The sequence below is a fragment of the Diorhabda carinulata genome, chromosome 10 (genome assembly GCF_026250575.1).
Source record: "Diorhabda carinulata isolate Delta chromosome 10, icDioCari1.1, whole genome shotgun sequence".
NCBI lineage: Eukaryota > Metazoa > Arthropoda > Insecta > Coleoptera > Chrysomelidae > Diorhabda > Diorhabda carinulata.
In genome coordinates, this window is record NC_079469.1 from 1,833,527 (window position 1) to 1,889,597 (window position 56,071).

The following is a 56,071-nucleotide window of genomic DNA, read 5'->3' on the forward strand; positions in this document are numbered from 1 at the left end:
ACCTCTTTTCTAGATATCCTTAAAAGGGGGTGATTAATATTGAGTTTATTTTGTTTTCTCTAAAATTTCAGTAAAGCTAGAAATAGAAATTCTGTAATTTTTGTGCATTCGCAAAGGACTAGCTACGGGAATTTTTTACGGGGGTGAAATTAGCAGCCCTATATTTTGTTTCATATCAAAACTTTATTTTATAAAAAAAAACTTAGTTGCTTACTAAAATTTTACTTTTTAATTATTCCAAAAACGTAAGTTTCATGTTACATCGATAAGTAAAGTGTAAAATTTTAATATTATTTTTTTAAAAAATATTTTAGTTATATCTTCCTTTCACAATGGGTTTCATCCTATTATTTTTTTTGTTTAAAAAATTATCAAACGGGTTTAAAATTGAAAGGTAGTACTCTATATCCCAGTAATGATAAAACAAAAAAAATTCGCCACACTTGTCGATTGTATCCGATTGAGAACGACGCTACCTTCGATCGCTGCTACTTTCATAATACATCTTTTATTCGGTTTGCTCTTAACAAAAGTTGTGCACATAGCACAAGGCGAACGCGTGCGTTGCTTTTTCTTTCTCATATTGTTCTGTTTTTATTGCGCGATGTGTTCAATCGAATCGGAGCAGTTGTAATACCCGAAAGTTCGAAAAAAGTATTGAGAAAAAAAGTGTTATAGTGTTGGTGATAAAGTCAAACCATGGAGTTAACTTAATAACCAGTTCAGACAGTTAAATAATGTAAGTGGATATTCGAAATATAATCGACTTTGAAAAAATTGTTAAAAATTTATATGAAGAACTGTTTTTAATGTGTTAATATTTGAAGTTACATTATTATTTATCAATTTTGTGTTAATGTACTTTTAATGTTTGATAACTTCATATAGTTCACACTGTGATTTTATTTTGGTTATATCGTCCATCATTAAAAATCTATTTAAATATGGTTTCTTCGAAGACATTTTTGTTTATTATGACAGATTGACAGAACTCAAAGCTGAAATGATTAGTCTTGATTATATGAAAATAAATTACCTCTAAAAGGTGTTTTATTTCTAATAGTTTATCAGACTAGGTATTACAACATTTGAAAAATGTATATATGTATGTATGTATATATATATATATATATATATATATATATATATATATATATATATGTATATATGTATATTATATATATTATATATATTATATATATATATATATATATATATATATATATATATATATATATATATATATATAATATGAATGAAATAAACTGCGATTACGTTTATAATGTTTTCACCTTCAAAAAAATCCTAATCACGTCCTACTTCTTAAGAAATTTCTTATTTAACAGCACGCATTTCTAACACAACTTTACAGTGGGTTTATACTAATATAGCCAGTAAATAGTTTCTCTTAGTCTGTTTATTATTGCAATTATTTCAAAATAATATTAGATTTGTTTTATTTGGAATATTTAAAAATTGAATGAAAATAATTCATTTTCGTAATCATCTAATTGCGCCATATTCTAAGTTCAATCGAATGGAATTATGGCATATTCAAATTGAGGGATAGCCAAAAAAATTCTTTTTGTCTCAACATTTATGGAGATGAAAAATCATATCTTATAGATTGTGTGGTTGCCAATAATGTTTTTTTATCTCAACATCCAGGGATGTAAAGAATTACTATATAAAAAATCGTATTTTTAAGATTGCGCTATTGTCAGACGCATTTCTTCCTCTTAGCATTCGGGAAAATGAATAATTACTAGATATATGAAATCATATTTTTAATATTGAGTTGCTGTCAAAAGTATTTTTCTCTCGATATTTGGGGAAATGACGAAATATACAATGAAAAATCATATTTTTAATATTGCGTTATTGCTAAACGTAGTATTTCGTCCTACATATAGGGTAATAAAACATTACCACACGAAAAATCGTATTTTTAAAATTGCGTTATTGTCAGACGTAATTCTTCCTCTCAAAATTCAGGGAAATATATAATTACTCTATGAAATCTTATTTTTAAGATTGTGCTGTTGCCAAACGTATTTTATCACTCGATATTTGGGGAAATGACGAATTACCCAATGAAAAATCATATTTTTAAGATTGAATTGTTGCTAAACGTATTTTTTCGTTCTACTTTTAGGGTATGAAGCATTACTACACGAAAAATCGTGTTTTTAAGAGTGCGTTGTTGCCAAACGTATTTTTTCTCCCAAATCTAGAGGAAATCACTTTTTAGTAATGGATGATGTAGTACAACTTCTTATTTATACGCCTACTTGATAAATTCTATAATAGTAATACGAATCTTCTTTTTGTTTTAAACCCACTAGAACAAACAATTTCTAAGGTGCGTACGTATATTCAAGTTTTAATGGCGATTTGATTGGTTTTAATATCACCGAAGCATCTAATAAATTCGAATTATTTATAGACGAAAGTATCTGTCAGGTTAAAGAAAGTTTAACGTATAATGTATTATATAATTCGTTATACAGAATGTCTCATATTTGATTAAGTTTCTATAATGAGTTTTCAACATCTAATATTTCATTTTATATGTTGTTAATTGTCTTGAACCAGCATCAAGATTTACTTAAAAAAAATTGTGGTAAAACAATTTAGGTGCCCAAAAAACTTACCTTGTTGTCGTCGTTGTCGATTTTCAGTTTATTCAATTCATCACTTCATCAATTCATCAAGATAGAAATATAATCGTGGATAATTAAACAAAAATAACGAAAGAAATAATATCATGTTACATTTGGCAACATCGTAATGAAATGATCTTCAACCATCAACAGATGTAAGTAATCGCGTACGTTTAATAATAAAGTGAGATAGTCGAATTTTCTCACGTAAATATTAAGATTTAATAATATTCTATTAATTTCAATGTAATTATAATGAAATCATTATTAAACGTGAAAATTATATTATCTGTATCGACTTATTTACTCATTACATCCGGTTTTGACACTTGACGTTTTTTACGTCTATGTCATTTTAGTTAAATTCCTATTTTTTACACGATTTCAAGGATCGATTCTGTTGAATAATCGATGGGAATTATGAAAATCGCGACATTTTATAAAAATGTTTCAGTAGCTTAAAACTTTCGTGGAAATTATACACACAATAAAATTCTATAGTCGATTGTTTGCCATTTTTGTTCATTCATTTGTTCATATTACCACCTGGCGGACAACGTTCAAAACAGATGTTTAATTTTTTTCTCACAATTGTTTTATTTTATCGGATTGTTCCGTGTACAAGGTGATACTGTTGTCTTGAGTATATAACTATAAAAAAGGAAATGGATATGAAGTATAAAGAATTTTCTTGGTTTATATATATAAATTCGATACTTTAGCCAAATACAGCAATCTCTTTATTGATATTCTTGTTGAGATAACACGATAACAGAAAGTGTATAAAGGCGCCTACTGTTGACGACCTTTACACACTTTTAAAAGATACACACGTCCACCACCTACACCTCCTACATCTCATTGTCCGGCTAATAAAAAGCTATCGATATAATATGTATAATTTCGTCACGCTTTGAAAGTGTTCCAATTATAACAGTATCTGTGAACAATCAATTTGCCGTTAAAAAATGTAGTTTGTGAAGCAGATTGTTGATGGTGTTTAAAATAATTCAGCAGTTGAAGATTGTAGTTGTACGGTGACGTCATGAATTATTCTGTCGTCCAGTAAAATATCAAGAATCATTCGATTCAGAACAAATTTCCAAATTTCTCTATAAAATTTGAAAATTTCATTACTTTCATTATTGTATAATCAGAGATATGGAGCATCAAAGTTGACTGTCAAATTTTAAGAAAACCTTTCGATAGAATTTATTATATATCTTAGTACCCCCGTATCTTAAAGTATCATATATATGATAAGTAGATTCAGAATAGATGTCTCTATAAATTTTAGAAATTTCATGATCCTCTTTTAGATATTCCCATAGTTATTCTATATTATATTGCAACCGCTTGATATATTATTTTTTATATCCTCTGACTTTTGTATCTTAAATCATTGTATTTACCCTCATTCGATTCAAATTTCTCTATGAACTTTGAAAATTTCATTACTTTAATTATTGTTTATTCAGAGATATAGAGCCTCAAAGCTGAATGTCAAATTTTTAAAAAACCTCTCGATAGAATTTATAATATATCGTCGGACCCCCGTATCTTAAAGTAGTATATACATGATAAATAGATTCAGATTAGATCTCTCTATAAAATTTAGAAATTTATTGAGTCTATTTTTAATATTCTCATAGTTATAGAGCCTCAAAAACAAAAATTGACTGTCAAAATTTAAACCAACCTCTCCATACAATTTATTATATATCGTCGGGCCCACGTATCTTAAAGTATTATATATATATATATATATATATATATATATATATATATATATATATATATATATATATATATATATTTTTAGAGGATTAGGAATCCGTTAACAGACATTCAAGCTTGGCACATGGCGGTCTTATTGGCTCGAATAGTTGTCGGGTTGGTGCTGCCTCCAGCATTCACCGACCGACTAAACCCTTCCCTCTTTCCTGCCTGCTGGCATCGCGATGGAACCACCTAAAGGTATTACTTCGTCGTGATGCCCTGCCTCTTATCCTTTTTTTATTGTCTAATAGTTTCTAATTGCACTTGTTCTTTCGTCTCTTTCCTTTTGTGTTATAATGTTCGACGCCATAGTAGATATCACGTTCCACATTGTAGGAGACTGTAGCATGGTTTGGACTATGTTTTCTGGGGTTATGATGGTATTTGCTTCTGTTTCAGCTCGTCTTCTTTCATTTTGCCACCTAGGGCACGCAAAAAAGGTATGATAAACATCGTCCTGTTCATTGCCACAATACTGGCAAAGTGGCACTCTTACCTCTTCCATTACTCTCAGCATAGCGTCTATGGTCGATTTCTTTTTCACAAATCCAAACTGTGTATCAGCAAGGCCTCCTGTTCTGCAGATTTCTTCAACTATTCTTTCTTTTATAAGGTGCTCTAGTAGTTTTCCCATGCAATTTATTAGGCACAGCGGTCTGTATGTGAGTTTTGATTGTCCTTCTTTACGTGGTTTTTCTACGAGCAGCAATTTGGCGGTTTTCCAGATATCTGGGAATTCGCCCTTCAGGATTTGCTGGTTCATTACATTCAGACAGATTGGTGAAAGTCTTTGTGCGACACATCTAATTATCTCCGGTGGTATATGGTCGTGTCCTGCAGCCTTTTTTAATTTGATCCTGTTTGAAGCTCGATCCAGCTCTTCTGCCGAGAATAGTGGAATAATGTCTCGTACCTCAGTGGTACTCCACTTAGTTTTCTGGTGTTGTGGGAACAGCTTCTTAGCTTCGTCAAGCATGAGTTCTTCTGACAACGCAGGAGGTGATCTCAAGCTCAGTTTATTCATCACTATCTTGTATCCCAGTCCCCATGGGTCTTCTTCAACTTCTTCAATGACCCTTTTCCATTTAACCTGTTTTGCTCTTAGGATGGCGTTTCTTTAGCCGCGCTCTTTCTTCTTTGTAGACTTGCCGGGATGTATCTTTTTGTTCTTGCGATATATTAGGTTTTTTATGGAGCCTTGTCATATTTCTCTTCCGTGTAAGGCATTTTTTCCGAGTCTCGGCGATTTCCGCTGACCACCAGTAAGCTGGTTTTTTCCTGTCACTTGGGATACCCTTTCGTTGGAATGTATTATCACATGCATGGCTGATGTTCTCAATTAATCTCTCTGGCTTTAAGGTTTGTTCTCTTGATGGTAATTTGTTTCGCAGTTCATTTATGAAGTAATCCATTTGTGTCGTATCCACCCTCCAGCCGCGGCTCTTCATCTTCGTTCTTACGCTATCTTTCTTAATAGCTATATCAAAATAAATGTAATTGTGGTCTGTAAGATTTTCCTCTTCAGACACTCTCCAGTTCGTTACTAAAGGCGCTATATTGGTTGCCGCGAATGTTATATCGATAATGGATGAGCTTTGGCCTCTACGGAAGGTAGGTTCACATCCGGTGTTCAGTGAAATTAACTTTAGTTCTGAGGCCCATTCAGAAAGAATATCGCCTCTAGAATCATTTGTTGTTGAGCTCCACATCATTGATTTCGCGTTGAAGTCCCCGCAAACCAGGCACTTATTTTTCCGTGTAGCCATACTATTTTTCAGTTCATTCAGTAAATGTTGGAACTCTTCGAGCCTTATATTTGGCGACATATAACAGCTATATATAGTGATTTTGATGCAGTCAATCCAGACAAATCCATTTCCCTGTCCCCAACCTTGTATCGATATGTGCTTGCTTGCTGGTAAGCAAATTGCTGCATCTATATTGATATCTGTGTACCAGCCGCTCTTTTTAGCTAAATTCTTGTTTGGTTCGCTTATGATTGCAATGTCTATTTCATTTGTAGCTGTTGTTTGTCGCAGTAAGTCATGTGCTGGGATACGCCTACCTAGGTTAATTTGAACTTGTTTGAACATTTTGTTGGCGGTTTGTTCGCAGCCTTTTTATCTCTCCTCTATATAAAGGGCACTTTAGGGAAAGTGGCCTATGACCGGGGATGTTACATAGTACGCAGTGAGCTTCTTTCGTGCAGTCTTTTTTCTGGTGGTTATCTCCCCCACATTGTATGCACAGTCGTGTTCTATCAGGACCCTTGCAGAATTTGGCTATATGACCAATTACCCAGCATCGATGACACGAGTCCACTCTCACCCTTTCCTAGATCAGCTGTCTTCCCAACGACTAATGAGCCCGATCTACCCATTGATGGCCGCCCGCTTCGGGTCAGACGTCATCCTGCCAGTTTTTTGGTCCGCGCCGACTACTTAATTTCGCCGGTACCTCCCATATCTGGGAGGAGTGCCCCTATCCGCCACCTGGGGACGCGCTGGATGGGAGTACTGGCATCTCCACACCAGATATATATATATATATATATATATATATATATATATATATATATATATATATATATATATATATATGATTCAGAATAGATGTCTCTATAAATTTAAGAAATTTCATGATCCTCCTTTAGATATTTCCATAGTTATAGAGCCTCAAAGTTGACTGTCATTCTATATTATAATGCAACCGCTTGATATATTTCTTTTCTTTGGACACGATTATGCGATATTATACATAAATTTCTTATAAAGCGTTACTTAAAATATTTAACAATATACCAACAACCATTTAATTATAAAATCACGCTCTGATTGTTTCTATCTGCCGCAGTAAAGTGTTCCAAGTAACTACCTAAGGACATTAATTGTATATATTATATAAACTGGTGTATAATATTACATATGGTAAATGGTTTTCATGGTTAGTATACAACCGAAGAACAAACCATCCATATCGACGATTTAAAGTTGTATATCATTATATTTCTATAGAAATTGAAGATCTGACAACGGTGTAAATACTACAATAACTCACTTTGTAGTTACACTGATTTACTCCGGTTTTTATTTTCAATATTTTAATTCACAGGTAAATATTTTATTAAAAATTTTGCGGTAACTTTTTGCACCAACTATAGAAAATTAAAAAGTCGTTTATGTAAGTTCAAAAATAATTTATCATAACTGTACAAAAAGATACCAAATTGATTCTTATTAAAAACAGCTACGCTATAATTTATATAAAGTCGATATTTCTTTATATTAATTATGAAATATGAAAATGTTTAAATGATTAATAGGACCATAGAACTGTAAATAAGTGCGTATATTGACAGATTTCACAATAATGATTACAAATAAATAGAAGGTGAATAAAAATACGGTTCATAATAATTATCGATAAAACAATTTTAAAGGATAAATAAATAAAAATTCACAATCAAAACCTATAAACAGTTATATAAATTCGGTTTTATTATTATAAAGATACAACTTTTGCTTAAAACATCACCTACTAAACGGAAACGGCTACATAATCTTCTTTTTTATTCTCGTCTTATTTGACAGTTGCCCAGCTACTTTCATAAACAAAGCGATTATTAACACATAGATAAATGTAAGTGAAATATATTACGTATTTGTAGATCTCCCTATAAGTTTATTATCGTTGTTCAGAAAGAACATCTGGAGTACTTCATGCTAAAATTAATTTTAATAACATTATATTTATTGATTTATATACGCATAAGGAAATAATAACCTATAAAAATTACATTACATTAAATAGATTTATAGAAAATGAAAGTCTAATTATAACAAGCGTTATATTAAATAAAAAAAACTATGAAATGTATTATTATTGTTTTTTCCACACCTGATTTAATAACGATCAAACTTGAATAATTCACTTTTTATTTGCTTCTATAAATATCGATAGAAATGAAATATTTGTGCGCAGATGTTGAAATTCAATTGATATTTGAAATATAATAAAAATAAATTGGTTACATAAAATAAATAAATAAAATATTAAAAGTACAAAAGGTACAAAATGTTACTAATAAAGTAAATCAACGCCATCTAGCGAATGTTTATCGAATGTAATAATGTACAGATCGGCAGTTAACTTCTACTTTTAAAATGGTCAGAAAAATATTTCGAGAATGAAGTGTTTTTATCTAGCTAGACGGGATGTTTTATTCTAATAAGAAAAACTGAGCTCATTAAATACTGTCTTTATATGTTACCGTATCTGTCGTCTGACTAAATGATTAATTCAAATGAACTTTAAGTCCTCTATTCGAATTAGTCGTAATTTCCATATACCTAATAATTTATAAACGGAAATTAAAGAATTAGGGACAAGCCCTTATAACATTAAATTATTTGTGGAGGTGTTTTATTATTGAGAGTAGGTAGAAATTATAATTGATAATAAAATTGTTTATATCTCGTAGAACCCAACAAAATTCGTGATGATTTTCTGTAACATCACTCAATGTCCGCCATAACCGAAAGTGGTTAATAGCTATAAATATTTACATCAACTTGACTTATCTGACAACGTCATAATATGAAACAATCTCCTGCAAAACTCCTTTGTTGTACCCCGTATATGTGATTCTGATTAATTCAGGAAGCCATATTTAGTGAGAAATGTTTCGTAATACAATTTTTTTTCTTTACCGATCTAGCTACGACTACAGTATTGCTACATACCATTAATTTTTATGAACGGAATATTTGCAGTAAACTATGTAATAATTATGATTTCCAAATCGTTAATTGACTTTTGAGGTTTACTTTCATTTAACATACATTAAGATCATCTAGATTGAGATATATTTTTATTTATGGGAATATAAATTTAAATGCCTCACGTGTAGATGGCGCTTTTAAAAAGAACAAGCTTCCAATGAAATAATAGAAATATAACAAATTTATAAGGCAATTACATAATTAGAAAATGTTTTAGAACACTAATCAAGTAATCCCCGAAATGCTGATATGACGTTGGTAAAGTTGCAAACTCTGTAAAGAAGGCCAAACAAACATCTTTTAATTAACATTAAACGTACAAAACAATAAACTAGAATTTAATTCAAATGTAATAGGTTTTAAAATATTCATTAACTGAAAATCAGTGATTTAGCAATAAAAACAATTAATCAATTGCTATATAAAATTAGACTTAAGAGGTTTTGTTTGTATTATTATTAATTTTATCACATGTAGATGGCGCTTATGATTAGAATAGTCACAGAACTATTAATATATGAACAAGAGTTGGTGCGGCCAAACCCTACCGAGAGAGATAACCTGAACCTCGTATTTAAATCTCAGTACAGTCTCGGTAGAAAGTTTGATTTTAGTTTGGCGCGAAATAAAAGATCTGTTTTAAAAAAAGAGTTAATAAGTCGAAACGTCAGTTTATATCTGTATTTTTGTCCTGATTTTCTTTTAAAATCAAGACAATATTCGAAAATTGAAAATATAAATACACTTGTTGAATAGACAAGCTTTTTACAGCTCATGTACCAATTGTATGTTACGTCATCGATACTTCTAGACATTTTTTTAGCGTCTAACGAATAGTTAGGAAAATAACTTGTTTCTTGTAAATTAAAAAGAAATTAATACAAAACTAATGAGATTTAACGAAATGAATAATAATAAATATATGATAAACATTTTGCTAATATTTATTTCACAATATCGTGAAGTGTTACCAACTTTCTAGACTAAATTTCTCTGTTTATTAAGTGTTAATCGTATATGAACTTAGTTTCTTATTTGTTATTTTGTTGACTATAAAAATCACTAAAAATGCCTATTGATATAAAAATATTTTATAAAAGGACATCGTGCAAATGAGTCATTCCAATAGAAACAAGCATATAAAACAATTTTGAGGTTATTACGTATTTTTGAAAAATGTTAAATCCAAACTAGAATCGTCGAATAATGAAACTTATTCTTCGTATAGTTTTTTAATAACAATAATTGAAATCATTGATTTCGTGATGAATAGAAAACAATTTTATCGATTATTTACTTGTTATGTAAAAACTAGACTTTTGATACTTTGTTCATTCATGGTCAATAAAACATTGGAAAGTAATCTTGCAAATTGTTATAATTTAGCTAGTAAGTAAACAATACAATCGTGTATATTTTCTAAATAAGTAATAATTGATTACCCGACCTGGTATGCAAAGAAATATGCACACATAACCTATAATTTAGAAATCAGTATACCGCATAAAATTTTCACTTTTTTCCTTTATTTCTAACCCAATTATTAATATACAGGGTATATTATTATCTCAAATCATAACAGACGAATCAGAGTGTATAATTTTTTTATAGAAACTGATTATTTTGACATTTCACTATGTCAAATAATATTTCGATTTATTTGTGACATTGATTATAGTGATGTGGTTCGAAATTTTACCATCTGCACTTATTATAACTGCAGCTCTTGCATTTCCTCACGCTTCCGCTTACATAATGAATTATTTAGTATTTGGTAACATGTATAGGAGGTCCATGTATCATATGGAGGTAAGAATTACTAATCAAATCTATTTAAGGTAGGTAAGCAAGTTTTTCAATTCATATGAGAATAGTAAATGTTTTATTTTCTGGTTAAAACGATCTAAATGAGTAATGATCAAAATATCTAAAACAAAAATTCGACAGTAAATATAGATGAGATACTTTTTGGACGTCCTGTATAATGGATAATTTTAGGAAAGACGTCAGTATTTAAGAGACAGGAGGTTAACTAAAGATCCTTATAAAGTTCAAGGACTAGAAGCCATACCAGACGAAGACGACAAAGAAAACCAATCAAACAATTAGAATTTTTAATTATAATAATTGAAATTCTTTAACTAATTCTGTATATTATAAATGTTTCCGAAATAAAAGAAATCGTTATTTAAATAATGTGTAGTTTTACATTTATATGAATTGTTGGTATTTGACCTTGAAAATTCACACCTTGAAGACATTACATCTTTATAACAGTTTCCAATCTATTTTTCAATTTAAAATGTCAACAAGCGATGAATCTGATCGTAATTATCTTAAAGTGGAACTATTAAAGTCAATTAAAAAAATTAATAATTGATATTTTGTTTCTCCACTTGAAAATTATAAATCGAACTATAGTTAAATTTCTTCTCAATAGATAATCAGAAAAGAAAATTTCATTTCTAACGCCGTTGATGTTAAATAGATGGCGCTACGCATTTTATAATTTAAATAATCCAATTTCTTGTTTATAGTAATTTTACTTGTCTCCTTTTATTTCCCTCGATATTATCGATTAATCAGTAATAGACAATCGAAACTATTGAGAATATTAATACTTTCGATATGATTATCCACGATGTTTCATTGAAAGTACAAATAACCACCATATTTGATTATTAAATACAGTGGCGTCCTATTTTATTATAAAAATTTCATTTTTATGTATTTAAGTTATTTTTTCGATTAATTTTTTGGAAAGATAACGAAATCTTTAAATGAAAACCAATCAATGACAATGATACTTTCCGGTTGAGATAAAACAGCAGATGGCCTCGATCAATTGAAATACGTGTATATGCGACGGCAATGATTTATTTTATACTATATTCTTAACCTGCGACCTGTACACTCACGAAAGAAAGTCAAAATTACGTAAAATATGCACAAAACAGTGAGACGCGTCTTTAAAATCTACTCAAAGGTCGATTAAGAGATTTCGGAACTTTTACTTCTCGTCCAAATCACACCAATAACGTAACAAAATACACGATTATTCGATGCCGTTACCTAATAATCGTACATCACTAGACAGTTAATTTTGTTTCGGGTTTAAAGAACGATATTTGGAAAGGGGCGTTAAATAAAAATAATGATTGAAAAATATATAAAATAATTTTTATTATATCCATAATAATCTCGATGTGAATTGGAACACAATTTTTATATTTCATAGATTGATTTAGAATGATAGCGATTGAGTTCGATATTTGACACGAGACATGTTAACCTACTCGAGAGGGGAGGATTGGACTGTTATTTGAAAATTGTTATATTGGTACAATTTTTAAAATTACTTTTGAATAATCAAATTCTATACTACAATTGTGTTATTTGGTTAAAAACATAGATTTGGATTATACGTTGTATATGCTAATTGAATAAATAACAAAAGCTAAATTATACATACTTAGTTTATCTATTCAATCAATTGGATAACGAACAAACCATCGTTTATTATTAGATTTTCAATGATTTATTAAAGTTTTGTTGCGGTTATTCTCGATGTTGATAACAAACAAATGCCTGCAACTGTTTTATTATATAATAGTTAATTAGGTAGGTGATGATTTCAAAATTTTTAATGGAACACTGAAACATCACAATTATTGATGGAGCGGTATACGACAGAGCATCAAAAGTTCTCATAATGTCAAACGAGAAATTTCTTCAGGGTTGCCAGTTAATTTATATTGTATTAGCACTAGATATACATTCTCTTATAAATAAATAACTACTATAATAAATTATTGGTGGAAAATATTTAAAAAATTAACAATCTTTACATGACTAATAGTAATAGTGAACTTGCATAAAAATGTCAAGGATGATTATTTAAAGTCACCAACGTGTTATATCTTTATTTCATAATAAAGGATTTAAAGTACGTAAATTTACATTGAAATAATCACGTTATTGTTACACAATGTATATCATTTACATTTATTAAATTAATTATTAATACCAATTAATCAATATTAAATTAGAATTATCATCAAAAATTACGTTTCTATTAATATATCTACAATCATAGAGTACAATGTTGTAAAAAAAATTCTCGTGAAACTACTTGTCACTTATATACGGGGAGTATACATTATTTTTCGTTCGTAATCATTTGACAGAATTATTTTTTTACTTCTACTGCCATTTTTAGAATGTTATTTATGGGAAAAGTGCGAGAATTAAGAATAATAGATATATTTATATATATTCATTATTATACAGGGTGTGTAGATATTTAATGTCGAAAGTTTAGGAAACTATAAATTAAAATTTCCTCTAAACTGATCGTCTCATTGATGTTTCATTAATAAATTAAAATACGTATTGTACAGGTTGTCATTGTTGAAATAACGGAATGATAGGGAAAGAAATTAACACAATTAAATTATTCACGATTTATTGTAATTGAAAAATTGGTAGATCAAAATTGACGTATCCGGATAAAAATTTCCATCCCCAATTTAACCCCTTTAAAAGTGAAATATATAAAAACCCTTCTCTAGCCGGAGATTACAAGCGCTAGAAATATTGAAAGGATCAACAATTTCATTATTATACAGGGTGTCCGGAATTTTAATATGAAAATAAACTGTTTTCATTAATAAATATGGTGGATCATTTTTAAAATTGGGTATTATATCTTCGTTAAAATAACTAAATATTAAGGGGAAAAACGAAAAAATCTAATTATTTACGTTCTATACCAAATTGGAAGAATATAATTTGGCAGTTGACGTACTTTAATTCCCTTAAGGGTGAAATCTTAAAAAATCCTTACGTATCGGGATATTGCATGCGGGAGGAATATTGAAAGTTATAAGGGGATGTTTATAGAAGGACGCCGTATAATGTGTGACTGGTTGTCTATCCAATAGTTTCAACACGTTTTTCCATGTAAAACGTTTCGGATGCTTAAAAATCGATATAAAAAAGGAAGTAAATGAAAAAAAATATTATATTTGTATATTTTAATAACTTTTAAAGAATCGTAATTCACAATTTCAATATATAAATTATCCTAATTCTTATATTCCACGTGTTTAATATTCTGAGGAATTCCGTTGATAGTTTTCGAGGTTAGAACGTCATTTTCGTATTTCATCACCGTTTCCTTGCCGTTTTCAGAAATTTTTTTCGTCGTTATTTTTTTGCCGTTTACGACTTTAGTAGCCGTCGCCACTTTCCTCGTATACGAACCATTCGGTGAGCTACTGTAACAAACAAATTGAGTTTCGGAAAAGATCAATTAGATAAAACTATCGTTCTACCTTGAAGCGCTGAACGAACTTTCCACGCTACTGAAAACAGATCCGAAATCTTTGTGTCCAGATAAAAAACCATCTAAAAATCCCCCTCCCATCGGACCGAATAACGACATGTTATTACTATGTCCCGACGACGAACGGTGCTTGTTTCTGCGATGTGGGAAATCGTCGTTCAAAAATTCGAACATGCTCGTACCGAAAAATTCCCTAAACACCTCTTCTGGGTCCCTAGAAATAACAATTCATTCTATTAAATGAAAAATTCGTAGGCTAACGCATTGTATACGCTACTAGTATCCATATGAGACCGTACGACCTGCAAGTACCAGCATCGCGGTCGACCAAATGAGATGACGAGTCCAGAAATGTTGAAAAAAATCCACGAATTAGTACTAGGCGATTGTAAACTGGATATGTGCGACCTAGCAGATATAATAGGTATTCAAAAAGTGATATTAACTGAAAATTTGGACATTAGAAAGCTGTGCGTAAGATGGATGCTCATAATGAAACAAAAACAACGTCGCGAAGATGTTTCCGTCGAGTGTTTGGCCGTTTCATAACCATGAATGTAACTTTGGTCCATCACTTAACACCCGAGACAAAATAACAATCAAAAGAATGGACTGAAGAGGTAGAACCGGCTCCAAAGAGGTCAAAGACCGTTTCATCTGCAGGCAAGGTCATGGCGTCCGAAGTTTTACATCGATATGGGGGCAATAAAATATATTTCACAATGGAGTCCAAGCGATCCTCGGCCGTGTGTATTCATTATCTTAAAAAAAGGCGCAAAAACGACCCTAATTGTTGTTGTGGTTGCTATTAGACCCGAAGGTCATAAAAAATAAATATGAACTGTGTTGAACCTACGGTAAAGACAAAGGTTAATAGAAAGACTCAAAATTGAGATAAATGGCCTGCGAATCTGGCCGAAAAGTACAAGACCGAACCAACGGTTACGAAAATAATATCAGCGGGTAATTTTTCGACGCTTCAAGAGATGCTGACCAAACTAGTATTAGTCATTAACATGGGAAAGCGACAATTATTTCTATAGGAGAACCAGTTTCAACCAAAATAACGATTTTAAAAAAATAAATAGTATATCGTTTTCATGGATTCGGGGTTAATAACCTTCAAAATGTCACATATCAATAAAAATATGTCGTGGGATTCAAATAGCTTTCGCATCCACATTATTATACTGATATGACCCCAATTGACTTTTTCGTGTTCTTAAACTTCAAGAAGGTGTCGTTGGATATAATTTTTTACCAAATTCGAAGCTAAAGACTAAACTATATTGAATGGTAAATCGAAATTCTATTTTTTTTGTACTCCAGTAATTTTATTTGTTCATAATTAAAAGATTAAAGATTTGTCTATCCAACTTTACCCAATAGCAGATTTTTCTGCAAATTATTACAAATTAATAATCAAATTTCTATTATATTTATGTTCAGGATATACTTTTTTCATTGTTTACATCATAATAATGACTTATTGTACTAGAAATCATGTCAAAAATCTTATTTATCATTTTTTAGTACATTTTAAAATATATAACGTCTCGATACAAGATCGAAAAGACATATAAAATAACCCTTGGCACTTTCTTGATTCAAGTTCAATAATAACTTAATTTTCTTAAATACGAACCTGAATTTATTTCAACAAAATATTTTGTTGTATATATACTCCATGTTTTCTATTCAGTCATCGTCAAACTTATAAAATATTTATAATTATTTTAAGTACGGCCCTGAGCTTTATTCAAATATTTTTACTACGATGGTGATATTATCATTTACTGAATACCGAATTATTTGTTATCCTTTTTATTTACACTTAATGTGTATAATTACCTGAAAGTAAAGTGGAAAGATCCACCGAAATCGAATAAATCCTCATAATTCTGTGATGAATTTCTACCCGGATTCACCGATCCGTATTTATCGTAAGTTTTTCTTTTTTTAGCATCCGATAAGACTTCGTAAGCTTCGGATATTTCTCGAAATCGTCTCGTGGCTTCTTCTTTATTATCGGGGTTTTTGTCTGGATGCCATTTCAGAGCGAGTTTTTTGTACGCTTTTTTTATTTCGTCGGTAGACGCGTTTCTCGGTACTTTCAAAACCTTGTAATAATCGGACATGTTAGAATTTCGGACTTGAGAAAATTTTTCAAGGAAACGTTAAAACTTGTGACTTTTCCTAAATCGTACGTCAAAAATGTTTGACAAACGATTTTATGACACAAGAATTTTGAGTTTGTATTATTTTTGCCGAGAAATTTGTAAAATATCAAAAAGGAAAAATTCAAAACGATCTTAAACGACTATACACGATTATAAATTCAATTGACGTTTTGACTTCCGCAAAATCGAAATGCATTTATAACGTTTTTATTCAATCGGAAATGGCATTCGATTCTTTTTCAATTATTGAAAACATTGAGGAAATACTCAATAATAATCTCTATTTTTTTAAATTTGTATTATTTTTTCCAAGAAATGTACAATACAATGTACAAATGTACAATATCAGAAAGGACAAAGTCAAAACGATCTTAAACGACTATACACGATTATTAATTCCGTTAACAGCTTTGACTCCTGAAGAATCGAAATGCGTTTATAACGTTTTTATTGAATCGGAAATGGCATTCTATTCTTTTATAATAATTGAAAACAAAAATAATTTCTATTTTTTCCAGAAATAAAAAACGATTATCAATTTATAAAAGAGTGATATTTATTATCTTATATTGATTGAAAGGTAATAATTAGAATCGATTATTATTATTGAATCGATAATAATTGTAAGTTGTGTTGCCTAAATTTTAATCACAATTAAAATTATATCATTTTCTTATATACTTTAGTTCGTATAAAACATTTTTAGGTATAAATAAGAAAGCTTACTTAACACCAATTGCTTGTTAACCTATAAAATTGCGTGATCGAAAAAATAGAAATGTAAACGACTTACTCCATTCATATACCTACTCACTATAAAATTAACGTTGTAAAATAAATTCCATAAATTACAAACGTGTAATGGCTATAATTAATGATACAATGATACAGTTTGTTAAACAATACTTTTAATTATTGTAACCAATTATTACAAAAATTAATTAAATTGAACGAAAATTTAAATTCTATTACTTCTACTTTGAATAACGCTACCCAAAGGAACATGAAGTTAGTTGAGTATATAGGGTGATTTTATCAGGGATTTCAATAATTTGTAGTTATCTTTGTTTACGAGGTTTCTCAGTGGCGTGCGTAAATTTTTTTATAATTTTCTATAATTATACAGAGTGTTAACAACTAGATACAATACTATTTCAATTTGTTAAAATATATTTATAAGAAAATTAAATAGACTTAAATGACGTAATGAATTTTAATTACTATTATATCATATTAAATATTATCGATATTTTGTTCAATTCCAACAGTGTTTTTCTGATGTCATTCATGATTGCACATTATCACTTTTTAGTATAAAAACGTAAATAATTCCAGAGTAAATGCAGTAACCACAAGCGAAAGTGAAATACTGAATTCTATTTAAAAATCATTATTTCTCATTAGAACCCGTTTTTGAAACGTATTACTACTTAATTCATTTTGGGGTGAATTCACCTTCAAAATGTTTGATATTCTTAACCGTATATTGCCACTAAATATTCTTCTACTTTCACTATAACACACAGTTTATTCAACCGAAAATTACGTCATCGTATGCATATCCACTTCGCTATAAACATTTTTATTTATTATTGTTATTAATTAATAGATATTACTAATTATTATTAATAATATTTATAAACAATGAGAGTTATAACTCACTATACTAAACCGGGAATTATTTACGAACCGTATATCCAGGTGGCTCTTTACAAGCCTATGGATCGAAATGGATCATTCCATTATGAGTATCGAGGGGAGTAATGACACTTTAATAATTTTAACGTATTTGAATACTTAATTATTCTGAATTTTGTAGATTAATTATAATGTACTTTCCTAGAAATAAGAAATGTAGGGAAAACGTAAAAAAAAACATTTAATAACGACGATAAATTGATTAAACATTTGTTTTTTTTATATTATATATATCGAATAAGAGATTGAATTTTTATGTTTATCGTATACTACGAGGTACATCGGGAAAGTAAGTGTGGTTTGCTAATGGTAAGATGCAGTACGTAGCAAATGATTGATGAGTCCTGGTTATATTACGCATGCGCTATTGATATAATTACGATTAATTCCAATAGAAAAAACTTACTTTCTAGATATGCCTCGTAATATGAATGTTATTTTATGTAATAAATCCCGCTATTTATATCCGCAGTGATCGTTTTGATTTCCATAATATTGAAATAAATATTTTCTATCTAGATATTAAAATTATGAACTTTACGTTTATTTTATTGATTTACAAAAAGCTTTCTATCGAGTACAGAAAGATTATATGGAAAAATATTTATAAAATATAACCAATAAAGAAGTTTTAGGTGCAAAATAATTGTAACTTGACGTTCAATTTTGTTTATTATTATTTTATTAATAATTTGATTTTAATTATTTTCATTTTTTTATAGTGTCTTCACTATGTCCTGCTACATAAGGATGAAAAGATCCTTTTTACAGGGTAAGTATCGTATTTTATTTTCATAATTCGTCAGAACAAGTTCAATGGGATTAAGATCGGGTAATACGGTGGCAGACTCGAAGCAATTTGATCATATAGTTAACTTTTTTTAACGTTTTTTAGAACCTGTTTTATTCTGTTTTTAGTAATAAAAATAATACGCGGTAATGAATTTGGCTTTTGTGTCCATTTTTTTATTTTCCACGTCATCTAACCATGACTATATCGGTTTTTTTTTCCATCCTGCGTTCATTCTATCATCAGCTTTAGACTCAGATCTCCTTATAATATAAGGAGATGTCTCAGCCATTTCGGTGTTGCTTTTTTGATTATCTTTATCACATTCTCTCACTTGTTTCAATTTATTTGTTCTTCTTTTTTATAAATTTTTAAGTCTCGTTACAGTACTTATAAGTTTTATTTTTATTATCACCATCATTTCGTCTTTTATTTCCTATATAAACAGTGAAGATTCTTAATTTAAATCACTATTTTAGACTGCCTGTACTAAATAATTTTTCCTGCTTATTTTTTTTGAGAATTTTGTAGTACTAACCGCCCCTCTATACGAATTTGAAAAATAAAATTAAATAGCTTATTTTAGTCCCTATCAGTACTCGTTAAAATACTAATAGTATTTGTGATATTTATTTGGTCTGCTGTACGAAGTTGATTTAGTCCACTGTAGTTATATCAGCTGATTCTTAGGTAAATGTCATAGATATCGAACGTTCAATTTTGTTCATAAATTCTTTTATTACTAAGACGTTTATATATTAATTTTTAGAATCATTTTTATTAATGTTTGCTATTTCAATTAAATTTCAAAGTTCATTTATTCATACATCAATCAAAATATGTCTCCATCATATTTAATTATTAAACAGAATACGTATTGACGTATTATTAGACACAATCATATTGGATATTTCAAATGTGAATAACTGTGATTGATGACAACCAAAAGTTTATTGAAATTCATTCTGTTAATCATCTTAACAAAAACAAAACGATTCGATGTTAACATCTTTATACATGAAAGAATTTAAATTAGACAAAATTTCTGATAAGGCAACATATTTTAATGTGGTACGTGAATGGATTGTTTGTTGCCTATCCAGTAGGCTGGAGTATGATTTCTAATGCTCAACATAGGGAACGTGGTAGTAAGAATATTAAGACAGTTGACAGAGATCAATGATAACGTGCACTAGCGTGCTTCTAAATGACGTTTCTGTTCCATTTTATTATTTTAAATAGATTATATTTTATACAAAAAGTCCACGATCAATAATTTATCTGAACCGTTCGGAAAAACACGCTAATAATATGAAAAATAGACAAAAAAAAAACACAAAAATATACCTTGCGATAAGTCAACTTCGTAAGCAAAAGCTAAAGCTAAAGAGATAGGGGCGAGTAAGGTTCAGGTCAAAATATATTTATAAATGCAAAGAAACTTTTCAAATTAATACGAAATGGTGGATAATTGATGAAAATGCTGTCTAGAAATAGGGGGAATCTAGTCAGGTCTGGATTCGTGGTATTATTTTCGGTTTGGACCCACGTACACTGTTGCAAAATGCTCTGAACGAATATCAGTGACCCGTGTGTATAAAAATCGTTTAAAATATAAATATCGAGTCTCGCCAGGAGTTTATAGAAAAAAGAAAAAAATTAACTAGCTTTGATCCATCTTTTAAGTCAATAGCACTTAAACCAACACTGTAATTAAGCACAACTTATACTTAAATTTTGTATATTATTTGTTTCAGGTCTTTTATGGCTGTATCTATACGGATTTGGTTTCATGGCGTTTTCACTCGAGCCTGGGGTAAGATTTTTATGTTTCATATATACGAGGTCAATCCGATAAGTAATTGTTGTATATGGTGAATGTTCTTCTTCGATATTGACCGTTAAAAATTACGAATTTCAATATAGTCGAATGTCAATTTTGGACCGAAACTATCCATAGATAAAGTGATAAGAATCCACGATTTAGTATTGACACATCGCCGATTGGAGATGGGTCGTATTAGATTAATATTAATATACGACGCCCAGTATAATAACGCACAATTCTGGCTAAATTGAGCTGTTTCCCCATCCACCGTATTTTCTGGATTCGGACCTGTGTGACTTATTTTTATTTCCAAGTTTGAACAAATTTGAAGTTTGATTCGAAGGAAGAGGTTATTGTCATCACGGAGGAGTACTTTTCAAACCTACAGAAAATTTATTTTTTTTCCAGACAGTTTTTAGAATTTGCAACATCTTCGGTTCAAGTGTATCGAACTGTATATTGAAAAATGAATCGACACTTTTTCTTATCGAATCATCCTCGTATAAACGAAATAATTTGTATTTTATTACAATTTAAAATTATTCAACTCCTCCGGTACAATAACGTAAAGTTATGATATGTTATAAAGGGTATTTACAAAATTATAACCAATTTTTTATTATTTTTATATTTAAAAAAAATTCACTAATTTTACTTGAATCTAATACAGAGTAAATTAAAACAAATTTTAAATAGTTCACCCTGTATTTTATATGTTCGTCATCAATTATCACTAAAAGATACAATTCTTACCCACCCTTTATATGAAAATAATTAAATGTACATGGTGAAAAAAAAAAAGAATTAAGTACGCCCCTGTTGTTTTCGCCCTAAATATTTCATATTAATGTCAATACATTTTGTCGTATTCCTAACAATACGATGACTAGACACAATTTAATAATAAAAAAAATTTAAATTAAACATTTAAATGTGATTATGGTACCTTGAAAAACTAATATAAATAGTGACAATTCATATTCTAAGGTATATAAACCCTGAAGAGGCTAGGTTAGTATGTCGGATGTTAGGTACGGTTATGACCTTGAAAATCTTAAGTAAAAACGTAATAGAATGTAAGCATTTATTGATGTAGGTGGAGACAGGCTCGGATTATGAATTTTCTTAGGTTAAAAGAATAGATTTTATTGAAAAGAATGCGTAGGTATCATGGGCGGTAACAAGATAAAAATCAACTCGGTCAAACTGTTATGATTATAATCTAGATTGGATCGTGACTATCATGTTAACAGAGTCTGTGTCCAGATAAACGCAATTATTTACCTTAATAGACAAACATCTTATTTTTATCTTTCATTACCATATCTGAAATCTAAACAACGCGTAATTATTACGTAAAAAGTTTGTTATAGTTTATAAGCGATTCGTGAATACGTTTTTTGTGGAATGTATTCGAAACGAGACAATTTAATAACGTGTAGGACGGTCATTCACCTTTCGTAATAATATAAAACGGAAAAAAATAATAATATGAAGATATCTTACATACTTATTCTTTCCTGTCATTTTGACTGTTTCTTCTAGGCTATCGAATCCTACAGGCACTCGTTAAGTTTCCTCTTTTAACATTTTAAAATTTTATCGTGATAGTTTTCTACTTCTTTTTTATACAATTTAGTTAATTACATATTTGCGTTATTATCTTACAAAACTTCGCTGTAGGGCGCCAAATTTAAATAAACGACTAGTTTTGTCTCTGTCAGTATAATCAATATTAATAATGACATTTACATATCGTTTTTGTTAACCTAATTATCCACAAATATTTTTCTCCTTTCACCAAATAATAGTCTCGTGTCTAGGTTTTATTACCATACAAAATCACGATAGTTTACGCAAATAACCAATTACGAACTACATATACATATAATTTTCTTGCAAAATAAAACTTCCTCAACTTTAAATTCATTACGTCGCCATATTTGGATACTCCATCTATCATTTTAACATTCTGTGACGTAGTACTAAAATAGTTCTTTAGGGCATACTTCATTTAATTTTATAATCTATTTTGAACGTTAAGTACGAATTATAACTCACGGTTTTATTGTTTATTGCTAGTCGAGATGAGGTAAATAAATGGGTACTTCGAAAAGATTAAACATTCTAAATAAGAGAATTGATCTGAAAGAATATGAAAAAGAATAACGGATTTCTTAGGATAAAGAGGAAACATGTGGAAGAAAACGTAATAAAAAAGACAAAATATGTTTTTCTACGACCGTGCGTTTTAACCCACTTTCCCGCACGCATTTTAGTTTTGACTTGATCGCTTGCCCGAACTCCGCTCCGCGTCGTTCGGGACAACTGCAGTCGCGTGCGGGAAAGTATCACTTTCCGCACTTGTTAGGAAAATAACTATTGAAATACACTTATTTAAATTACATACACTTGTGCTTTGAGTTAAACAAAGTACGTTGTTTTCATCATATAATGTTGGAAAGAGATAGCAACTATAACATTAATAATTCATAAAATTCGGTATGAAATTTTATCAATTACTCTAAGTATTTATATACATCATTTAAAGCTAGTGATTTGTTTAATTTCTGTAACTTCATTCAAACGGAACAATAAATGATTTCCATGAAAACCTCTTTTTGCTTACGTTCAGATTTATAATGTCTAATATTTCATGTATCGGAAATATTGTACGGATTCGTAATAAAACAATGTTCAGTTATTCACATTTTTATTGTAAATTAGTAACAGATACAAAATAATCTTAAAAATACTACGAATTTTGCAATAAATGTGTATTTAGTTAGTAATATAACAAAATATTATAATAGTTAAAATATTTACGATCACAGTAACGTAACAGTAGCAACGTGTGTTTATTGACGTTTTACGTTTTCGATACCTCAACGTGAAACGGTCATAATTTTATTGTAAGAATATTTACGTTCAAATAAAGTAGTAATAATAATACATATCTATTAATATTACATAATACCAACTTTTGAATATAATTAATATACGTTTTATTAAAAGTATCACGGAACAAATCAATGAAACAATCCAATTGCTACATACCTTGAGAAAGGTCACAAATTTTACGAAAGAGAAGAAAGCGGGATCTGTGATAGTATATTATGTATCTGATAGTAGAGATCTCCCACGAGAAAATACAATTGTCATTCAATCAGACAAATAAACAATGCGTAAATTGAGGATATTAGATCGAAATATCACTATTTTATACAAAACAAAGATTTCACACTAGATTTTGAACCACCAATTCTCAATCGAATTTTTTAAGTTCTACAAGCATATACACAATTTTTTTTAAATATATCCTTAAATAAAATATTTGAAATTCAAGATTTATATTATTACCTTAAGCAATTTGCTTATACTATAATCATCATTTCATCGATGTATTAGTTTCAGTAAAAATGTTTACCATTTAAAGTGTTTACGTAATACGTTCATTGCAATATTGGTTGCCTATATTGGTAAATATTGTATTTCTATGATGCTTGTCTTGTTAAAAAGTATTTAAAATAATAATGACGTAATGGTAGCATCACAATTTTCATTAAAAAAAAGTTTTGTACTAAGATAAAAGATAAATAAAAAACGTCAGTTTGTGTGAATTGTTTTATTTACTTCTGCATAAAAAACATTTTGAGATGTATATAACCAATATAAATAGAGTGAATATATATTTTATGGATTTCTATTTTTTTCTAGGATAAGTACTACACTTCAAAGTAGATACGTTCTTTTAGCTATTGTATTATGACGCTATGAGTTAAAAAGAGATAGCGATAAACATAGATTTATGTTCTATTCATAAGGATCGTTTACCAATTTCCTGCTAGCTGTCATTTTTAAAAATGTTATATTAATTTTATTATTTGCGTTCATATTTGTAATATATCAATAAATATTGCTAATATTATGTTTATTTTTTTACACGAAAACAGATTACTAGAAACAACGAATGTTTTTTTAAAAAAAATACTTTGATAATACGAGGGTTGTTTAAAAAAGTTTACCTAATAAATCAACTTCTAAACGACGTTTTGGTTGGTGAAATAACTTCTGAATGATATACAGGTGTTAATTATTTACGTAAAATTATCTAATTAAATTTTTTTAGTTTTTAGATTTCGACAATCTTCCAGATACGAATTTTTCTTGCGTAGGCAAAGTCATCGGTGGTTATTATGCAGATTTAGAAACGAATTGTCAAATGTTTCATGTCTGTACTATTGGTCAATTAGACGAGCCTATGGATATTAGATTTTTGTGCCTAAATGGAACCGTTTTCGATCAGGTACATGATGTTACACATTTTTCATCGATTTAATTGAATATCTTCAATTTTTTTCATAGGAAACTCGCGTTTGCGAGAGAATAGACGAAGTCGACTGCACGAAATCTGAACAATTTTATAATTTAAATTTAGAATTATACGGACATAGCCAATTTTCTAATTTAGAAGGTAATTATTAAATTTTACGCACCCTTCAATCGTCCGGCTTGATTCTACAATGTTCGTTTCTATTTTTTTTCAGAAAATTCTGAGACTGAACAGCCCTTGATAATAAAATCTACCTTACCTACGACCACCACGACGACATCTACACCATCACCGACGAAAAAAACAACGCACTTACCATTTCACACTTCGGTAACCCCACCGACGATTACAACGTTAGAAAACCGTTTATCTCCTACGGGAAATCATCATCCCAAAGGAAACAATCACGCATCGTCGACGCAGAATCTCCTATCCGCGCATCATTTTCCCGTGATCAATCCGAGTGCCACAGATATACGTTTCGATCCCGAAGAGATCAACATCAGTTTACATCCCGGAGCGCCGCCGGATATAAGGACGTTTTATAGTGTTACAAATAGTGAGAATCAATTGGTGGCGACCACTAATCGTGGTGTGTTCGATAAACCGCCCCAAAATATCGCGTCCAGTACGCAGAAAAACCGTTATAATAGTGCTACGTCATCGGATATTAGCGGATTCGGGTTTACTTTTAAAGACGACGATTCCGGGGGGTATACAGAACCGCCGGAAAGTTTTAGGATACGTAAAGATTTCAGGCCTAGTCAAAATTATGCAGGTGAGTCGAAAATAAGATATTTGACAACGGTTTAAGTCATATTTTGATATTCAAAATTATTTCAATTTTTTTTTATATTGTCGTCAGTTTAAAATGAAGTTTACACAATTTCGTTTTAAACTTCCCACTTAAACGCTCATTACTACTGTTTTGTTTCGTAAAAAGTTTTTTTAAAACTTATTATAATTGATGTATAGTGCTTCGGCGTACTAATACTTAATCTAAATCACCCAAAAAACTTTTTATGCACGTTCTTAGAGCTATGAAAGAAGGAAAAGAGTGGTTAAAACTTGCTTGATGTTCAAAATTATTACAATCTTCTTTTTTTATAATATCGTCAGTTTAAAATTAAGTTTTCACAATTTCGTTTTGAACTTCCCGCTTAAACGCTCATTACCAATATGGCGGCGAAGTGACGTCACTACATAGTAAGCTTGTAAACAGTTAAAGGCATTTATAAGTATTTTATTTGTTATATGAAGTCTTTTGAAACTTTTATAATTGATGCTAAGTGACCTTACCGACTACAAAATCAATTTACATATCTCAGTTGGAGATTTAAGAAGATTTCAAGCAAGAATAACGAAATTTTGAGGATCTTAGTGAAGTATTGGAGGTTGGTTCCAGATTAAGAAAAAAAGAAGGTCATTTGGAAACTTCAAGGTCTTGATGGACAATGAAAAACTCATTCCTGATATTTCAAGGTCAAGTACGGGCCTATTTTCATTTCTTTAACTAGTTATTTGGTACAAAAAACATTCCAGGATCATACCGAAATAAATAAATCTTCGGAGACGATGTCCTGAAGGTCCTTGAGGATATTTATGAAAAATTATGTTGTCCTTTTGATTTAATCGAGTTACACATCACTGGAGACCTTCCAGGAACCACCAGTACGTATTTCATGGGACGCTGAGGTACGTAATGGCCGTTCTGGAAAACTTTTCGCGATCTACGTTATTTTCGACGTGATCATATCAGTTGTTCTTTTTAAAAATAAGTATTTTGAACTGATTAAACAGTCAGAACTCAAAAATTGTTTAGAATAAATATAAAAATATGATTTTGATAGTTTCAGCTGCCCTGCAAAATCCTCAATCTCAACTATATAAATCGAGTACGTTTAGAAATGATTATACGTTGAGTACTTTGAAAGCGAACGGGAATTTACCGAAATCTTCGACGACGTTAAGAAATTATTTTGTTCAATCCCTGAAACCACCGAAACCAGATCAACGGGATCAATACGGGACACCTCATACCGAGAAAAATCCTTTACCGAGTTTGCCAACTTTAACTTTCAGTTCGCCAGCACCGTTTTCTTTGCAACAGAGAAATGAACAGAAAAGGTACAAATCAATTTATTACATAGGGCGATTCGATAAGCGTGTATTGCTACTTATGTGAATTTATTGTTGGTTTTTGAGATATTTGATGTTGTTAGGGCGTCAGAAGAAATTTTATATCCTTCATTGTTTCAAGGTTATAAAGTTTTTTACAGGGGTTTGTCAAAATATTTTACAAAATTTTTATTTCAATTTTGACTCTATATTTCCCTCAAAAATGAAATTGGAGAAACCGAATATAAACCGTAATTTAGGATTATCTTTTATCTTTTGAATGGAATTGGGAAAAATATTATATCTTTCATTGTTTCGTAGTTATAAAGTTTTTTACAGGGTTATGTCAAAATATGCTACAAAAATTTTTATTACAACTTTGACCCTGTGTATTTCCCACAAAATTGAAATTGGAAAAACCAAATATAGTCTGTAATTTAGGATCATCTTTTATCTTTTGAATGAAATTGGGAAAAATACTATATCCTTCATTGTTTCGCAGTTATAAAGATTTTTACAGGGGTATGTCAAAATATGCTACAAAAATTTTAACTTCAACTTTGACCTTGTATATTTCCCACAAATACGAAGTTTGAAAAACCAAATATAGTCTCCATTTTTGACCCATCTTTTATTTATAAAACGACATAAAAAAGTGATACCTCTTGTTTTGTTTCTCAAGATTATAAATTTTGATATTAGAGCACGTAAAAATATTTTAATTTCTGCACGTAATTATTTCATTATATTTTATTATAGGTATACGAAAGATCACATCCCCCCACCAAGAATCGTAATAAGCGCTAGCGCCAGCGTGAGCGATGCTAGCGGAAAACGACTGAACTACTCTTTAGGTACCATCGGAGCTGCTCAACTATTCAAACCACCTCCACATTCCTACGACGAATATAAAGACGAAGACGTAGCTCTGGACCCTTTTTACCTAGACGTTCCCAAAGTAACCAAATCCCCAAGAAAAAAACGAAGCATACAAGAAAGAAAAAACTACGCCGACATTATAAAAAACGACGAAGAAGCTTTAGATTTATTAAAATTCCTATTTGATTGGTACAAAAACGAGAAAACCAATAAATATACCACCCCTTTAAGCACCCCCTTAGATTTGGACGGTATAGCATCGATAAACCACGAACTGGCCCCCGAAAAGGAGGATAATTTAGATCTGTTCTTCAACACCAGCGATTCATTCGGAAAAAACACTAAATACAGTGTCTTCGGGAACGAAGGATCAATATTGAGCCACGAAGCAGAAACGAAAATTAACAAAGTACAAGAAAAATACACAATAACACACGAAACCGATAAAGATTACGTTAACGATAATTACGAACCGATAAGTTATAAAGAATACGGTAGAAGAAATCACGAAGAAGAAATTAACGAATATAAAATACCAGAAGATTACGTTGATGATAACATCGAACCTATTTACTACAAAAAAAGGGAAGAAAATGGATTAACAACCACGACGGTTCCTATATTTGAAAACGTAAACACCCTAACAACAGATTGGATATTCGTAACCACAACTGAACCATCGCGAAACACCGAAGTTTATTACGAAACTAGTGATTCCATACCCACTATAACAGAAAATTCAATAATTACTACACGAAAAATCGTAACCGCAACGGAACAATCAAAAATAAGAAAAAATAAAACGAAATACAAGAAAACTTTTTCGACTACCCCTGTAGATGTTACAACTACTTCTTCTTTTTCGGAACTTAGTACGATTGAACTACCGGATGAAATGACAATCGAATCTACTACTGATGGAAGTTTGTCTATGGATTTGAAAGCGATGATTAAAAACATCGAAACTAACACCAATAGTGTGGCGGCTTCGGGCATATATAAACAAAAATCGAAAAAAGAAATAAAAACTAACAATGATAGTAACGCGGATTCGGATATATATAAACTAAAATCGATAAAAGATACCGGAAATAATAGTAATAGTGTGGCGGCTTCGGATATATATAAACAAAAACGGAAAAAATTTACAGAAACTACTACAATGGGGTGGAGCGAAGATAGTACCACGTCTGAAGAAGATTTAATGAGGTTAATTGAAGAAAGTACCACGTTTAAAGAAAATTTAATGGGATTAAGTGAAGAAAGTACGACGTTTAAAGATTTAATGGGATTAAGTGAAGAAAGTACCACGTTTAAAGAAGATTTGAGTGTAACTACGGAGGGTTATGGTACTACTGGATCGAATGGGGATGATGAGATTAATACTGAAGATGTTTTTGGTACGACTACCGATATTTCTGTGGGGGTAGATGAAAGATATAACGAAATACCGACTACTTTGGAACAATTTACTATGGAATCTACTACCGAGGTGGTAGATTCGACTGAAAGTACTACTGCGAGGAAATTTAAACGGAGACGTGGAAAATTTGGTGGTGACAGGCATAGATTTGGTAGCGATCGGTTGAAAGCTACGGGACCTACGGTGGAAGATGAGAGTATCAGAATTGGAAATCAGAAAGGTGAGGAATTGATACAAGTCGGAAAAGAGAGTGGATTTTTTTATTATTTTTGAGAAATTTATAATATTTAAGTTTTGTTCTAGAAGTTTTTGGACGTTGTGAGAAGTTGTAAAATTGTTCTGGAATTAATTTTTTTTTAATTACATGTCAAACGTAAACTCGAATACATATATTTAAGATTTTTTTTCAATTTCCATTTAAATTGAAAATTTTTGTTCTCGATTTTTATAGTAGATAGTGTTCCATTATTTTCTCATTTTCTATAAATTTTCATCAAAACAAAGGTAGATATTTTTTTTCAAAATTCCCAATAAGTTTTTGTCGTTTTTTTTTCATTTTTTGTTCTCGATTTTTATCGAACATTCTCGAAAGTACGATGTTCCAGAATTTTCTCATTTTCTACAAATTTTTCGTTAAAAAGTAGAAAACATTCAAATTACCACAAATAAAAGCTGCAGGGTAATTTGACAATTTAAATCATTATTTTTGGGCAAAATACAATTAATTATAATAAATAATGCAAAACATAACCTCAAATACATATATTTATGATTTTTTATCACGATTGTCAACAAATTTCAACAAAAAAGTATTATATTACCATTAAGAGAAGATATTTTAGTTAGAAATTGAATTAATGTTAAAATTTTTTCTTCTAGTTTGCAAAATTACGTTATTTTTGGAAAAACATGCAACTTGGCAACATAGTGTAAACGTTTTTTCATATTATATTGACAGGAAACTATAGAAATTGAAATTTGTATACTTAATCATCACTCGTTATACATTTCGACGCACATTATACAATTGAAAAAAGATCGGTTATGATATTATCGCGACACTTCAGCACGAATTGACGTTAATTTTGGTATATTTTTTTAAATTTTTTTCGTATTCGTGATAATTTAGAGATATAAATATTTAAATTTCGCTCTAATAATTCAACTTTGACGTTATATCAATTGTAACGTCAAATTAGCAGTTGAGATTTAGTTTAATAGATGTAGTTAATTCATTTATACAAATAACATTTTAGCGAACCATCCATTTGCTTTTTAAACTGAATTTTTCGTTGAAATAATAATGTACGTTACTAAAAAATTCTGATTCATAATTTCAGACGTGGCAACATCTACCGAATATCTTCGTAACCCGACGAAACGAAAAAGCTTCCCGCTGACTGATTATCCTCTAAGAAAAAGCGTGAATCCGACACAAGCGGAAAGAAGTGTAGTAACGAAGCCGTTTTCTCAACGTCCCCCCGTATTTTTCAATTGCTTCGATAAACAAGTGAACAAATTTTATCCGGATCGCAGGGATTGTAAATTATTTCATTATTGCACGCAGGGATACACCGAAAATCAGCTGCTCGATTTGAAATTCGTTTGCGACTTCAACACCTACTTCGACGAACAGAAATTGATTTGTACGAAAGCGAAACCGATGCGATGTTCGTAAATACCGAATTTGATTTTTTTTATTCCCTCTAAGTGATTAATTTCTCGCGCGAAAGTCGAATAAAAATCCATGAAATTCCACAAAAAAAGATTTTTTCAAGTTTACATTCAATTCATATCTTTAGATTTAGGTCGTGAAATTCCACCAAAAATAATTGTTCAAGTTTAAATTTAGTTTTTCTTGAGATTTGGGTTCAAAGTGTACTAGATCGAACGGTTTTTTTTTAGATGGCGTTGGCTATAACTTTATCGCGTATATTTAAACCAGAATTACTTGAGTAAGGGTCTAATTAAAGGTTCGTGGTCGTATAATTGAGCTCGTTAATTAAATATTGCTCAAAATTCTTTAATTTCCACCTAAAATTATTTGTTTATAGTGGAAATTCAGTTTATTTGCTAGTTAGAACGGTTTACGCTAGATGGAGGCAGTTATAACGTTGTTTCCTTATGCTTGAACTGGAATCACTTAATAAAGTATACAACCATGGATAGGGAGGTTTGAAGTTGAAGTTTTCAATCGAAAATTTCTTGAAATTTATGAAATTCAACCGAAAATATTTTTTTCTAGTGAAACTTTAGTTCGTTCCTTCAAATTTTTAGATAGATGGCGTCTACTATAACGGTTTTTCTTAATTGAACTGGAATTCCTTAAGAGTTGCCCAAACATGGTTGCGGGGTGGGTTAAAAACGAACTTTTCAATTGAAAATTAGTTGAAATTCATTAAATTCCACCAAAAAAATGTTTTTCTAGCAAAAAATCAGTTTATACCTTCCAATATGGCACAAAAATTCACTAGTTCAGACGATTTTCGATAAATGGCGTCAGCTATAATGATTTTTCTTACGTTTCATTTGGAATTACTTAAGAAAGTGTCTAATGAGGGGTGTGTGGTAGGTTACAGTTAAGCTTTTTAATTGAAATTCGTTGAATTCCATCAAAAAATTCTTTTCTAGGAAAAATTCAGTTTATTTTTGTATAACAATTTTCATTAGATGGCGTCAGCTATAACGTTTTTGTTTATGTTTGAACTGAAATCACGTAAGAAAGTGTCCAAACACGGATGGGTGATAGTATTAGAGTTATCGTAGAGTTCTTATAATGAAAATCCGTGAAAATGCTTCCGTGGTTTCATAATTTAGAAAAAATTCTAGAAATTACGCATGTTAAGGACCAAAATACAATATTTTTATCACATATACTTAATATGGTGACATTTCTTGGAACTAAAACGACTTTTTACATCTTTTACGTCCCTTATTATACGCAATTTTCGAAAATTACCTTTCAAATTTTCAGTTCTTTTATTCCTGATCATTAGAGACATAATGATTTCATTATATTTTGAAAAAAAAATATCAAATTTCATAAAAAATGTTTATATAACAGAAATTAATCATTTCCCATGAGTTTTAAATTTTCCAAAATCATTTAATTCAATCGAACATATTTATTACACGATTTTTTTAATTATTTCTTTTTTAAACTTTATAACCCCACTGAGGATTGTAAATATTATCTAAACGTTAAAAAAAACAAAATTATATATTATCCCACATCCCTGCCATTTTTTTTCTCCATTTCCCCTTCTGTACTATTATTCTAACTTTTTTGTTAACCTCTTTGATCACACATTCTTTATTATCTCATTTTCCTGTCTAGAAAAATTTCCACAACTACAAAAATCTTTGTATTTCCTTTTAGTTTAACAAACTGGTCCTTTGTAAATAGGATAATTAGATTGATAAACCAAAAAATTGGATAACCAGTCCTGGTGACTCTATAAGAACTGGTTTTTTATAACTATAATATATTTTTGTAATTATTGCAAATAAAAATTTGTTACCTACGTAAAAAATACTCATAGAATAATATATTGATTTAAATAAATAAATTTATATATAATTAGACTGTTTTTTTATTTCTAAACCTTGAAATAAGGTGATTCATTTCAAATTATCACTGTCTTACCTTATTTTCCTTAAAACTATCAATTTTCATAGTCTCTTCTTTGATAACACATTATTTTATCACTTGACTTGAAATAATACCCATTATCTCTTTTTGAACTCACTAAATTATTAATTCCTGCATGAAATATTTTTTTATCACAATTTATCAGAAACACAATCATAATTTCACATGAATGTAATATTATTTCACCAGTTAACCTCAAGATAAACATAAACCCATCTTAACTTCACTAATTTTATTAATACTGGCTTAAGATTATTGAATATCTTCATACTTACGCGTTTTATCACAAACATTACTATAAATATTATTTCACCACTTAACCTTAAAATACACATAAATCCTTCTTAACCTTATTAATTTTAATGATTCCAGCACAAAATCGTTAAATATTTCCAAAATAACGCGTTTTTCCACAAACGTAAACTCACTAATTTATTCCGGCTAAATTCATCAAATATTTCAAAAATAACGCGTTTCATCACAAACACAACCATAAACTCATGTAAAATCTATGTGAAATTAAATTCTACCCCGCGCCATAAAAAGCATTCAAAACTATAACAAGATAGATAAAAAAACTGTTTACGGTCTTTTATGTTATATTTCAGCAACCAAATATAATACTTTCTTTAACTCTATGAATTCTCCAATTAGAGCGTTCGTTAGTGGTAGTAGTAATAGCGGTCGCGTTCAGTGAACGAAATCGTTGTAGAATAATCTCAAAACGTTCTGGAGCAGACACCATAGGTTTGTTCTTGGAAGCTGCACTGGAATTGTACTGAACTGAATAAGTCCTGGCCAGTTCATAAGTGTATAGAATTAGTTCGATCGGATACAAAGAACGATATAGTGGAGTATTTGTAGATTGTTGTATTTGAGGTTATTTGATGTGAATCAGGCCTTGTAGTATTAACAATAATGGAAAACGATTTAGTACTTTTTGATATTTTACATTTGTCCGATGACGAAGATGTAGTGTCACCGTTTCCAGATTACACTTATTGCACTGCATTGGCTGAACAGACTGTAGACCCAGTGTAAGAAGTACAGTGAACTGGGTGAACTAGTTCTCTTGCACTACTACTAAGAACAGAGACACTAGCGCTGGTTCTGCTGCAAAGAACGTTTTAGTGTACACTTTCTGAACTAGTTCTGCCAGTACAGCTACCAAGAGCAAACCTCATATTTCGGAGCGCTATTAATTTGTGCTAGGTAGCGGTAACTGTGTTCTGTGATCTAACATTAAGTTGTAATCTTTCTTAGAAAAAAAATTATTGAATTCGTTTATAAAGAAATAAAACTCTATTTAAAGTGTATGAATTATTCTCTATAATTTCGTTTTCAATTATAATGACAATTTTTTGTAATTCTTTAAAAAGGAACTAGACGAATACTTCCATTTTTACCAAATTAATGTAATAAAAATAACCAAAATAGCCTTTGTGTTGAACATATACCTGTCATATGTTAACAAGTATTTGGAGGTGAGAAATAAAAAACTATTTCTTTGTAATTCCTATTTTATGATATAAATTATTCCTGTAGAATATCAGTAAACATTTCATCAGTTTTTAATATTCCCCGATTTATTAACAAAAATATAATATGAGATTCTGAACGCTATTCTACGTCCATTATATATGAAGTTAGCTACAAATAATGACATGACAGCTAACTAGTAGGTGGTTCGCTCGTATAAGAAGAAGTAGACGAAAAAAATATTTATTTTTTTTTATTTTAACATATAAAGTGAAAATGAAAGATTGGTGTTTGTGATTTATGATTTTTTTCTTAAATCGAAAAGGGATAATTAGAAATCAAAACTAATAGCAAGGTAACAATAGTTTTATTCTTATTAATAAAATTACAATATATACAATCTTAAATAGAAGGCGGTGTCAAACGGACTTAAGCGGAAAATTATGAGGTTTTTTGATTTAACTAATTTACCAATAAATAATAATTGAGCTAATAAAAAAGAACCAGAATTTTTTTTAATCAACTCATTGTTTTTGCTTTATGTATTTTGAATATTAGGTACTGTTTTGTTACATTATGTTTTTGCGCTACCCAATAACTTTAACTGCTTCCCTATGATAACAATTTTATTGTACATTTCGTTTTTTTTGATTAATTTCTTCTACATACAGAATTTTTCTATAAAATTGCCCCAAATTACTTTTTGTAATATCCAAATTTGGTCAATATTAATTTAATTTTGTAAAAATTATTAAATTCAATAGAAAATTTGGAATTTTTCGATTTTTTATAAATGTTTTAATATACTAAGCAAATGAATTTTATTTGATTATAGCAAATATCTCAATTTAAGTTGCCAATACGAAATAAGTGATTTAGAACCATTTTATAGAGAATTTGAATATCTACCCTCTTGCTCCATACGAAATTCAACATTTTTTAACAAATCCTTCAAATTATATAATACTATTCATGAATTTTTATAAAGTTATATAGAAAATCGAAAAATTTATCAAAAACAGTTTTGTGAAAAATTCATAGGAAACACCAACAAATCACCCTTAAACAAGAACGACATCATCTAACTTTTTAATCTCGGTATGAATGTCATAATCAGGTTCGCTTCCCACCCCGGTATCGTAGTAAGCATAATCGTAATCCTTCTTAGGCGGCGCTGGTTTTTTACCGATAGGTTTCGATGTAGTTTTCGGCAATTCCGTAACCTTACTCGTAGAAACAGACGTTTTCGTCACATCGTTATTTACTTTCTTAGTAGAAGGAAAGGTTTTAGGTACTTCATAAGTCGATCTCGAAACAGGTACAGTCGTTTGGGTTTGCTTGTTATTCGTTGTTTTTTGTAGCTCGTTTCTACTCGCAGCTATATTCTGACTGTGCGCCGTTTTTAAAAATTCGTCTTCTCTTTTATCGCCATCGTAGTCGTACTTCGAACTGTAGGATCCGTCGTCGTATTGAGTTTCATCGAAGCGGCTCGATCTAAACGACAAAACGATTCAAGTTAGGACATACGTTCGACTTTTTAACAAAATTTGATTGGTCATTTCGGAATGATGTTAGAGTCCGCCATATTGACATATAGGATAACTTTATTTATATTAAAATTATTATTAATAGTGAAATTTATTTTCATTTTTTTTATATAAGATATATATAAGATACTTATTTAGATGAAAAAACACTCGAAATAATTAATTTTTGTATACACTAATGAAACAAAAATCTTTGTTTATTCACAATATGGCTGACGTTCCAAGTCACGTTACTAAAAATGATATAAATTAAAAAAGTTCGTTAATTATTATTTATTTTTTTCATTATACTGAACTGAATTACATTTTTTTATTATTTATTTTGTGATTTAGATTTACTTTTTCAAGAAATCTTACCTTATGATTTTTATATCCAATAAATCTGTATTTCTTGATAATTTAAACTGGGACCTACAGCCACATTTTATCATTGTTATAATATATATTGATAGTCGTAAAATTTTTGTTAGAAAACTGGGTTTTTATTACAAGGTGGGCCATCATTTTTTGCACTTTTGAAATTTCTATGAAAAAAATCGTATTCAAACAAATGCTTAATACTTTGGAGATTTTAATTTCTTTATATATACAAGGTATAGGTTTAAGAAAGGTACATTTCAAAATGGCGTTATGGCGAACGTGTAGAGTATATCGAAAAAACTATAAACGTCTAAATGTCGTTAGCTTATTTCTTCTTATTGTGATTGAATTCGAAAGGTATAAACAGCAAGTGCGTAACATATTATACAGGATGATGAAGATATTCAATGGCAGAAAAGGCATTAACCAGAAAAAATGTAACGGAAGCGTGAAAGATCTCGAAACCGAGCGACAAATACGCCTTTAGAGCGTCTAGTATACGAAATTACTACTTATCGTCTCTGAAATGTGTACTGCCGATCTTTAAAAGAGAAAACAACTACTTTTATGTCCAATGCTCCAACGAATATTGAATTACATCCACGTTTTTATCCATATCAACATTCCTAATCGCTAGCAATTGTAAGTAGTAAGCTATGACTAGTTTCGAAGCTTTTGCGTCTCAACAGAGCGGCGTTTTCTCGATCGAAGCCGAAATTCAATTTTTTCAACTAAAGATACTGTAAAATCCGCGGAAATTCATAGAAAATTTCTCGATGAGTGTCTCTCCAAGACTCAAGTGAATGAATAGCGTTCAACTTTCCGATAAGGTCGTGTAGTGGTTGCGAACTTGGCCCACAAAAAGTGTTACCTCATTTTTGGAGCCTGACGCAGTACTGTATACGATATGACTGAAGATTTGGGCATCAGCCTAGATAGTAGCAAAACTTCTGATTTTTGAGCAGAAGCTTACACGCTGGCAAGTTTGCACTCAGTGGTATGAAGAGAAAGGACAAAAAAACAAAAAAAAGACCAAGACGCGCCAGTTAAAGCGAAGGTTTCTCACTAAACAACAAACTGTGAACGCGCAGTATTTTGTTAACCTCCCAAAAAACACGCCGAAACCTATCCACTCGTCGAAACGACGCTTTATTCCAATACGTAGTGTGATGTCGCTGCGAGACCGTATAAAATTCGGTTTATGATGGAAACGTTTAACGATTCAATTGATAACACCAGTTTTCCAACGTTAGATTAAGAATTAACCTCTCACCTGCTGATCGGAGTAGTCGAACTAATTTTCGGCACAGTAGGTGTATATTGAGTGAAAGGAGTACTTTTCGGCGTGCTTGAAGGACTATTCTGACTGCTCTGTCTGTTCTGGTTGTAAGCGGCGGTTTGTTGAGCTATTTGACTGTAAGCCGCGTTAGTTCTAGGAGCGAAAGTCGTCGGGAAATTACTGTTAGAAACGCTGAACGGTTTCGGACTTAAAGTACTTGGATTCGTCTGTTTATACGACGTGGTTTGCTTCTTATCGAAACTGGTACTATATTTGGGATTGTTGTTGGGATAATTTTCAGTTTTATCGTAAATCTGCTTCACTTTAGTCGTTTCGTAATCTTTTGAAGTATTTTCTTCGGTAGCAAATACGTTACCAGTACTTCTACTAGGTGGCGTATTGTATTGTTGTTTAAAAGGAGCTGGTGTACTAATCGTGAACGTGGGACTATCTGTATAATCGCTAAATTGTTGTCGTCTTTGTCCGTTTCTGTTTCTATAATTATTTAATGTTGATGTGTATTGATTTGCGTTCGGGGTTGTTGTAGATGGTTTATTTGTTGTTGGTTCGTAACTTCCGGCGAAATTATTAACAAACCTCGTATTTTGATTAACTGGTCTTCTAGTTTGTGATCTAGATTCTTGATTTTTGTTACTGAATTCGTTAATTTGATTATTTTTGTTTTCGTTTTGTACTGGTCTTCTCGATCTGTTCCTAACGACTTTTCTCTTACGTTCGTAATCTCGATTTTGATTGATATTTACATTATCGTCGTAATCTTCGTCTCTTTCTTTTCCATTATTTCTATTATTATAAAAGTTTGAACTACTGGAACCTCTAAATATATCTTTTTCGTTGTTGTTGTTGTTGTTGTTGAAACTCTGTCTTGGTGAATTTTGGTAACTTCTTGGTGGTGTTTTAGTTTGATCTACAATTTTTGTTTGTTGATCGTGATTTATTCGCGCGTCGCCCGTTTCTGCTCTTTGTAACGAAAACGTTTCTTCGTCTTCTCCATATCTGTGTGCTTTTGATTCGTAACCTGCAAAAAATTGAATATATATGAAGATAATAGACTGATTTTGTTTTATTAGCGTTGTAACAAAAAAAATCTGTCTGAAACCTACACTGTAAGCAAACCAGTGTAACCATTGCAACTTAATATAATTGATTGAAACTAGTGTTTATGTGTTTTTAAGATGGCTGAGGAGGTATTGAAAATGATTCACGTTCTGGTCGCTTTTCCATGTCAAAAATAGACGTTTATATGGTGAAAATCGTTAATCATATTCAGGAAGGAACCGACTGACTTCCTGTACTGATTCGAACAATTGAAAATTCGTCAAATACGACGATCTGAAATCGAAATCTAAATCGATATGTTGTACTAAACCGATTCAGTGAATCGATATTATCTGTTCCTCGTTTACCAATTGTCGGCAACAGTAGATTCATTATTATCGAATTCCCAGAACTATAAAATCCCAAATTTCACTGATAAGAGTACCTAGAGATTGTTTTTCATGGTATTTTTCGTGTTTTATATAAAATAGTTACATATTTACATCGTAAATACAAAAAACCGATCTTTTAGACCTCGATTTTTTTATAAATCGATTCATCATGTTGCGATTCGAATCGATTTGGAAATCGATCTTTTTTGGAAAGTAAGTTTTAACCTTAAAAAAATTGTGATCCCTGAGATACATACTCATATAAAATTTCATTACAATGTTGTCAGTAGTTTCGGAAAGAAGAAACGTAAAAAACTTTTATTTTTTTCTATTTAGATTTCGTATCTATTTAATTTGGGATCACTTTTTTCAAACCCTTTGCTTAATGCTAATCAAAAGCTCGTGAACATTAAGAATTCAAACACATCGTTTATGAAAACTTAATATTCAGGAAATGCATTACTGGATTTCATCCCACGTTATTATGGTAACCGGCTTTCTGTTCCCATAATTATTTATCAAGAATGATTCTTACATAAGTAATTATAGTTAAAATGTCTTTGATAATCGTTTTTACGAGGGGTGACGCGTAAATTCGCCACATGTTGAAATTTAGTACAAAAAAATAACAAATCATCTACCAAACGTAAAAATTTTGATGACAATGATGTTTTCGATGAAGATTTAGTAAATTATAATGATGAAAACAATCAACATCGAAAGGATTCTGTCGCTTTTAGTACTGAATGTTTCGTAGGAATTGATTCATGAACTATTTTTGGTATATGGTAATCAGTACTTGATTGGGGAAGGTTTTTAAAAGTATAAAAACCATGCATCTTCTAATATATCAGTAATTAGGATAATTACTAATTTTTCTATCGTACAAAATGTATTTAAACCCTAAGTATGTCTTAATATCTACAATTGTTTACATATATTTGAAACATACATATTGACAAAAATTTTTTATTGAATCTCGAACATTTCTATGACTTTCCACGAGGATTAAACTAACAGCAGTTTTCTGATCAACTAACTTCGACTTTTGGTGATGAAGCATCATCTAGAGTCATCAAAAAAGGATTTTTATGACTTTCCACGTGGATTAAACCAATAAGAGCATTCTGATCAACTAGCTTCGACTTTTGGTGATGAAACATTATCTAGTGTCATCAAAAAAGGATTTTTATGACTTTCCACGTGGATTAAACCAATAAGAGCATTCTGATCAACTAGCTTCGACTTTTGGTGATGAAGCATCATCTAGAGTCATCAAAAAAGGAGTTTCTATGACTTTCCACGTGGATTAAACCAATAAGAGCATTCTGATCAACTAGCTTCGACTTTTGGTGATGAAACATTATCTAGAGTCATCAAAAAAGGATTTTTATGACTTTCCACGTGGATTAAACCAATAAGAGCATTCTGATCAACTAGCTTCGACTTTTGGTGATGAAACATTATCTAGAGTCATCAAAAAAGGATTTTTATGACTTTCCACGTGGATTAAACCAATAAGAGCATTCTGATCAACTAGCTTCGACTTTTGGTGATGAAGCATCATCTAGAGTCATCAAAAAAGGAGTTTCTATGACTTTCCACGTGGATTAAACCAATAAGAGCATTCTGATCAACTAGCTTCGACTTTTGGTGATGAAACATTATCTAGAGTCATCAAAAAAGGATTTTTATGACTTTCCACGTGGATTAAACCAATAAGAGCATTCTGATCAACTAGCTTCGACTTTTGGTGATGAAACATTATCTAGAGTCATCAAAAAAGGATTTTTATGACTTTCCACGTGGATTAAACCAATAAGAGCATTCTGATCAACTAGCTTCGACTTTTGGTGATGAAACATCATCTAGAGTCATCAAAAATGGATTTTTTATGACTTTTCACGTGAATTAAACCAATAGGAGTGTACTGATCAATTAGCTTCGACTTTTGGTGATGAAGAACTCTCGATCTCGATCAACCTGGTATATTAGTTTTTTTGTCTTTCATACTATTTATAGTTTATAAAGAATAAAAACTGTAAAATTATATGAATCCATATAATTTATACAGTGCTTTTCAGATAAAAGTATCCACCTTTAATAACTTTTGTAATACTGGTATTTAGAAAAAATCCAAAAACACGTCAATTTATGTTGGAAGGGGCAAGCATTATGGCTTATTTAAACTTACTGGAAAAGCCATCCCCTCACCCCTAGCAGCATCCCCTTTATTTTTTTAAATTACTTTCCATATTTTTTATGTAAAATTTGGATACTCCTCTTTGAGCTGATTTCAAAAATGTATAATACTTGTCGGTTAAAGTGGTTAGTTTATGAGATAAACAATTTTTCTTTTAAAAGCACAAATTTTACTTATTATTTACTTTCACCTTATTTGCCTGTACTAAAATGGGTTGTACAACAGTTCAAACTCTTTAATCTTTTTAACTGTGCTATTTATTCTACTTAAAAAATCCAAACAACAAAAAACTCTACTTTTTATTAAAGTTTGACATTGTCAACTAGAATTTGTAGTCACTATTGATAGTGTAATTTGATACATTATTTATTTTGTTTCTCTGAAATGGTTTACTCTTTGCAAGAAAGAATTGAAATTGTAGGTTTATACTACCAAAATAATAATTGTGCAAGAGCTGCTGCTAGAATATTTAACGAATTACATGACGGAAGACATGCAACTCATAAGTATGTAATTCAACTGATGGAGAAATTTACCACAACAGGGTCTGTTTGCAATAAAGTGCATAAGCGAGAGGGACTCGTAAATAACGAAGCAATCCAAGTGGCAATTTTAGGGCAAGTCAGCTTAGAGGCTCAACAACCCCAATCGTTGTCAACAATAAGTAGAGCGATCGGTGTTTCATCTTCTACAGTTTTCCGAGTTCTACATAAATTCAGGTACCACCCATACAAAGTTAAGTTGGTGCACGAGTTGAATGAAGATGATTTTGATCGTCGTCTAGAGTTTTGCGAATCAATGACGCAAATTATCAATAACAATCCACAATTGTTAAACAATATTTGCTTTTCTGGTGAATGCTCATGCTCATTAAATGGCTTAGTAAGTAGGCGTAATTGTAGATATTGGGCTGAAAGTGATCCACATATTATGCGTGAATTCCATACACAACATCCCCAAAAGTTAAACGTTTGGTGTGGTATCCTAGGTGACCACATTGTCGGACCTTTCTTCATCAACGGAAATTTAAATGGTGAATCATATCTTGAGTTACTCAGGGAAGGGGTTGACCCACGTATTACAACAATAATAGAAAATGATGATAACCTTTCCGAAGATTTACTGGTATTTCAACAAGACGGAGCCTCCCCCACACTATGCTATGCCTGTCCGACAATTTTTAAACGAAACATTCCCCGCTCGTTGGATAGGTAGAAGGGGGCAGATGATGGAGTGGCCACCTAGGTCACCGGATTTAACACTCCTAGACTTCTTTTTATGGGGGTATTTAAAAACAAAAGTTTATGCTACCCAACCAGAATCTCTGGATGATTTACGAGAGAGGATAGAAAATGAATGTCGACAATTAAATCCAGCCGTATTAAGCAATGTCACGAGAGGCATTTCAAAATAGATTATACCATTGTATGGAAGTGAATGGTACTCATTTTGAACACTTATTGTAACTTCATAATAAATAGCACAGTTAAAAAGATTAAATAGTTTGAACTGTTGTACAACCCATTTTAGTACAGGCAAATAAGGTGAAAGTAAATAATAAGTAAAATTTGTGCTCTTAAAAGAAAAATTGTTTATCTCATAAACTAACCACTTTAACCTACAAGTATTATACATTTTTGAAATCAGCTCAAAGGGGAGTATCCAAATTTTACATAAAAAATGTGAAAAGTAATTTAAAAAAATAAAGGGGATGCTGCTAGGGGTGAGGGGGTGGCTTTTCCAGTAAGTTTAAATAAGCCATAATGCTTGCCCCTTCCAACATAAATTGACGTGCTTTTGGATTTTTTCTAAATACCAGTATTACAAAAGTTATTAAAGGTGGATACTTTTATCTGAAAAGCACTGTATATTTATGATAAGTACAGAAAACCTTGAAACGCAAATTTAGTTCTTTACATAATATTTGAAAACATCTTGTTGCATATTTGAAGAAGTGAAAGTTTAAAGGCCGTTTGAAACGTGTAAGATAAATTAAAGGTCGTATTTACTAGAAAGAATCTCGGTAAATAGGATATACATTAATTTACTATCGTGTAATAGTTTTTTAAACATAAAATAGTTGAAACGTATCATCAATAAATAATCATTACGTAATCGTTTTAATAATTCTAATTTCATACACGAAATTGTGTATAAAAAAAATATAAAATTAGCTCGAATCAAGAAAAAGAAGATAAAATATGAACCACCTTTTATCATAGTTCATATTTACATTGTGGAGTCTTCAGATAGGCCCATTTTGACTTTACAAAAGGTCGATCAGCGATTTTCAATAACTTCGGTACCTTTTTTTCTAATAAGAATCATTGTCTGCCGACATCCCCTCTTCATTTTTGGCAAAACTTTGACCACCGCACAATTTTTCTCAAGTCTCAACAGAAAATAATCCCAGAGGGCTAAATCTGGTGAATAGGGAGCGTGAGATAGCAATTCAAAGTTTAATTAATCAATTTTGGCCATTGCAATAACGGATATGTGAGTTGATGAAGGTCATGACCTTGGCTGCTGGTGGAACGGACTTTGCATTATTTGGAGCCGGTTCGGATGTGAAGTTTCGGATGTGTACCTACGTTTCTTCAAGACGCTGCTTTTGTTCCATTATGAGCAAACGAAGCACCCGAAGTCGGAAAATACAAATAATCTGGCAACATCGTGAATAAGATCATAGATATGGGAATACCGAAAATTAGTCCAGTATTTTTCGCTGAAATACGGATTCGACGAAGAAAAAATTGCTTTTTCAAGATTAACTTGATCAAAGTTTGACTTTTATAAGTTCAGTTTGATGAAAAAGTGATTGTTTGAGATAAATTTTGTAAAATATTGACTATTAAAATTTTAATTTATCAAAAACTGTCTTTTCTAATTCCGACTTTTCTAGCTTCCATTTGATCAAAAATTGGCATTTTTCAACATTGATTTTAACAAAAATTTGCTTATTCAAGTTTAATTTGGTGCAATCCTTCTCATTCTTAATTTATTTGTATCAAAAATTGGTTTGTCTACGGTTAATGTAATTAAAAATTGTCATTCCTATGTTAAATCTGTTAATATATTTGGTATTTCTAGTTTAATTTTATCAAAAATTGGCTATTCTAACTTTTATGTAGTCGTTTTTAATGAATTTTTTATGAAAAAATTGACTTAATTCAAGTTTAATTTGTTACAAAAAATTGGTCAAAATCGGCTTTTCTAAATTTAATTATAACAAAAAAACATATTTTTTTAAAGATCTAATTTGTCAAATATTGGTTTTTCTAAATTAATTTTTTCAAAAATTGAGATTAGCTTATTTAAGCTCAATTTGGTCAAAAATTGTTAATATTGAATTATTTTAATGATATATTCATATTTTTACATATAATTTAACAAAAATTGTCTTTTCTTTGGGTAGTTTAACAATAAGTTTAATTTCTCTTTTTTTTGGTTGGTTTATTCAAACATTAGTTTGATGTAATTTGTCAAAAACCGTCATAAATTGACTTTTCCAAGAACAATTTCGTGAAAAATTGCTTTTTTCAACTTCAATTTGGTAAAATATTGACTTTTCCAACTTCAATTTGGTAAAATATTGACTTTTCCAAGTACAATTTGGTAAAAAATTGACTTTTCCAACTTGCATTTCGTGAAAAATTGCTTTTTTCAACTTCAATTTGGTAAAATATTGACTTTTCCAAGAACAATTTCGTGAAAAATAGCTTTTTTCAACTTCAATTTGGTAAAATATTGACTTTTTCAACTTCAATTTGGTAAAATATTGACTTTTCCAAGTACAATTTTGGAAAAAATGACTTTTCCAACTTCAATTTGGTAAAATATTGATTTTTCCAACTTCAATTTGGTAAAAAATTGCTTTTTCCAACTTCAATTTGGTAAAATATTGAGTTTTTCAACTTCAATTTGGTAAAATATTGACTTTTCCAAGTACAATTTGGTAAAAAATTGACTTTTTTTACTTCAATTTGGTAAAATATTGAATTTTCCAAGTACAATTTGGTAAAAAATTGCTTTTTCCAACTTCAATTTGGTAAAAAATTGACTTTTCCAACTTCAATTTGGTAAAATATTGATTTTTCCAACTTCAATTTGGTGAAAAATTGCTTTTTCCAACTTCAATTTGGTAAAATATTGACTTTTCCAAGTACAATTTGGTAAAAAATTGACTTTTCCTACTTCAATTTGGTAAAATATTGAATTTTCCAAGTACAATTTGGTAAAAAATTGCTTATTCCAACTTCAATTTGGTAAAAAATTGACTTTTCCAACTACGATTTGGTGAAAAATTGCTTTTTCCAACTCTAATTTGGTAAAATTTTGACTTTTTCAACTTCAATTTGATGAAATATTGACTTTTCCAAGTACAATTTGGTAAAAAATTGACTTTTCCTACTTCAATTTGGTAAAATATTGAATTTTCCAAGTACAATTTGGTAAAAAATTGCTTTTTCCAACTTCAATTTGGTAAAAAATTGACTTTTCCAACTACGATTTGGTGAAAAATTGCTTTTTCCAACTCCAATTTGGTAAAATATTGACTTTTCCAAGTACAATTTTGTAAAAATTGACTTTTCCAAGTACAATTTGGTAAAAAATTGCTTTTTCCAACTTCAATTTGGTAAAAAATTGACTTTTCCAACTACGATTTGGTGAAAAATTGCTTTTTCCAACTCCAATTTGGTAAAATATTGACTTTTTCAACTTCAATTTGGTAAAATATTGACTTTTCCAAGTACAATTTTGTAAAAATTGACTTTTTCAACTTCAATTTGGTAAAATATTGAATTTTCCAAGTACAATTTTGTAAAAATTGACTTTTCCAACTACGATTTGGTGAAAAATTGCTTTTTCCAACTCCAATTTGGTAAAATATTGACTTTTTCAACTTCAATTTGGTAAAATATTGACTTTTCCAAGTACAATTTTGTAAAAATTCACTTTTTCAACTCCAATTTGGTAAAATATTGACTTTTCCAAGTACAATTTTGTAAAAATTGAGTTTTCCAAGTACAATTTGGTAAAAAATTGCTTTTTCCAACTTCAATTTGGTAAAAAATTGACTTTTCCAACTCCAATTTGGTAAAATATTGACTTTTTCAACTTCAATTTGGTAAAATATTGACTTTTCCAAGTACAATTTTGTAAAAATTGACTTTTTCAACTCCAATTTGGTAAAATATTGACTTTTCCAAGTACAATTTTGTAAAAATTGAGTTTTCCAAGTACAATTTGGTAAAAAATTGACTTTTTCAACTTCAATTTGGTAAAATATTGAATTTTCCAAGTACAATTTGGTAAAAAATTGCTTTTTCCAACTTCAATTTGGTAAAAAATTGACTTTTCCAACTACGATTTGGTGAAAAATTGCTTTTTCCAACACTAATTTGGTAAAATATTGACTTTTTCAACTTCAATTTGGTGAAATATTGACTTTTCCAAGTACAATTTGGTAAAAAATTGACTTTTCCTACTTCAATTTGGTAAAATATTGAATTTTCCAAGTACAATTTGGTAAAAAATTGCTTTTTCCAACTTCAATTTGGTAAAAAATTGACTTTTCCAACTACGATTTGGTGAAAAATTGCTTTTTCCAACTCCAATTTGGTAAAATATTGACTTTTCCAAGTACAATTTTGTAAAAATTGACTTTTCCAAGTACAATTTGGTAAAAAATTGCTTTTTCCAACTTCAATTTGGTAAAAAATTGACTTTTCCAACTACGATTTGGTGAAAAATTGCTTTTTCCAACTCCAATTTGGTAAAATATTGACTTTTTCAACTTCAATTTGGTAAAATATTGACTTTTCCAAGTACAGTTTGGTAAAAAATTGCTTTTTCCAACTTCAATTTGGTAAAATATTGAATTTTCCAAGTACAATTTGGTAAAAAATTGCTTTTTCCAACTTCAATTTGGTAAAAAATTGACTTTTCCAAGTACGATTTGGTAAAAAATTGCTTTTTCCAACTTCAATTTGGTAAAAAATTGACTTTTCCAACTACGATTTGGTGAAAAATTGCTTTTTCCAACTCCAATTTGGTAAAATATTGACTTTTCCAACTACGATTTGGTGAAAAATTGCTTTTTCCAACTCCAATTTGGTAAAATATTGACTTTTCCAACTTCAATTTGGTAAAATATTGATTTTTCCAACTTCAATTTGGTAAAATATTGACTTTTCCAAGTACAATTTGGTAAAAAATTGCTTTTTCCTACTTCAATTTGGTAAAATATTGAATTTTCCAAGTACAATTTGGTAAAAAATTGCTTTTTCCAACTTCAATTTGGTAAAAAATTGACTTTTCCAAGTACGATTTGGTAAAAAAATGCTTTTTCCAACTTCAATTTGGTAAAATATTGACTTTTCCAACTACGATTTGGTGAAAAATTGCTTTTTCCAACTCCAATTTGGTAAAATATTGACTTTTCCAAGTACAATTTTGTAAAAATTGACTTTTCCAAGTACAATTTGGTAAAAAATTGCTTTTTCCAACTTCAATTTGGTAAAAAATTGACTTTTCCAACTACGATTTGGTGAAAAATTGCTTTTTCCAACTCCAATTTGGTAAAATATTGACTTTTCCAACTACGATTTGGTGAAAAATTGCTTTTTCCAACTCCAATTTGGTAAAATATTGACTTTTCCAACTTCAATTTGGTAAAATATTGATTTTTCCAACTTCAATTTGGTAAAAAATTGCTTTTTCCAACTTCAATTTGGTAAAATATTGACTTTTTCAACTTCAATTTGGTAAAAAATTGCTTTTTCCAACTTCAATTTGGTAAAAAATTGACTTTTCCAACTACGATTTGGTGAAAAATTGCTTTTTCCAACTCCAATTTGGTAAAATATTGACTTTTTCAACTTCAATTTGGTAAAATATTGACTTTTCCAAGTACAATTTTGTAAAAATTGACTTTTCCAACTTCAATTTGGTAAAATATTGACTTTTCCAAGTACAATTTGGTAAAAATTTGCTTTTTCCAACTTCAATTTGGTAAAAAATTGACTTTTCCAAGTACGATTTGGTAAAAAATTGTTTTTTCCAACTTCAATTTGGTAAAATATTGACTTTTCCAAGTACAATTTGGTAAAAATTTGCTTTTTCCAACTTCAATTTGGTAAAAAATTGAATTTTCCAAGTACAATTTGGTAAAAAATTGCTTTTTCCAACTTCAATTTGGTAAAAAATTGACTTTTCCAAGTACAATTTGGTAAAAATTTGCTTTTTCCTACTTCAATTTGGTAAAATATTGAATTTTCCAAGTACAATTTGGTAAAAAATTGCTTTTTCCAACTTCAATTTGGTAAAAAATTGACTTTTCCAAGTACGATTTGGTAAAAAAATGCTTTTTCCAACTTCAATTTGGTAAAATATTGACTTTTCCAAGTACAATTTGGTAAAAATTTGCTTTTTCCAACTTCAATTTGGTAAAAAATTGACTTTTCCAAGTACGATTTGGTAAAAAAATGCTTTTTCCAACTTCAATTTGGTAAAATATTGACTTTTCCAAGTACAATTTGGTAAAAATTTGCTTTTTCCAACTTCAATTTGGTAAAAAATTGACTTTTCCAAGTACGATTTGGTAAAAAATTGTTTTTTCCAACTTCAATTTGGTAAAATATTGATTTTTCCAAGTACAATTTGGTAAAAAATTGCTTTTTCATGTTAAATCTGTTTTTTTTTCTAGTTTAATTTTATCAAAATTGCCTTTTCTAAATTTAATATGTCAAAAATACGATTCGCTAAGTTTATTTTATTCAGAAATGGCCTAATTAATTTAATCCTAGTCAAAACATGGCTATTTAATTTAATTTGGTCAATGGATGTTTTTCTTTACTATATTTTGTTGAAAATTTGACTTTTCGAGTTGAATATGACCACGAATTGGCCTTATAATTTTTTTGATAATACTTTGACCAAAAATTCCCTATTTTAAGTTTAATTTGGTCAAAAATTGTCTTTCCTATATTCTAATCAACATTGGCAGTTATTTTGTTAAAATTTGACTTTTCTTGGTCAAAATGACCAAAAATTAACTTTCCTAACTTTTTTCATCGAATATTGATTTTTCTAAGGTGTAGAAAAAATTCAATATCGTGTCAATAATAGAATGGAAACAAGTGAATTTACTTTAAATACGGAGCTTACTAGATTTCTCTTACGAACATTTGTACAATTGAGGTTATGAAACGTACTTGAACGATGCAATTGCACAATTTATATGGTTAAAAATTACCATATAAAATAGGTTTTGATGAACTCGTATATTTTTCTAAATGGATATTCGTTTGTAATACCAATCGTTAATAGAATTATTTTGTAATTAAGAACGTTTTATCTTGAATCAAACGTACAGGTTTTTTTATAAGAAAAAAGTAAAAACGTATTTTCACATACTTTTTACAACGTCTGACGATAATTTTAAAAACAAAGAAAAATTATAAAAAAATGAAACCTATTGCTTGAAATTTGTCTTTTGCCTCAAAACGGGCTTCAGTTTCAGCAATTGCGAGCTTTTATTTGAGATCAGTAGTCACTGGGGACCAGATCTGGATTATACGGTGGATGGGGAAGTCTAAATCGTTCAATTTAACCATCCGTCTGACGATAATTTTAAAAACAAAGAAAAATTATGAAAGAATGAAACCTATTGCTTGAAATTTGTCTTTTGCCTCAAAACAGGCTTCAGTTTGAGCAATTGCGAGCTTTTATTTGAGATCAGTAGTCACTGAGGACTAGACCTGAATCATACGGTGGATGAGGAAGTCTAAATCGTTCATTTAACGATCTTTGTCATTGATTTGTCATACGGCGTATTGTCTTGGTGAAACAATGGTTTTTTCTTCGACATATTTGGTTTTTACATCCAAACGATCTATGTAATATTCACTATTGATTGTCCCTCCCTTTTGGATATAGTCTATAAACAATATTCCATGGGTATCTCGAAAGACTTAAGGCATAACCTTCCCAGCTGACTGTTGTGTCTTTGAACATGGTTCACCCGCTGCGGTCCATTCAGATCATGATCATTTTGAATCCGGAATGCAGTGATGGATCCATTGTTACAAATCAAAGCAAAAAATTTGATTTATCACGTCTTAAATATGATCTCTGGACGTTCACCAAACCATTGCTGAGCTTGCACAATTTTTTTTTCATCAAAAAGCAATGATAAATTGTTTTCAATCAATTATTTTGAAAATAACAAATTCAATAATTTTACCATAAACTATCGATCTATATATTGATCTACGAGGACGATTTAAAAAGTTTTCTTCCCAATATTTCTATTTTCTTTTTAAACAACCTTCGTAGGTGTGGTTAAAGTGTACAAAAATCCAATAGTTAACTTACCAGATCCGATTCGATATAAATCGAAGTTATCACTGGAATAATACAGGGTGGTCGCGTCGCAATCTATGTCTTCCCATTCGGCACATATCTGATGATCTTGATCGAAAGCTGTGCCGTTGGGACACAAAAATCTGAAGTCTTGCACCTATAATTTAGGTACGTGTGATTAGATGTGGTAGAAGATTGATTTTTATAGAGCTTACCCCTACTCCGGCGACTTTAACACAAATGTGGAACATTTGACATTGCGTTTCGGCGTCCGCGTAGTAACCTCCCAATATTTTATCTCTGCAAGAAAATCCCGTCGATGGCATGTTTTCTAAACTGTATGTTGGAAATGGTCTGTGGTTTAAAAATACTGCAAAAACCCATTGGGTACAAAGCCCTGAAACAAATACAAATACTTTCAACATCGTTTTTTTGAATCACCTTGTATGTTATAAATGATTTTTTGTAAAAATATTTGTATTGAACGATGTTTCAAACGGAATGTTGATGAAAATCTCACAAATTTTGAAGAAATTCTTCGGAAATAAGTGGGATTATAGTATGATGCTCTATTTTTCACAATTTAGGAGATACGAATAAAGTTATAAGAATGCCAAGTTGCCATAAGACAGAAAATGAAAGTAAACTTTGAAACCAGAAATTATTAGTGATGGAAGTATGGAAATTACACAAATCATAAAGAAAATATTCATAAAAATGTACAGCTATAGTATGAGACTCTATTCTTGACAGTTTGAGAGTTATAAATAAAGTTAACTTTGAAACCCTGTATATCAGATATTAGTAGAGCTGGAAATCTGATAATTTCTCAAATCATAAAGGAATTATTCATAAAAACGTAAAGCTATAGTATGAGACTTTATTTTTAACGGTTTAAGAGATATGAATAAAGTTATGAGAATGCACAGTTGCCATAAGACAGAAAATGAAAGTAAACTTTGAAACCCTGTATATCAGAAATTAGTGGAGCTGGAAATTTGAAAATTTCACAAATCATAAATGAAATATTCATAAAAACGTAAAACTATAGTATGAGACTTTATTTTTAATGGTTTAAGAGATATGAATAAAATTATGAGAATGCCAAGTTATCATAAGACAGAAAATGAAAGTTGACTTTGAAACCCTGTATATCAGAAATTAGTAGAGCTGGAAATCTGAAAATTTCTCAAATCATAAATGAAATATTCATAAAAACGTAGAGCTATAGTATGAGGCTCTATTTTTAACAGTTTGAGAGGTATGAATAAAGTTATGAGAATGCACAAGTTGCCATAAGACAGAAAATGAAAATAAACTTTGAAACCCTGTATATCAGAAATTAGTGGAGATGGAAATTTGAAAATTTCACAAATCATCAAAAAAATAATTCATAAAAACGTAGAGCTATAGTATGAGACTATATTTTTGACGGTTTGAGAGATATGAATAAAGTTATGAGAATGCCAAGTTATCATAAGACAGAAAATGAAAGTTGACTTTGAAACCCTGTATATCAGAAATTAGTAGAGTTGGAAATCTGAAAATTTCTCAAATCATAAATGAAATATTCATAAAAACGTAAAACTATAGTATGAGACTTTATTTTTAATGGTTTAAGAGATATGAATAAAGTTATGAGAATGTCAAATTATTATAAGGCAGAAAATGAAAGTTGACTTTGAAACCCTGTATATCAGAAATTAGTAGAACTGGATATCTGAAAATTTCTCAAATCATAAATGAAATATTCATAAAAACGTGAAGCTACAGTATGAGACTTTATTTTTCACGGTTTAAAAGATATGAATAAAGTTATGAGAATGCACAAGTTGCCATAAGACAGAAAATAAAAATAAACTTTGAAACCCTGTATATCAGAAATTAGTGGAGATGGAAATTTGAAAATTTCACAAATCATCAAAAAAATAATTCATAAAAACGTAGAGCTATAGTATGAGACTATATTTTTGACGGTTTGAGAGATATGAATAAAGTTATGAGAATGCCAAGTTATCATAAGACAGAAAATGAAAGTTGACTTTGAAACCCTGTATATCAGAAATTAGTGGAGCTGGAAATATGATAATTTCACAAATCATAAATAAATTATTCATGAAAACATAGAGCTATAGTATGAGGCTCTATTTTTAACAATTTAAAAGATATAGGCAAAATTATAAAAATAATTATATCTTAAAATTTTCACTTCACTTGAGTAAATTTCAGAATTTTACAATCTCACAGTTGAAATGTTAATTCATAAATATATAGTACAGCTAAAGTATGTAGTCCAATTTCCACGTAAATTTATAAAAATTTAAATTTTTTAATTGGTCCAAACGTAAATTGTACAAACGATCAAAATAAATGTTCTATTTTTTTATATTGAAATTTTTGGAATGTTCTAAATAAAAATCACCAAAAAAATAATCCACAACGCCAAAATTTCCTTATATACGGGTGGTACCACTGAACTCACCTAAGAAAAACAAAACAATAACACCCTTCATCGTGGTAAATCTAAAATCGACTGAAATCCCATACAACGAAGAAGATACATCTTGATGATGATCGCTGAAGAATAGTGAAAGGATGTCCTTTGAGGGGGCACCGACGGTGGTACGGGGGGCCGTTCACGAAGGATAGTCGCGAAGATATACTTGCGGCACGTAACTAGTTAGATAATGCGTGTTACCATAACTTATTATACGATGAAATATTGTTTTTTTTTATTCTACAATTTTATCATCAGAAAAATGTCCCATATATCAAAATAATAAGTGTAAACATGCATTTTTACGATTTAATCTGTACTCAAGTACACAATTTTCGATTATTCCACCAAATTATAATTATAGTATAACAAACAACAAAAGAAATTAGTCAGCTGTAACATCGGTACTTAAAAACATCAAAACAAGTAATTGCCACTTGAATTTTTTACTTATAGTAAAATAATTATCGAAAAGGTTTAATTTGTAGTGGGAACCTATAAAAAAAACATACTAATGATAGATAAATATCTATGTATCATTAGGCAAGAGATCTACAAATATTTTCCTTAAAAAAAAATATTATCGACTTCCTGTGATTAATAACAGTATCCGAAACACATTTCTGTTCACCCAACCAAATTTATAGAGATAGATACGCGCGGCTAAGCATCAAATCCAATATTTCGAATCCTTTTTATTCGATATTGGAAATATTCAATTATATACGAGAGTAATTTGCTGGGAAAACGAGGACAAAGTGGAATAGTTTAAAGATAACGCGATTTTGATCAATTATTTTGAATGTTTTATGCAAAGTATCTTGTTTTAGATAAATTAGATACATTTTAATGATTTTGTTCTATTCTATTTTTCCCAATTTGACAGTTATGAGTGAAAATATACGTCATTTTCAGTTAGTTTCTTCTAAGCCCCTATATATTGGAAATTAGACGACTTAGAAGTATGAAAATTTCCAAATTTATAAATAAATTCCTCATAAATATATAGAGCTTTAGTATAAATATCTATTTTTCTCAATTTGACAGTTATGAGCGAAGATATACGTCATTTTTAGTAAGCTTCTTTAAAGCCCCCGTATATTGGAAATTAGACGATTAAGAATTATGCAAATTTCACAGTTTATAGAAAAATTCATAACGAATATATAAAGCTATAGTATGAATCTCCATTTCAAACATTTTGACAATTAAAGCGGAATTATGAGTATGTCATTATCCCTCGGCCTCTTTTAAAGCCCTGTATAATTTTTCAGATAAGTTGGACATAACTAAAAACTCCTTATACGCATTTGAATTATATAAAAAACATGTAACTGGACATTTCAAAGTACCACTGTGTATATTTGGATTTAAATCCGTTTTAGTATATTCTCATCCTTGAAAATTAACATTTTGACATTTAAGGATGAGTTCATTCTAAATCAGTGATGATGATGATGATGATGACTATTATTATAAATATAATTTCATGTTCTTTTTTTTTACATCACAATTTATCGTGAATAGCACCTAATTTGAATTAGATCTTAATTTTTTTTTGCTTTAATAAATTAAGTCTTATCTTTACTGATAAAAAAAATCTGGATGTTTCTTTAAAACAACCCTGTATATTTATTTTATTTATGTATATCGTTGTGCAATTATCCCATTGCCCAAATTAAATATTTTAAATATTTTCCACTGTAACGATCTGGCAACGTTGTCCGTCACCTATCAACGATGAGAAATATTTCATAGAAGGTACGTGCATTAAAAAAATTTATTTTATAAATGAATTCTAGTTAAAAAAAATTAAGAAGCATTCTAAAAGAAAATACTTCCTATAACATTTGAATATACGATAGTTGAATCCACCGTCTCGTTCAACTACTAGTGAAAGTAATGGAAGGTCAATCCGGTCATGATTTTTTTTACGCGGATCAACCTTTGAAGATGATAACTTCTACTCGATTCCCGTGTGAATTTTGATTTGTTATACGAATTTGTGATCAATAAACAAAAAATGTAGTACGAAACAAAATGAACAATAAACTGTTTCAAGATTAATTATATCAATAAATTAAGATACAAATTCTGTTTTTATAGCCAAATATCATAAAAGGCGCATGCGGTACGATTCTTGACGAAAACTATTCAAGTGTTGTCGCTGCTTCCAAACTGACGTAATTAAAATTGTCTATTGCTACCTCTTCTTAACATAAGATAATACCTAATAACGTATGTCGTTACTTAAAAAAGAAATGTAAATAAAGTTTATTTTGTCATTAGAAAAGGGTAAAACATAAGAAGTTTGGTGAAATATCAATTTGATCAAATAACATATGTCGTTAATTAAAAAAGAAATGTAAATATGTTTCTATTGGCATTAAAAAAGGATAAAACATAAGAAGTTTCATT

At 29.9% G+C, this 56,071-nt stretch overlaps 5 protein-coding genes across 8 annotated transcripts; 2 read left to right on the forward strand and 3 right to left on the reverse strand.

Annotated features, from left to right (window-relative positions):
* The first annotated feature begins 348 nt into the window (after nucleotides 1-348).
* LOC130898940 (uncharacterized) lies at nucleotides 349-33,035 on the forward strand. Of its 3 annotated transcripts, none has more exons than XM_057808556.1 (9): nucleotides 349-739; nucleotides 19,171-19,220; nucleotides 20,996-21,054; nucleotides 25,196-25,372; nucleotides 25,432-25,540; nucleotides 25,614-26,177; nucleotides 27,250-27,526; nucleotides 28,277-30,039; nucleotides 31,160-33,035. In XM_057808556.1, exons 2-9 carry the CDS (start codon nucleotides 19,181-19,183, stop codon nucleotides 31,495-31,497), a joined length of 3,327 nt encoding a protein of 1,108 aa, XP_057664539.1. In that variant the 5' UTR covers nucleotides 349-739; nucleotides 19,171-19,180; the 3' UTR covers nucleotides 31,498-33,035. The 3 variants fall into 3 exon arrangements, with proteins under 3 accessions (XP_057664539.1, XP_057664541.1, XP_057664540.1); XM_057808558.1 differs by having other exon boundaries at nucleotides 463-739; nucleotides 27,256-27,526; XM_057808557.1 differs by lacking the exon at nucleotides 349-739 and adding an exon at nucleotides 16,376-16,513.
* LOC130898891 (uncharacterized) lies at nucleotides 5,528-6,535 on the reverse strand. Its single transcript, XM_057808484.1, has one exon. The coding sequence runs from the start codon at nucleotides 6,533-6,535 to the stop codon at nucleotides 5,528-5,530; it is 1,008 nt and encodes a 335-aa protein (XP_057664467.1).
* Nucleotides 10,903-11,404, forward strand: LOC130898953 (uncharacterized). The gene is made up of 2 exons (XM_057808582.1): nucleotides 10,903-11,032; nucleotides 11,222-11,404. Exons 1-2 carry the CDS (start codon nucleotides 10,904-10,906, stop codon nucleotides 11,330-11,332), a joined length of 240 nt encoding a protein of 79 aa, XP_057664565.1. The 5' UTR covers nucleotide 10,903; the 3' UTR covers nucleotides 11,333-11,404.
* On the reverse strand, nucleotides 14,245-16,839 carry LOC130898950 (dnaJ homolog subfamily B member 6-like). 2 transcript variants are annotated; one of them, XM_057808579.1, is made up of 3 exons: nucleotides 16,422-16,839; nucleotides 14,560-14,784; nucleotides 14,245-14,499 (listed from the first exon to the last, which is right to left on the reverse strand). In XM_057808579.1, exons 1-3 carry the CDS (start codon nucleotides 16,706-16,708, stop codon nucleotides 14,310-14,312), a joined length of 702 nt encoding a protein of 233 aa, XP_057664562.1. In that variant the 5' UTR covers nucleotides 16,709-16,839; the 3' UTR covers nucleotides 14,245-14,309. The 2 variants fall into 2 exon arrangements, with proteins under 2 accessions (XP_057664562.1, XP_057664561.1); XM_057808578.1 differs by having other exon boundaries at nucleotides 14,245-14,502; nucleotides 16,422-16,831.
* A 2,267-nt stretch (nucleotides 33,036-35,302) lies between the features above and the next one.
* Nucleotides 35,303-53,707, reverse strand: LOC130898944 (homeobox protein 2-like). The gene is made up of 5 exons (XM_057808570.1): nucleotides 53,639-53,707; nucleotides 51,372-51,553; nucleotides 51,169-51,313; nucleotides 38,131-39,175; nucleotides 35,303-36,444 (listed from the first exon to the last, which is right to left on the reverse strand). The coding sequence occupies exons 1-5, from the start codon at nucleotides 53,667-53,669 to the stop codon at nucleotides 36,012-36,014; spliced, it is 1,836 nt and encodes a 611-aa protein (XP_057664553.1). The 5' UTR covers nucleotides 53,670-53,707; the 3' UTR covers nucleotides 35,303-36,011.
* Between the last annotated feature and the right edge of the window lie 2,364 nt (nucleotides 53,708-56,071).

What these genes read in the sequence shown, in the direction of transcription:
- LOC130898891 (XM_057808484.1), bottom strand. Translation starts at nt 6,535, where the DNA reads ATGTTCAAACAAGTTCAAATTAACCTAGGTAGGCGTATCCCAGCACAT.
- LOC130898953 (XM_057808582.1), top strand. Translation starts at nt 10,904, where the DNA reads ATGTGGTTCGAAATTTTACCATCTGCACTTATTATAACTGCAGCTCTT. An exon ending in GGTCCATGTATCATATGGAG is followed by an intron (nt 11,033 to 11,221) that starts GTAAGAATTACT and finishes GGATAATTTTAG; the next exon opens with GAAAGACGTCAGTATTTAAG.
- LOC130898950 (XM_057808578.1), bottom strand. Translation starts at nt 16,708, where the DNA reads ATGTCCGATTATTACAAGGTTTTGAAAGTACCGAGAAACGCGTCTACC. An exon ending in TCTTTCCACTTTACTTTCAG is followed by an intron (nt 14,785 to 16,421) that starts GTAATTATACAC and finishes TGTTATTTCTAG; the next exon opens with GGACCCAGAAGAGGTGTTTA. An exon ending in AGTTCGTTCAGCGCTTCAAG is followed by an intron (nt 14,503 to 14,559) that starts GTAGAACGATAG and finishes TGTTTGTTACAG; the next exon opens with TAGCTCACCGAATGGTTCGT.
- LOC130898940 (XM_057808556.1), top strand. Translation starts at nt 19,181, where the DNA reads ATGTCCTGCTACATAAGGATGAAAAGATCCTTTTTACAGG. An exon ending in CGTTTTCACTCGAGCCTGGG is followed by an intron (nt 21,055 to 25,195) that starts GTAAGATTTTTA and finishes AAATTTTTTTAG; the next exon opens with TTTTTAGATTTCGACAATCT. An exon ending in GCCTAGTCAAAATTATGCAG is followed by an intron (nt 26,178 to 27,249) that starts GTGAGTCGAAAA and finishes TGATTTTGATAG; the next exon opens with TTTCAGCTGCCCTGCAAAAT.
- LOC130898944 (XM_057808570.1), bottom strand. Translation starts at nt 53,669, where the DNA reads ATGAAGGGTGTTATTGTTTTGTTTTTCTTAG. An exon ending in TTAAAGTCGCCGGAGTAGGG is followed by an intron (nt 51,314 to 51,371) that starts GTAAGCTCTATA and finishes CCTAAATTATAG; the next exon opens with GTGCAAGACTTCAGATTTTT. An exon ending in TCGACTACTCCGATCAGCAG is followed by an intron (nt 36,445 to 38,130) that starts GTGAGAGGTTAA and finishes TTTGTCGTTTAG; the next exon opens with ATCGAGCCGCTTCGATGAAA.